General features: G+C 58.3%; 5 protein-coding genes across 22 annotated transcripts; all 5 read left to right on the top strand.

The window, feature by feature from the left end:
- Positions 1–474: 474 nt before the first annotated feature.
- Positions 475–14,954, top strand: SFPQ (splicing factor proline and glutamine rich). 16 transcript variants are annotated; one of them, XR_009742787.1, is made up of 12 exons: positions 477–1,237; positions 1,498–1,686; positions 1,783–2,084; positions 2,198–2,293; positions 3,623–3,819; positions 4,110–4,194; positions 4,490–4,607; positions 4,829–4,877; positions 4,957–5,078; positions 7,663–10,867; positions 13,974–14,018; positions 14,293–14,954. XR_009742787.1 is itself a non-coding variant. In XM_061449796.1 (11 exons), exons 1-10 carry the CDS (start codon positions 596–598, stop codon positions 13,992–13,994), a joined length of 1,821 nt encoding a protein of 606 aa, XP_061305780.1. In that variant the 5' UTR covers positions 477–595; the 3' UTR covers positions 13,995–14,018; positions 14,293–14,954. The 16 variants fall into 16 exon arrangements, 3 of the variants coding, with proteins under 3 accessions (XP_061305782.1, XP_061305780.1, XP_061305781.1); XR_009742788.1 differs by having other exon boundaries at positions 14,288–14,954; XR_009742781.1 differs by having other exon boundaries at positions 13,974–14,096; positions 14,288–14,954.
- A 2,694-nt stretch (positions 14,955–17,648) lies between these two features.
- On the top strand, positions 17,649–18,406 carry TMEM35B (transmembrane protein 35B). The gene is made up of 3 exons (XM_061449800.1): positions 17,649–17,802; positions 17,964–18,144; positions 18,228–18,406. The coding sequence occupies exons 1-3, from the start codon at positions 17,695–17,697 to the stop codon at positions 18,356–18,358; spliced, it is 420 nt and encodes a 139-aa protein (XP_061305784.1). The 5' UTR covers positions 17,649–17,694; the 3' UTR covers positions 18,359–18,406.
- A 591-nt stretch (positions 18,407–18,997) lies between these two features.
- Positions 18,998–21,835, top strand: LOC133267501 (platelet-activating factor receptor-like). The gene is made up of 2 exons (XM_061449799.1): positions 18,998–19,576; positions 20,342–21,835. Exon 2 carries the CDS (start codon positions 20,351–20,353, stop codon positions 21,347–21,349), a length of 999 nt encoding a protein of 332 aa, XP_061305783.1. The 5' UTR covers positions 18,998–19,576; positions 20,342–20,350; the 3' UTR covers positions 21,350–21,835.
- A 1,737-nt stretch (positions 21,836–23,572) lies between these two features.
- DLGAP3 (DLG associated protein 3) lies at positions 23,573–48,932 on the top strand. 3 transcript variants are annotated; one of them, XM_061449794.1, is made up of 12 exons: positions 23,573–23,759; positions 38,067–38,150; positions 40,593–41,673; positions 42,548–42,753; positions 43,335–43,401; positions 43,521–43,755; positions 44,243–44,583; positions 44,691–44,776; positions 45,563–45,987; positions 46,244–46,335; positions 46,481–46,624; positions 47,080–48,932. In XM_061449794.1, the coding sequence occupies exons 3-12, from the start codon at positions 40,651–40,653 to the stop codon at positions 47,296–47,298; spliced, it is 2,838 nt and encodes a 945-aa protein (XP_061305778.1). In that variant the 5' UTR covers positions 23,573–23,759; positions 38,067–38,150; positions 40,593–40,650; the 3' UTR covers positions 47,299–48,932. The 3 variants fall into 3 exon arrangements, with proteins under 3 accessions (XP_061305778.1, XP_061305776.1, XP_061305777.1); XM_061449792.1 differs by having other exon boundaries at positions 43,287–43,401; XM_061449793.1 differs by lacking the exon at positions 23,573–23,759 and adding an exon at positions 25,173–25,866 and having other exon boundaries at positions 43,287–43,401.
- Positions 48,933–49,694: 762 nt separating this feature from the next.
- Positions 49,695–50,064, top strand: SMIM12 (small integral membrane protein 12). Its single transcript, XM_061449719.1, has one exon. It carries the CDS (start codon positions 49,784–49,786, stop codon positions 50,060–50,062), a length of 279 nt encoding a protein of 92 aa, XP_061305703.1. The 5' UTR covers positions 49,695–49,783; the 3' UTR covers positions 50,063–50,064.
- Positions 50,065–56,256: the final 6,192 nt, after the last annotated feature.

The raw sequence follows: 56,256 nt of genomic DNA, 5'->3' as shown, positions 1-56,256 counted from the left end.
TTTGCTGTCAGCGCCGGAGCGAGGGTTGCCGACCGCGCCTAAAGCACGCTCATGGCTTTACTTCAACGTGCACTGTCCGAGCCGGAGCCCGAGCCCGTGTGGGCCCAGCCGGGGGCGCCCCGCGCCTCCGTCCGCCCTGCGGCCGAGCGGCCCCCGGGGGTACCCGGGCCTGTCCCGCCCGCGGGGCCTGCACAACGCGGAGCTGCCGGCCGCCCGCGTGCCTGCCTGACTCCCCAGCAGCCAATCGGAGGCCGGGTGTCTTTCGGGACTTCGCCTCCCGCCGATCAAACTGCCCAATCAGCAGGCAGGACGGTAACGGATAGCGCCGTCGCTGGTTAAACGAGCCAATTGACAGAGGGCAGGGTTCCCACCAATGGGATCAAGGAGTTGGCGGAATAGGGGCACACGATTGGTGGCTCCAGCAGTCGGTCCGCGCCGCCGAGGAGGGCGTGGCTTCCGGGGGCGGGGAAGCTATATGAGGGGCGGACAAAGGCGGCGGCGAGGGCCTGCCGTTCGCCGCCATTTTGCGCAGCGGGCTCTGAGGAGCGGCAGCCGCATCCGGAGCGCTTCTTCTTCTTCTCTCTCCGCCATCACCATGTCGCGGGATCGGTTCCGTAGCCGTGGCGGCGGTGGAGGCGGCTTCCACCGGCGCGGCGGAGGCGGTGGCCGTGGAGGCCCCAATCACGATTTCCGCTCTCCGCCGCCCGGCATGGGCATGGGTCAGAACCGGGGCCCTATGGGAGGGGGCCCGCAGGGCCCGGGCGGCCCTCCGGGCGGAGGCCCGAAGCCCGAGCCTCCGAAGCCGCCCGCGTCGACCTCTGCTCCGCCTTCCTCGTCTTCTTCGTCAGCCGCCACCACAGCGGGGCCCGCCGGCAGCCAGGCCGGCCCCGGAGCGCCTCCGTCGTCCGCGCTGCCCTCGGGGCAGACGCCGCAGCAGCAGCCCCCGGTGTCGACACCTTCCTCGACTCCTGGCCCGGGTGGGCAGGCGCAGCCCAAGCCGAGCCCCAGCCCTACCCCGGCCGGCGGCCCTAAGAAAGGACAAGGACAGTCGCCCGGCGGCGGGCCCAAGGGACCGGGTGGCCCCCAGCAGGGGCCCGGCGGGCCGCACAAGGGCGGGCCGGGGCACCGCGGCGGACCGGGCGGAGAGCAGCGCGGGCGCGGACAGCAGCACCAGGGACAGCAGAGCCTTTCCTCACAGCAGGGTCCGGCCGGCGGCGGCGAAAAGCTCTCGGACGAGGTGAGTCATGGCCCCTTCCCCCTCCCCGAGCACAAGATGGCGGCGGCTGCGCTCCTCAGCCGCCATCTTAAGGGGAGGAGCGCGGGGGGCCCGGTGGAGGCGGCGGAGGGGAGCGCGGGCGGCCTGAGCGCGTTCCCTCGGTGCCTGCGGACCCCGAGGGGTCTGTGGCAGTGCGGGTTATGTCGGCGGCGCTCCGGTGTCCTGGCGGGGTAACGCCGAGTCTTGGCGGTGATGGCTCGAACTGGTCTGCTTCTTTATAGGGATTTAAAGCAAACCTCTCTCTGCTGAGGCGACCCGGGGAGAAGACCTATACTCAGCGTTGCCGCTTGTTTGTGGGGAATTTGCCTGCTGATATAACAGACGAAGACTTTAAAAGACTGTTTGCTAAATATGGGGAGCCAGGAGAGGTTTTTATCAACAAGGGGAAAGGCTTTGGATTCATTAAATTGGTAGGCTTTCGTTCTGTTAATTTCACCCCTTTAATTCCTCCGAAATAGTAATTTACAGCTTGGTTTTCTAAAACCGGATCTTAAAACTTCCCTTAGGAATCCAGAGCTCTTGCAGAAATTGCGAAGGCAGAACTGGATGATACCCCCATGCGGGGTCGTCAGCTTCGTGTTCGGTTTGCCACCCATGCCGCCGCTCTCTCAGTGCGTAATCTTTCACCTTATGTGTCCAACGAGTTGCTGGAGGAAGCGTTTTCCCAGTTCGGTCCAGTGGAAAGAGCGGTTGTGATTGTAGATGATCGAGGTAGATCAACAGGAAAAGGCATTGTTGAGTTTGCGTCAAAGCCAGCGGCAAGGAAAGCCTTTGAACGGTGTACCGAAGGAGTGTTTTTGTTGACAACGTAAGTATTTTGCAGTTGAGGAGTTTGAGCTGTAAGCTGACTCAAGCTGTCAGCTGTCGGTTGTTCAGATTGGAGGTTCTGATGGGAAAGTAAACCGAGTATTTTGTGTTCAGCACTCCTAGGCCAGTTATTGTGGAACCGTTGGAACAGCTGGATGATGAAGATGGTCTTCCAGAAAAGCTTGCTCAGAAGAATCCAATGTATCAAAAGTAGGCACTATTTTTTGGCGTTAAGCATATGTAGATGATGTCTGTAGTATTGTCCTCGGCTTTAAAGGAGATGGAGTAGTGTTTCAGAAATAGGCTTTGAATTTTGAGTAGTATTTTTAGTTCTTGTTGCGTTTTTGGTGGTAGTTTGGCTTCAGAGAGCATACAGGTTTCCTTAGTATGCTCACTAAGCATTCCTGAAGCAATTTTCCACATTGCATCACAAAGAAACAGTAAAGACTTAAATAGCTGCTCAATAGCAGATGGTTTTGGTATCTGTAGCAAAGCAAACTTTCAGCTGCTTGCTCATCCTGTTGAGAGCTGCCATCTCATGGTGTATTTCGTATTGATGGTCTCATAGAGAACTTATACACAGCTGTTTATGGTGTGAGATGCACAATTAAGTAAAACTTTAACTCATTCCATGATTAATAAAACCCAACTGCCTCCAGGTTGCCTCAGGAGCCTGACCACTGAGCATAAAAGAGTAGATAAGAGTCCTCCTAAATAGCAGGTTTAAGTTAGGATATGTATATTGAACCTGTTTGTTGTAAGAATACTGAATTTTCCTGGATCATAAAAAGGAGTGCAGGGGAGAGATTCAGCCTGTCTTGTCTGTATGAAAAAGTGTTCAGGATTGCTAGCTTTGATCAAAAACTAGGAACAGCTTAGAGGCAGTGTCTTTGAAAACAGTGCACATTAGTATGGTGTTCCTAAAATGCTGCACTGCCTTACATTGCTAATGTATGGAAAGCTTTTGAACTTTCCAAGTTTTGTTCCCTTACTTATTGAGTCTTTGACTCCAGCTTCTTTATATGACAAAAGGAATTGTTGGCCCTCGGGCAGTTTGAAAGCTGTTTAAATTAAAGTGAAGATTATTACTTGCCTTTGGCATGTAGTGCTTTGGGTAAGTTGACACTGAAAAACTGTCTCTCCATATGCTGCTGTTATGAGCAGCTCTGTGTACTTGGGCAAAAGGCTGTCTTGTTTGAGTATTTGGCCCTTGACAGTTGCTAGCAGTGGAGTATCTAAGCAAGAAGAGAAGATAAACATGCAGCAGAGCTGTAAGCGGGAAGATCTGCTTGAGTGTGACAGTGCAGGAGCCTCCATCATTGCTGTGGTAGTCACAGGATTTACATGAAATGCTGCTGTTTAAGTGTGTAAAATGCTGCTGCACTGTTACCAGCATTCTCTCACAAGTCTGAGGTCAGGGACCTCAGGCTCACGGCTCCTTTGCTGATTCCTGATAATCTGGCTATTCTGCTTGTGGTTTTTTAATTGACCTTCAGATTCCAGGTTTTCCCAGTCTGAAAGAGCATCTTCCTTTTGCAGGGAAAGAGAGACTCCTCCCCGCTTTGCTCAGCCTGGCAGTTTTGAATTTGAATATTCCCAGAGGTGGAAATCTTTAGATGAAATGGAAAAACAACAGAGAGAGCAAGTAGCAAAAAACATGAAAGATGCCAAGGACAAACTTGAAAGTGAGATGGAAGATGCTTATCATGAGCATCAGGCAAACCTCTTGCGTCAAGGTAATTGGCTGTGAATTCTAGATCATCTTTTTTGCTTTTAGTGCTAGATTAAATGGCTGGCTGGTGGTTTCATGAATAAATTCATGCTTCCTCTGCTAACTTGAGAATTTTAGGCTTAAAGAGCAACTGATAGTTTCTCAATTTTCATTTAAATGAAGTGTTGTTACAACCAGTGACACTTGGGACGTGGCTGCCTGCCATCGTGCTGCTGAGGCTGATCTCTCCCAAATCTGAGGGTAAATCTGGCAAGAGTTTGTGAAATAGCTGCTGACAGGGCTTCATTTCTGCAGACCTCATGAGGCGTCAGGAAGAGTTGAGACGTATGGAAGAGCTCCATAATCAAGAAATGCAGAAACGAAAGGAAATTCAGCTCAGGTTGGTTTGGCTTTCATGGGATTTTTTTTTTTCAAAGTTACATTTATTTCATTATTTTTTTCCCAATTACTTATATGGAGGTTTTTATTTTTCAAGAAACACCATCGCTGCTTCACTTTGTGCATGAGAAATTGAACTGCAGTGTAAGTTTCTCCTCAAGAGCTTGAGCATCATAGAGTGTCTCTTTTTGCTTAAGTGCAATCACTTGGTGCCTTTCAAATTGCTGATGCAAGTGATGTTGATGAGTGAATGTGTTACACTCCTGGGTTTTAACAGTCTGCTTTGGGGTGATCAGGCAGGAGGAGGAGCGTCGCAGGCGAGAGGAGGAGATGATGATACGTCAGCGGGAGATGGAGGAGCAAATGAGAAGACAGAGAGAAGAGAATTACAGTAGAATGGGTTACATGGATCCAGTAAGTGAAATCATGCTGTTCTTTTGGGTACATTATCTTGTTCAGGAAATTTTTGGATTTAATTTCGAGATTGATGCCTTTTGCTTCCCTTAGGTTAGATAACGTGTTGCCTTTGTGTAGGTGAAAGGGTAGTAGTTGGCTGTACATGTGCTTTTATCTCCTGAAGAGGTACAGATTTCAGTAGTTGGTTACCTGTGCTCAAAGTTGTTTCTTCCATGCAGAGGGAGAGAGACATGAGGATGGGTGGTGCCACCACAATGAACATGGGAGGTAAAGAATTCTTCAATGATTACTTTTTGTGGCTGACTTAGGAAGTGTCAGAATATGATTATGTATTTCTCTTCCTTAGATCCTTATGCTTCTGCAGCCCAGAAATTCCCACCTCTCGGAGGTGGTGGCGGCATAGGTTATGAAGCTAATCCAGGAGTTGGCCAAGCAGCCATGAGTGGTTCTATGATGGGAAGTGACATGGTAACGTATCCTGTGGTGGCTTTAGCTTAGCACAAGGGAGATGTTGTGGTTGGGAATCGAGTTCTCTACCAGTGTTCGGATGGTTGTGTAATTTCACTGTTAACTGCTGGCTTTCTTGTCAGGCGTTTAACACGGAAGACTAGAGTGGCAGTTTGGTAGATTAGTTCTTAACCATTATGGTAGTTTACACAATCAGAAGTTGTTTGGAAGTGAATTCAAATGTGCTGTTCAGCATATTTGCAATTAACTGTGACTTCATTGGACTTGGGAAATTCTGCGTCACTGTTGGGCTTGGAAGGATTTTTTATAAATTCTAGTGAATGACATATTTCATGATGGAACCACATAATGTAGCTTTTCAGGAATTCCACATTCTGTATTAATGGGCAAGAGAGATTTTTGTTCTTTCCAACGTGTAACACTGCATTTATTTTGGCCCTTCCAAGCCTAGTTAGGATCGATGCATGTTGGTATGGATATGCTGTTATTTCCAAAATCTGCGCTTACGTCTATTTAAGCAGCAGATTATCTTAAGTAATCAATGGTAAACAGCATATCACTTACTCTGTATGCTGATGTTTGCTATAGAAGAGCAGAAATGCTGGGGTTTAGCTTTAGGCCTGTTCCAGTGATCCTTGACTGTAGCCATTTTGTGATTCCTGTCTCGCTAAGTAATGATAGCCCATTCTTTTCCTGTGTTGGGCATGACTGTGTAGGTAGTTTGATAAAGCTACAGCATATCTCGCCTTCCGAGGTATGTTTCCAAAGTGTACTATTTTTGACACACTATATGTGTGACTGGGCTTTGAGCCTGCTTGGTGTTATCACACTGAAGCGATATGGATGTAGATTAAAGAAATGCTTAATGGGTAGGGTGGAAAACTGTTGGCTTAGGTGGCAATATGACTGTGCTTTCACCCTCCTGAAAGGGTGTACACTCTGTAGCACAAGCTGAACTAAATGATTTTTGGGTGGGTTTAGGCCTCTGGCTTAATGTGGTGAGCTACCATAGTAGCTTGTCAGGAATCTTCTGTTTTTTGGGGGAACCATATCTTCGGAATGGTAACTTTTCAGAGCATCAGTGATTCAGTGCTGTTGGCCTTAATGTATCTGATCTACTGATACTGAAGCAGATCCTAAGTTTCCCGTGAGCAGTTAGGCAGTCTGTGGTGAATGCTGTGTACAATCATGGTACAGGTGCATGCTGAACTTGTGTAACACTTGAAAACGTACTATGGTCAAAAGCTGTGACAGTAAGATCGTTTAACTGCCTTGAGTTTCTTAGAATGGGGATCTCTGCCACACAGTGCTGTCACAGTTACTGGGCCAATACTTTTTAAACAGAACTGGAGAAAAGCTGAAGCTGCCGTGAATTAGGCAGAAAGAACCTAGATAATCTTTCTGAAGTTCCTTTCTTGGAAGGATTCAGACCGACTTTCAGAAGTCAGGAACTTGAGGTGTGAATTTTCAGTTGCAGATACTTTTTGTAACAACCAACCTACCACTGTTCTATACTCGGTAGTGGGAAAACTTGCCTGAAATGAAAGTTTAAAGCTGTCTTTGAGTTTATAATTTGTCAGTTCTATAGGTTGAATGCTGATCACACCTACTCAGACAGTAACTAAATGAAATACATGCAACTAGAGGTACTAGTGAAAAATACCTGAAGTCTCTGCTTTATTGCAGGGCGATGTAGCTTTTACATCTTGGTGTGAAACCTTTCAGTGCTGTGAAGTTGTGAATTTTCCAAGAGCTTGTGGTGAAGGCGGGGTGGGAAGGGGGATACTGACTGGATGCACACAACCCTTTGTGCAGAGTTCTAACTGGAAACACTGGATAAATAGCTCTTTGAACACATTTGTGTATTTTCCAGCAGCAGTTCCGAAGTGTCCTTTGCTCAAGCATTGTGGTGGTTAGGTACAGCTAAATCACTGGTCACGAGCTTTTTTCACACTTTTTGTTTTTCTTCTTGCAATCCAGTAGTGCTCACAATCACTTTTGGTTACTGCCTAAGGCCTCTGCAGTTTAGTCAGCAGACCGTAGTCTTAACCCCATCTTGAAAAGCACATGGTCTCTATTGCAGCACATGCCATTAACTGGTGAGTAGGCATTCTGTTTACAATGACATTTTATGAATGTCAGCTCATACATCAGTGAACTGAAGATACGTTCTCTGGCTAGGCTTATTTGGAAATGACAGTGATGGAATCTAAGCTTTTACTGCACGAAAGGTGAGAAGTTTGCAAGCTATTTGCATTAACTTGATTGAAAATTGCTGGAGCTCTTGTGGAAAAATTGTTAATTCACATCTGCACTAATGCTTACGTTTCTAGCACTGCAGGGAGGATCTGTTCTTTGTAACAGATGTATGAGAATGCATCAAGTGGGAACATACCTCAAGGCATGTATTACAATAAACTAATTTTTAAATTACCCTTTTTTCCTTTCTATGTTCCCGGTACCTGTGGATCGGCTCAATGGTGATTGTATCGACGAACCTTGACTACGGAACCTTCTAAAAATATATACTTAACACACATGGACATCAACTACATATAATGAACTGTTAATTCTGTTCCAATAGCGTCCTGAGCGCTTTGGGCAGGGAGGTGCGGGGCCTGTGGGTGGCCAGGGTCCTAGAGGAATGGGGCCTGGAACACCAACAGGATATGGTAGAGGGAGAGAAGAATATGAAGGCCCAAACAAAAAGCCCAGATTTTAGATGTGACCTGTAGTTTCATTCCAGTTTGTTTTTTGTCTGTCTTGTTTAGACACCAACTTTTTAATTCTTGCATTTTAGTAAGAAAGCTACGTTTTTATGGATGTTAGAAAACTTACTGACCTAATATTTGTAAGTGGTCTGTTTGGGCGAGTACAATTTAATTATGTAATGCAGTGTTTCAAAACAAACTTAGCTGTTTTTTTTGATGTATAACGTCCCTAACTTGATGGCAGTGTACCTTGTGCCACTGAATTCCCAAAGTGTACCAACTTTTTTTTACTGTGCTTCAAATAAATAGAAAACTAAATGTAGTAGCTCTTCTTGCCATTCGTGGTTAAACATAACGAGGCTAAAAACCACACCTTCCACAGTAAACTGAGAGTCTTGAGCAGAGGTCAAACTAGACCAGGGTGTGGAACTGCAGGGAAGAGTGAGATCTCTTCCCAAAATGCCTCCTCTCTCTTAAGATTGGGTCAAATAGTAGCCTAACTTTGCAGTAGGTGCAGATCTTTTTTTGAGCATTAATTGTGCTGCAATAAGGAAGCAAATGGAAATCTTGCAAGTGCTGCAAGATGCTTTAAATCAAGCTACACTGCAAGCAGTGCAGTATGTAACGATGTTCCTATTTTAGCTCTGGATAACGGGTGGTGGGATGGTAGCACTTAACCACCTTGGCAGTTACTGCTTGGAATCTTTTAAAGACTTTAAGCAGAAGACTAGCAATGGTTATTTTAAACTAAATTGATAGAATGACTTGTATTGGCTGACTTCCTAACTAAAGGATTGTTAATGTGATATTTATATGCTCTTAAGCTGTTTTGAGATTACAGGATCTGGCCTTGCTTCGTATTGTATACTTAACCTGAAACTGCTTGGCAAAAAGACCAGAAGTGTTACTGTAGTGATGAAGGCTAACTTGCTTATGTCCTCATGGTAACTGAGTATAGACTACTTTGCCTAGTTCAGAATACAATCATTTATTTTATGGGGACTGCAGGATCTATTCTTAAATCGTGTAGCTGGTGGGCAAATCCTTAAAACCTGTATGTAAAATACAGAAATCAGCTTGCTTGCATGATGGTTATTGCTCTTATTATTGATGTTTGGAGATAATGCATCAAAAGTAGTATCTGAATCTGGAGTTTAAGAGTTAATACTTCACAGTACGAATAAACTCCCTCTAAGGTTTTTTTTTTGTAGAAGATCTGATGAATTCATTAGCTTGCTGTTCATTTTATTAAGCCCCAGAAGAATTTCAGAGCATTCTGGACTCATTGATAAGGTAGTTTTTTTGGTTATTATTACATTGTACCAGCTAAGCTGGGAACCTGACTTCCCAGTGTAAAAGACCTTGGTGTTAAGCAGGTTGACGCATCCTGCATTGGCACAAAGTAGGTAAACTTAGTTTGGCTGTACCTTCACATGATTCCCCAACTACTGAGCATTCTGTGGGTAGCTTTAATTCCTTCCCAAGATCTTTCCCATTCCTTGTGCTGAGCATTGGCTAATTCTAAATTCTATACTAAATTTTCTCCGTGGTTAAAACTTGGTTTCAGATTGCAGTATTTTAGAGTGCAGGTGATCCCTCTTGAAGTACTTGCTGCAAGTGCTATTACTCCTTAACTGAAAAAATAGCCTGTTGGTAAATGTTGATACCAGGTAACACCGACTTGAAATATCAAGTGCATTAAAGAGTGACTCAGCTTGTTTGGTGAATGCTGCTTCTTTTCCCAGAAAAGTTTGGGGGTTGTTAACAACGAATTGCTCTTCAGGAAATTCCCAATTGGCAGTTCCTAAATGGCATAGCAGGTATTTGGGAGTACTTGTACTGGATACTTAGTTTAAAAATCAGCAGTACCGATGCAATTTGCTTTATTGAAGTAGTATTAACCAATGCCTATGTGTTGTGGAGGGTGTTCGTGGGACACCCACAGAAGGTGAAGGTGTCTGAGATGGGGAATTCTGAACATAAACATTAAATTAATTTTTTCAGTTTATTTTTCAGATTACATGTCTTTCTTTATTAAAGAGATGCCGGTGCATATCCTAAAGTATGTTCTTTTGTAGTTCTGTAACTTGGAAGAGTGAAGGATGCTGATGTCCTTGTACCTTACAGAGGTTGTCTTTTGGTACCCCTGTATTATACGTAAGCTCCCGTTGCTAGGTATTAAAAATAGCTGAGTTGCAAAACCATGATGAGTAACTACTGAAAGATTTGGCAGTTTTCAAAACATCTGAAAGTTGGGTTAAATCTAGCTTTGTTGGAGCTGCAGAAGCAGAACTTCTAAAACAAGTTCTGCTTTGAGTTGCATGTATTAAAAAGGCATACAATTAACTAGCCAACTTCTTTTTCAAGCCTTTTTTTTAAGGTGGTGTCTTAAAAGCTGGCAAACATGTCAACTTTAAAATCTGCTAAATGTGGGAGGTGAGAAAGTTATGTTCCTTTGATCTGTTCCTCTGAGGTTTTGGACTTTTTTCATAAAACCAGATTTATATAATTGAATCTTTAAAACCGTTTAGAAAAGTGCTTTGTTGGCCAGATCCGTTTTTGGACAGTCTGGATCACGTCACACATTTTTGTACTGGACTTGGAGGACATTGGCTGTTGCAATTTAGCTTGCTTAATCAAATTTGTTGAGCCCATTTTGACACTTAGATCTCTAAAAACTGCAGCATGTAGAAAGTGGTATCGTTATACAGAGATCTTCACACTTTGATCAGAAATGAATGCAGAATAATCTTTTATCTTCTGGTGTAGACACATGACACTAATCATTTATACAGCTGATGAGAAACTGCAACTGCTTTTCAGATTTTGTGGTATTTTTGTGGTAGAGAAATTCTTGGCTTCTCCTTGGCAACCATTTACTGTGGCAGCAAGTTTTTGCTGGAGTTTTGAGACTGCAATTTACACTTATAACTAGTGGCCTGCTACATAACTGCACTTAGCCAGCATTTCTGCAGTTCATAACTGTGAGGAACGTAGTACCACAAATGGCAATGGACATTAGGACCCGGATGTAGTATTCCTGCTTGCTCCAAGATTCTCATTGCCGACTGCGTACAGGTAGGTAACAAGCAATATAATCTAACTTGGTGACTTTCTATGTAATCTTATACTGTGGGTATTCTGACATCACACTTCTGACTGTGGAATTACAGTGCAGCACTCTTCATACCTGTATGTTAAGCTTGCATCAAAGCTCTGCGTGGTTTTCGGTTTTAAGCTTTGTCTTGTTCAGAGTCAATAAGCAACTTACTGTGATTCTTAGATAAGTATTTTCAGACCCGATTCCTTTGTACATATGACTCGGCTTGTGTGGATTTTTCTTAGTTCTGATGTAATGAAGATACTCTTGGATGAGCTCTGTGGGGAAGAGGGGTGTGATCTTAAACTCACTTAACCTAGTCAACAGGATTGACTGCTCTCTGTGCCTAGAAAAGGACTGTTTAAACTTTCTGCAGTGACAACGTGGCCCATCTACAGTGCATCCCTTTGTAGAGTCTTGGCTCATAGGAAATGCTTTAGTAATCACTGCTTTAGCCTTGTGTGCACTATGTGATAGTGACTTTCAACTTGCTAAGAGTCAGCTCTGAGACTGATTTTTGCAACGTTTTTGAGGACATACAAATAAGTGCTTGAACGATGATCGCTGTGAGTAGCTTATAGAGCTTGTTGGACATCTCAGTTGTCTTTTTGACAAGCATTCCTCTGCCTTTAACTGACAGTGATGGGATTCTGTATTTCTGCCTTGTAGAGTCATCTTGGTAGTGTAATGCTGAATTTCATCATTCTTGGGGATGTAATTCTAAACTCTTAATTACTAGAAACACCGACTTCAGTGCTCCAGAATTAACATGCTTATGTTTCCAGACATCCAGACATGCTGATCTCCAGCTCTTTTGCATTAGCTCTTCAACCTGAATTTTGAGGTCCCTTGTTTCAGCACATGATCTAGCTCTCTTGTCTGATGTTCAGTTTATTTCAGAGGTGTTGTAACGTGTTTTCCTGCTTGTTCTGCCTTGCATACTTGTTTCTGGTATTATTGTCACATTTGGACCTTTCTGTGTTACCTTCCAGGCAAGACTTGCTGCTTGAAGAGGGAATCTGCTGGCCAGTCTCGCCCTCTGCTGTGGCTATCCTTTCATGTTCCACTGAAAGCTTGAAGTAGCAGCTGCACTTTAAGATAATAACAGCAGGTCTTTGGTTACACCATGGCAAGTGTAGCCCAACTCCAGCTAGTCAAGCAGTGACATCGCTTGTCACAAAGTCAGTTTGGCTTTTTGTGATGGCTTTCTCTTACCTGTGACTAGAACTGAGAAGCGAAACTGATGGCAGTATGTGTACTATCATGTAACAAAACTGAATTACTGATCCTTAAGCCAGTGCTCAGATCTGCCTAGGGTTTTTTCCAGCGTGCTCTGGATACTTGACTTGACGTGCAGGAATGTCGTGGAGGGGTTATTGGCACATCTGCCCTGTCCTGCGTACTTGAACTGGCAGGTTTTTGACACTCTTGGAGCAAGCAGTTTGGGGCTGAACCATGGGTCTCAAACCAGCTCTGACTGCAGTAATGAAACTTGGTGTGGTAGTTAACTTAAAAGCAGTAGTCATGTCTGCTCTAAGTCAGTCTGTAACAAGTGGGTACCAGAAATGACACTGAAGTGCTTGCATTGTGTTTCATCTTGGTTTTATCTGTGTGTGAAATACACTTTTTCTCAAAAGCTTATCTGAAGCTCAGAAGTGTGGTGTCAGAATACATCTGCGTACTGCTAGGCCCTCAGATCCAGATATTGGTGCTGTCAGGAGAGAGCACAGCGTGTATGGGGGCTTCACTGTAACATTAAGCATACAAAGTGTTGATTTGCTTGCAGTTTTCCCCCATAGCTAAACACTGAGGCCTGTGAGTAGTTTTAGGACTCGAGCAGTAATGGGGTTGCATGTCTCTGTTAATCATTGCCAGCTGCAGTGACATGATCAGGAAGGCCAGTGTTTCGTTTCATTATGTTCAATGAGGCTAAGCATGTTGGAAAGGATGCATAAAAAGTATGCTGTTGTGGGTGATTCCTTGGCTTCTTCCACTACTAGCAAGTTTGGAATCAACTAATTAGCTTCAGATTTCTTCTCCTCTCCATACCAGCTAGTGGGGCTGTTAAATAGCTGCTTACTGGAAAAGGAAAAAAAGGGAGGATTGGCCTTCTCCCACCTCTGTCATTGCTGCTAGATAATGATTGACACGTTAGGACTTGGCTGTGCAGTCCCGCAGTGGTCTGTGAATACCCCATCTCTATAAATGTTGCTTCTGAACACCAGTACTGAAGAGCTAACTGGGGAGGGTTGGGAGGAACGTGGCTAGAAGTGAATCTGGAGTGTTAAAAGGATGCACAAAGATATAGTATCCCTTATGCATGGTGTTTGTTGCTATAGCATAGAAAACAAAATGTGCATACTATACCTCTGCTCCTGAGGGCCATGATAAAACCCAGGTGGTGGATTTGAGACTAAACTTCTCCCTGCCTGGTCAGATCACATTGTGACCATGGTGTGACTTGCCTCCTAACTAGAGGTGTGTACTGCATCCGTTGGCTATTCAGCACTGCAGTTTGCCCTCATCTTAGCTACAGTAAAAAGGCTGGGTCTTGAGAAGGGAAGAATCTGTTGCCGAGGACCAAAGTAGTAGACTCAGTGCTAACCTCTAATGTCTTCCTTTAGCTTTTGAAGCACTTCTAGGACTATTGAACCTAAGGGCTGTTAGGAGTCCGGGGACATTGCCCTCCTCCATGAAGGGGAAGAAAGAGGGTTCTACTACAGGAGACAAACTAGGGTAAAAGAGTTGAAGTAGCTTGACAAAATTGTTAATACCTTCACATAAGGGATAGTATACCTCTGGCTGCCATCAAACTTCTTGTACTCAGACTGGTGATTTACGGTTTGTGCGCAGACAAGGTGCAGTTCTTGAGTCAACTACCTGCATATTCCTTCATCTCTTCACAAGTGTTTAGGTTAGCCTATTTCTGCCCCTTATTCTTCCACTCAGTATTTTGGCATAATTTATAAATCCCCCCTCATAACTAACGAGTCCATATATTTTAAAAACTTACTTTTAAGTTAGTATTGAAATGGTCAGAATTTTCTGTGTGTTACTGTAGTAACTTTGGTTGTTATCCTTTAGGTGAAGATGAAAGCTGAGTGAAACCGGTGTGCTCATCCATGGGAAGTAAGCATAACTTCTGGTCTTGTTCTGAGCGGGTGAAGTAATGAAGGCTTCTGGGCATTGACCTTCACCTTTGAATCGGTGAATATTGAGAAATGGGTACGAGTGAATACTTTAAGCTTGGTACCTGTTGTCAAGCTGTGGGGTCAACCACCCGCACTCTTATCTGGGCTTGGTACCTTGGCGGCAGTGGTTAAAATACCTGTCTAGGTGGGGGTTTGTAGAAGAGGTTTCATAAGCACTGTGGGGATAACATGTGGATGTTTTTCCAGTTCAGGAGCCGAGCATGAGCACATCCAGCATGATGCCCAGTGGTACGTGGAGGGACCAAGAGATCAAGAGATGTAAGTAGTTAGTGTCCTTCTACTGCTGTGGGAGCTCAGTGGCCCAGCACCCTGGGAGGTATTACATAGTTCCTGCCTGGAATTTGCCCTTGATTAATCTTCATTTTATATAAAACTTCTGAATCTTTCTTTTGTAGACCAAGGATATAACCATTGTTCAGGGCTTTTCAGCCATGCAGCATCAAATAAACTGTCCTGAATGCTGTTGGTGGTCAAACAACTACTTCTGTATTCTGGCTTCAGTGAACTGGGTGGGTGATTGTCAGCAAGGAAAAAGGAGCAATAGAGCAGCTTCCTCATGTGTTAATCCAACTAGAAGCTGGTAAAAAGCAACTTTAATATTTCAGTGAACATTGAACTTTCTAAATAACCTGGAATGTAAACTAGGCACTTTCAAGAGCATAGGCAGATGGTGATTTAGGGAAATAAACGAACTTGGAGCTGGAATTAATGACCTTTTCCCTCTGATTTACCACTAAAACTACAAGGGGGAACTTCAGATACTTAAAATCTTGTGTGAGAAGCAACATGCAAGGTACCTTATCTCACAAGTCACAGGTAAGTAACAGATACGCCGCAGCTGAACCTGTGAGATGCGGGGCCAGTGAGATTGAATCATGTGTGACTGGTCACTGCTCCTCTTGTTCTTAGGGTAGTAAACATAAAGCTCTTTCAGATCTTTGAAGTTTATGAAGCAGATGAAAATGTGAATGTTGTTGTTTAATCTCACATCTTATATGAGCATTTGTGGTCCTCGGGAACACTTGATGGGTGCACAGCCCATTGCCATGTGCTGATGCTCTTTCTGTGTCATGATCTCTGCTGGCATTGTTAATGCTCTTGCTGATTGTGTGCTTTGCACTTGCAGATGAAGTCTGAATGCAGGGAAGAGGAGCCAGGAGCATGCAACTTCCAACAATAAAATATTTAATATTTTTATAAACAGCTTCTGTTTTATTGCAGAGTGTATTCAGTGAGTGAGCAAATCTGCCCAGTGCACTGTGGGTGAGTGGGGAATGCTGCTACAGACGGGGCTGTGGAAAGGGAGTGCTGCATGGGGAGGGCAGGGGTTGTTGAGTCCTGCAAGAGAAACCACTCATCTCCAGTAAGAACTGACTGATATATAACACAGTATTTTTTCCTGCTGGGGTTGTGCCATGGGCTTCTCTTGCAGTTAGAAAGCTCCAATCCCAGGCTGGCTGCATTCCTGGCAATGTGCAGCCGCAGGCGCCTCTGCAGACTGCAGCAGTTCCTGGTTTTTATAAGCCACACTTGTACCTAAAGCACTTGAAGTATTCCTGGAAGTTTCACCCATTCCTTCCCCCATCTCGAGGCCTGTCTATTTAGGTCTTAGAATTCTAAAGGTTTACATGTGCCTGGTTGGGTTTTTAATAGTTTTCTTGGTGAGGACTCTAGTAATTAAACCTGAGATGCCAAAGTTGGAGTGCTTTGGAAGCCGGGGAAGTGCTGAGTTTGGCTCTTGCAGCCCACACTACCGAGCTTCATGTTGCTTCATTTGATTCTTTGCACAGCTGTACTGCACACATACGTAGTCCATGCTGTCACTTGTTAAATATAATCCTTCCCTTAAATCCGAAGTAGTTCAGTGTGTTAAAATACACCAGTGGTAGCTCTGGCCATACAGCTGCCTTGTAACAAGGTTTTGCCCTGCAGTGGCACAAGGATTCATGTATGTTTGGCTGGGAGCTGCCTTGCCAGCCCAGAAAAGACCAAAATAAATGGGATTTAATCTGGCAAAGTCATAGGAAATCCTTAAGGTGTGTCTGGGTCCAGGTTCTGTGGGGTTAGTGCCCAGCTGGAACAAAACTCACTCCTGCTTTAAATCCTTGCCAGGACCTGGTGCAGTAAAAGCTGCTGCCTGCTGCTTTTCACTTCATCCTGCAATCCTGCAGTCAGGTGTGGGATAACTGAGGAATTTCAGTCTTTGATTGAACTCCTTTATGGCGTTATCTAGAGTCTGACAAGGCTCCAGCAGAAGCGGTTTTGTGGTTTCTCTATAGCTGCACTGCAAGGGGTTGGTTTTGAGTCTTTGTCTCCACATCCATTGCAGGCTTTACACAGCCTTTTTTCCTCAAGTTCTGTTATTTTCCAGTAACTTGCCCCAATTTCTTTGCCACTGTTGCAGCCCTGGCTGCTTCCTCTGTGAAACCGCTCCAGCCTGGATGTGTTTCTGGCATTCAGTGTGCTGAACTGCACCTCCTACCACTCCTTCACAGTGTTTTGAAATGGGAGGTGTTCTGAGGAATAGCGAAAAGTCCACCGATGCCTTTCTGTTGCTTGGAGAGGGGATGGGGTGCAGTTTTCCATCCACAGCTGGGCACCAGCCCCGGGGTACCATGACCTCAGTAACGAAAAGTCAGGCTGAGAGCAGGTCATAAACGTGGATGGTGAGGGAGCCCTGCGCCATGAGGGGTTTGGGGGTGATGAACAGAGAGCGGTGCACCAGCAGCAGAGCTGCAGCCCTGGGAAATGCAAACAGGCTGAAGTGGTTTTGCAATGCTTACACAAACCCAGCCTCTGCCCCGGCTGGGCTGGGCTGGGAGCGCCTTCCCAAGGGAGGGAGAGTTAACAACAAACCTGAACTGCTTCCTGCGGGAACAAAGCAGGACCCCACGCTGCTGGTGTCACCCATTGTTCTGAGCTGGATGTTTTTTCATCTCTTTACCTTGTTTTCTCTTTTTCCCCTCAAGGGGTTTTCTGAGGCACCAAGGGCTGGGGCTGACCCTGGCCTGTTGCCGTTTGTTGTTCTATAGCACACAAGCCAGAGCCGGGAGCAGCTCTCCTAGCAGAGCCCGTGAAGGATGCTCTGCCAGGAGCAAAACCAGCGTCCTCACCCCTGCAGCCCCTGTGCCAGGGTTGGTGCTGGTGCCGCACGGCATTCCCAGTGCCTGGAAAGCGGATCCTGCTCTTTCACGGTTCACTGGCATTACCAGGCTTTGCTCTGGAGCTACAGCGCTGCCCGTGCCCGCACGGCTCCCCTGGGGCTCGGCTTTCCACCCCCGGGATACCGGGATCAGCGCTGGCGCAGGCCTGGCAACGAAGGGAGGGCGGCAGCCGCCTCCTTCACCCCAACCCCGCTGCCTGCCCCGCAGCCCCCCCAGCCAGCGGCGCTGTGCAGGGGCTGGCAGCACCGCACCCCCCCCCCCCAGGTTTTGGGTCGGTTTCCCGCATTTTCTCACCCTTTCCGCCCCAGCTCCGCTCGGGGGGGGTTGGTGCTGGATGGAGCGGGGGCACCGCAGCCCCGCGGGGTGAAGCTGCGGTGCCCGGGCCGTACCGAGCCGCGCCGCCCCCGCCCCGCCCCGCCCGGCCCCGCAATGGCGGCGGCGTTCACCGCCCTCCGCGTCCTGCTCGGGCTCTTCTTCCTGCTGGCGGGGGCCGTGAAGCTCTCGGAGCTGCTCTCGGCCGAGCTGCACCGGCACATGGTGAGCAGGGGGCCCCGCGGGGAGCGAGCGGGTTGGGTGCTGCGAGCCTTCGGGGCGCCCGGCGACAGCGAGCGGGCTGGGGAGCGGGGCTGCGCGCTTCGGGTGCGGAGCAGAGCTGGGATCGTGCCCCCAACCCCGGCTCGGGGCTGCTCCGCTCCCAGAGCTCCCAGTTCGTGCGGTTCGCAGAGGTGTTCCCGCTGAAGGCGCTGGGGTTCTCGCCGGAGCCGGGCCGGTACCTGCAGGCTGTGGGCTGGGTGGAGGCGGCGGCCGGGCTGCTGCTGGCGTTCGGGCCGCAGCTGCTGCAGGAGATCAGCAACTTCATCCTCAGCGTCCTCATGATCGGTGAGAGCCGGCGGCGAGGGGCCTCGGAGGGGGGGGGGCCTCGGGCAGGGACCCCCCGTCCCCACGCTCTGCTCCTCGCCCAGGTGCCATCTACACGCTGCTGGTGCTGCGGGAGCCCCTGGCCATGTGCGCCCCGGCCACCGTCTGCCTCGGGCTCCTGCTGCTGCTCAACATCCGCGGGCACGCGGACCCCCCCAAGCCCAAGTTCGAGTGATGGCGGGCGGGAAGCGGTGCCCTGACGGTGTCTTACGGGGGACGGCGTCACATCCTGCGCTGTGACCCGCCGCTGAGGCACCGGGTGCTGCAGGGACCCTGCCTCTGGGTGCCCCACGCTGCAGGGCTGGGGCGATGCTGTCCCAGCAGCTCCGCTGCTATGGCACAAGGTGCCCGGCTCCCCCCGGGGTTTGGCCGCACCGAGCTGGGGCTGGCGCTGCCCTCCGGGGGGGGGGCTTTCGTATTTCGGAATAAACCCTCTTGTTTTTCAAGTCTCGTCTCCCCCAGTTTGCTTCTGCCTCCCCCCATGGGAGCTCAGTGGGAGCTGAGGGGACATCGTGGTCCCTGGGAGGAGTGCAGGGGGACAGGAGCCCCCCCGGCCACCCAGAGCCACCCAGCGATGTGCCAGGCCCCTTGCTGTTCATCCAAGGGGGTGACAGCAGCAGCGTGACCCCCGCAGACCACGTGCCTTGGGTAGACACGGGATCTTGCTGCAGTGAACTCCACATCAGCAGGGATCCAGATGGACACAGCCAACGCCATCCCTCGGGATGAACCCCAGGGTTGTGTTTGAACCCCCCTGCACCTCCCAGTGGGCAGCTGGGATGGCTGGGAGGGGAGAGTGCCTGTCTGAGATAACCCCCCCTGTACCCACAGCGGGACCTGAGCCACCTTGGGTATCCCAAAGGAATATCCACAAATTGCAAGGCCTTGCAAAGCATTGAGCTGGATCCTCACAGAGTCCGGGGGGGTGGCCTGGGGGTGCTGCTCCCCCTCAACCCAGCTTTGAAGCCAACACAAGCACAAAGAGCTGCGAGGAGGCAGATTCCAGCTTTGATCCCTTTCAGGGCATCCCTCTTTTCCCCCAGCTGCCGGGTGTGGAAACTTGACCCTGCGCCGCTTTCATCCCGGCGTGGGTGGGAAAAGGGCCCTGGGAATTGGTCCGAGATGGGTCTGGGGGCCCCCCGTGCCCTGGCCCCAGCAGCCGGCACAGGGGTCTTAGCATGGCTCCAGCAGGGAATCCCCTGTTACAAACACACGCAGGTGCTCTCCCCACCGCTGCTGTCCCGCAGGCACCGACCCCACCGGGGCTTGGGGTGGCAGAGGGGGGATCAGGCAGCCCCTGCCTCCCCCGGCACTTAAAGCCTTCCCCAGCCTGCCCGGATCAGACAGCGCGGAGCAGCCGGAGGGACGCAGCCGCTCCAGCCCAGCGCCGTGGGTAAGTAACCAGCCTGGTGTGGGTGGGATGGAGCATCCCCCATGCCAACGGGTGGGAGGGGGAAAGGGAAGGGGGACCACTGAGGGTGCTGGGGGGTACTTGGAGGTCTCAGCAGGCTCTGCAAGTCAACTGAAGCCCCCAGGATGGGCCCTGGCTCCCCCCCCGTGCTCGGCAGCTCGTGCCCTCCGTGTTTCAACACGGTGCTGGGTGCTGGGTGTGCTGAATCCAGCCCTGCCATGCTGGAAAGCACCCGCTGGGTGACTCAGTGCTGTCGGTGAGGTGTGGGCAGGCAGTGAGGGGAGGTGAAAGCTGCAACCCTGGATACAGCCGTTGCGGCACAGGGTGGTTTTCCGTGGCCAGGACTGCAAAACAGCAGCGGCAAACCTGCCTGGAGCAGGGCTTGGGGTGCAGGGGGCTGCCAGGCCCGTGCTTGTGCCCCCCTATCCATGGGGTCTCCATTCTGGTGCTTGTGGATGGCTTCCCCATGGATGGGCTCTGTGGAGGGATTCGGGGTCCTGGGAGGCCTTAAACCCCACAGCTGTCTGCTGGAGCCAGTGCAGCCCCTCTGGCTGCTCCCTTTGGCATGGGGAGATGTGGTTGGGTTGAGCTGGGAGAGGATTCCAGACCCTCTCATCTGCGAGGCTGGAGGCTGAGCCCCTCTGGCAGATGACGGCATTCCCGCAGGAGGTTCTGCCTCCAGCCCCCACCACCTCCTGCTGGTGCCATTGTCCTGTGCCATTCACCGCACCCCATCCATCTTCACAGGATCCCGGGATGAACGGCTCGGCGCTGGAGCCGCTGCCAGCAGGGCACCCCGACCACTGCGTGCCCAGGGACCCAGTGCAGTTCGTGCTGGTGCCCGCCGTCTACTGCCTGGTGCTGTGCGTGGGGCTGCCGGGCAACCTGGTGGCTTTGGTGGTGTTCCTGCAGAGCGGCAAGGTGAGGAAGGCCATCCGCATCTACCTCATCAACCTCACGCTGGCCGACATCCTCTTCAACCTCACGCTGCCCCTCTGGATCCCCTATTACCTGGCGGGGGGCAACTGGCTGCTCTCGGAGGCCGCGTGCCGCCTGGCCGGTGCCGCCTATTACCTGGCGACCTACAGCGCCATCACCTTCATGGCGCTCATCAGCTTCAACCGGTACAGCGCGGTGCGGGCGGCGCGGCGCGAGCTGCCGCTGACGGGGCCCCGCGGTGCCGCCGTGGCCTCTGCCTTGGCCTGGCTGCTGGGGCTGGGCTGTGCCGTGCCCACCCTGGCCACGCACCAGACCTTCCGCACCCGCACCGGAGCCACGGCCTGCTTCGAGCAGCACGGCCGGCAGCGGGCGTACGCCTACGCCATGGTGGGCTTCTTCGGCATCGCCTTCCTGGTGCTGCTGGGCACCTACGCCTCCATCGCCCGCGCGCTCTCGGTGCCCGCCGCAGCCTCGCCGGGCTCGCACCGGCAGCAGGCGCGCGCCATGGTGCTGGGGATGCTGCTGGTCTTCGTGGTGTGCGTGGCTCCCTACCACCTCACGCTGGCGCCCTGGGTGGGCACCCGGCCCCCGGTGCCGCTCTGCGGGACCCCCGGCACCCTGGATGTGCTGCACACGCTGAGCGTGGCCCTGCTGAGCCTCAACAGCTGCCTCGACCCCCTCGTCTACTGCTTCTCCATCCGGCACTTCCGCGCCGACCTGGGGCGGACCCTGCGCAAGATGGGACGCTGCCTCCCGCCCCCCCCATCGGCCCCCCCTGTGCCCAGCGCCCGCGCGTCCTCCTTCGCCTCCTCATAGCGGGGTGGGCACCGGGGTCCTGCCCCCCGCCTGCCCCGGTGCCACAGTCCTGTCGGGATGGGGTCCCTGGTGCCAGGGTAAGGATGGGGAGCAGCGTGAGGGAGCTCTGGCTTTGTGCACCCCTCCTACTCCTCCCACCCCGCTCTGCTCACTGCGCATCCCGTGCTCACGGGCCCACGGCTTCTGTTCACGTGTGGATCCTGCCCCCGGCATTTCCAGGCACTGGAAGAGCTGCTCAGCCGGTGAGGGGGGCAGAGCCATGGTGGGATGTGGTGAGACAGGATGGGGAAGGATGCCTGGGGTTCCTGTCCCCTCCCAGGGGTCTCCATCCCTCAGGGACATGTGTGATCACAGACACCCATGGCATGAGCCGGGCTGCCTGGGAAGGGGCTGTTTGGGCTCCTGTGCCCGATCCCATTCTCCAGCATTCCCGAGCCTGACACCCTCATCCCTCCTGCTCTCGGCTAGGATTAAACACAAATGAGCCAAAGGCTTCCCCGGTCTCTTTGCTGGTGGGTGCACATCCTGCTCCCGGGTACAGCCCCCAGCCCCAGCTCAGTCCCACTCCTGCAGCAGGAGCCTGTGCCGGGGGCTGCTCCCGGTGTCCCTGCACTGGGATGGGTGGGTGACGCCGTGCTGGTCAGTGGTGGGAGAGTAAAGGCTGCTCAACAGCCAGCAGGGAGGCGAAGGTGTAAGAGCAAGGCCCGAATCAGGGAGAGGGGGTCTCCATGTGCCATGGGGATTGTGCACCACGGTGACTCAGGAAGACCATGGCGCAGTCAACTTACTGTGGGCTGCAAGGACAACAGGGTGCCCGTGCTGCCCAGGCGCTTCGCTCTGGCTCCATGCAGCCCATGGGATGCGCTGGATGGAGCTGGTCACCGTGTGCCCCAGTGCCGCATCTCAGCAGAGCCAGGACATGGCCAAGTCTGCCCCTGCCCCACACCTGGCCCTGGCACCCCCCATCCTGGACCATTTTTTCCCCTTTTGAAGTTGCTATTAAGTTTTAATCCCTTTATATAACTGCGCAGGGGGGTGGGCAGAGCTCTGCTCCTCGCATGCAGCAGGAGCAGCCGTGCAATAGCAATGCAGGGTGCTGCAGGGGGCTGGGGGTCCCCTCCCCGGGGGCAGCAGGACTTGGGGGTGGGGGGGCTCTCTGCATGCCCCAGCCGCACCTCTGGTGTCCAGGGAAGGGACCGTTCATTGGGAGCGGATGGTGATGGGGGCCGTGGGGCTCCTGAGCGGGTGGGGGTGGCTCTGCAGAGCCGCAGCGCTGGGAGCAGGGCCTGGATGTGGCTTTGCTTTGCTCTCCCCATGGCCTGCTGCCCTCCCGCTGCCCCAGGCCACCGCAGGGAGACACTCCAGTCCCGCTGGATGGCTGATGGTGTGATTGCTGTGGCTGCCCCATCCCTGGCAGTGCTCAAGGCCAGGTTGGACACAGGGCTTGGAGCAAGCTGCTCCAGTGGAAGGGGTCCCTGCCCGTGGCTGGGGTTGGAGCTGGAGGAGCTTTAAGGTCCCTTCCAACACAAACCATTCCATGATTCTAAGGTTCTTGGATTCTATGATGAAAATCCCACTCCAGGCACTCGCATGGGCTGTGTCCCACCACGCTTGGGGCAGGGGCTCCCTCACACCACGGCGGCAGCTTCATGCCCAGTGTGACACCAGTGCCAGGCACGTGCCATGGCTCCCACCGCCGCACAGCGACGAATTAGCCAGGTTATTGTGCTGCTGCACTCCTAACCCACGCGTTGCCATTATTATTGGTGCTGTTGCTGTTATTATTGGTATTAGCAAATTGCACAGTGTGGTGCGAGGGGCCCCACGGGTGGGTGGCAGCCACCGGGCCCCGCGTCTGCGGCATCCTTGGGGCTGTCCCGGTTACCAGGGGCTGTCCTGGTACCCCCGCACATCCCGGGCAGGCCGAGTACCCCCAGGCACGGGTGAGTGGCGGGTCCGGGGTGCCCCCGCCGCCCCGGGGGCTGCTCACGGGTGGGTACCACCTCTCCCGGTAGCAGAACCCACGCCCCAAGCCCCGCCACCGGCAGCTCCGGGCCCCGCCGCCGCCCCGTCCCGTCTCCCCCCTCCACGCCGCTCATCGGGGCCGGGGGGCCGGGGTACCGGGAGGCGGCGGCAGAGCCGCACCGGAGCCATCTTGAGCCGCCGCCGCCCGCTCTGACTCCCGGTGAAAATCCACCGCCGTGTCTTGGCTGCGCCGCGGCGGCCCCGCTCCGCTCCGCACCGCTCCGCGCCCATCCGCGCTGCACTGCGGGGCCGCCGCCACTCGCATGCTGCCGCCCGCCCCGCTCCCAACCGAGCCCCGCCGGGAGCAGCCGCGCCGGGAGCAGCCGGGCCGGGCCGTCGGGGAGCCGCCCGGCCGCGGACGGAGGATGTAGGCAGCGGGAGCGGGGTAAGAGCTGCGGTGCCCGGTGCGGCACCGACCCCGGGGGTGCCCAGCGCGGGGGGATGTGGGGGGGTCGGGTCTCCCCATCGGGGCACCGGGACGGGGACCCATCCATCCCCGCCGTGTGCTGCTGCGGGGGGAGCTGTCAAGATGGCTGGGGGCACCTCACCGGCACCGCGGTGCTCGGCTCAGGATGTGCCGGTGGGTTCGGGAGGAGGAGTGCGGGCATCCCCCGTCTCCTGCTGCGGGGGGCTTTGGGGAGGGGGCTGAAGATCTTGGTCCCTCCAGCTTCTTCCCCAGGAGGCGATGCCCGCCATCCCCAGGCATCCCCAAGCATCCCCAAGCCATACAACAGCCATCTGGGCGCCTTCCCCCTATGGAGGGCTCTGGCCAGGGTTGGGCAGGCCCAGGACCCCTCCCCAGCTCCGTGGTCTCCCCTCTGGCCAGCCTGGGAGGCAGGGAGGGTTGGCACTGGGTGCAGGACCCTCGTCCCAGCTGGGTCTGGGGCTGCCGGCGGGTGCTGGAGCATGGGCAGAGCTGTGGCTTTCACCGTGCATCCAGGCTCCATGGTAGAGCCCAGCCTGGCAGGCAAGGGTTGCGTTTTGGGGGCCTGGGTGTCCCTCTCTTGTCGCCTCCCTGGACGGCTGGGTTTTGTTGGAGGTGCCGATCTGGTCCCTCCACCCTGTGCCAAACCTGCAGAGCAAGTTGGCTCTGGGACCGCTTCATCTCCCTCCATCCCATGACATCCAGCCCTGCACGTCACCTCCCTCGTGGGGTGCAGGGAGCCATGGGCACAGGGAGCTGTGGTGCCAGCAGTGGGTCCTTGCCTCATCCTGGGGGTAGGCATGGAGCCCTGAGGGGCAGGAGGGGACAGAGCTGGGCTGCTGGGCGCTGGTTACCCCTGTGGGTGTCTGGACTGGGAGCAGGTGGCCTCAGGTGGTGTAAATCAGGGCAGGATCCGGCCAGCAGCACAGGTTCTCCTTTAGGAAATGGATGTAATTTCCCATCTCCTGGTGCTCCCACTGTCCTCTCGCACGCATCCATGGCTCCCAGCCCTTGGGCACCCTGTCTGCTGCTGGATGGAGTGTGGGGATGGCCACTGGGAGACCACAGGTTGGAAGGAGCACGTCAGCCCTTTCAAAGCATTATTCAAGCGCCAGCAGGGCTGACAGGGAGGAAAATCACCATCAAAGTGACTGTGGAGCATCTGAGCTGGAGGGACCCGCTTGGCTGTGGGGGTGGTGAGTGTATTGGTGCGGGGCTGCGTGGGCATGAGCTGCGTGTGGGGCTGCGCTGGGTGGTGTTACCGCACCGAGCTTGGGCTCCAGGAGCATCCCTGCTGTGGGAATGGGGTGACACAATCCTGGTGCCCCATCCAGCCTGGGTGAGTCGGTGCTGAACCCTCGGTGCCCAAACCTCCCTCCTGAGTGCCAGGGCTTGTGCCATGTGGGCCGGAGGAGCAGCCACGAGCACCCCAGCAGCCTTAGGGAAGGCTGGGGTTTACCGGGGGTCCTTCCTTCAGCTTCTCCATCACCAGCTCCGAGGCAGAGCCGTGCCAGGACCTGCAGGACGCAGAGCCCATGCAGGAGCCCCCAGGCTGGTGCAGTGCTGGTGTGTGGGTCTCCATGGGCCTGCCCACCCACGAAGGCAGGATCAGGCTCCACACTGAGGTCTTGTATCGAGCGGTGCTGCTGCGGCTGGGGCTGGGGCTCCAGATCCAGGTTTTGCAGACATTCCCATCTCCCTGACAAGCTGATCCAAAACCCCGGATCCCACCCAGCCAGAAATTTGGATCTGGAGCCAAAGGTGACTCTTGGCCCTTATTGCTGTCACGGGCGAAGGTAAAATGTGGATCTGAGCAGTGCCACGAGGAGCCTGGGTCCAGCTCAGGAGCTGAACGCGGGGCTTGTGCTCCTTCTGCCCATCACATCGGGTTTCCTGAAATAGCCTGTTGAAGAGCAGAGCCGGCAGGGACCGAATGAGAGGTCGCCAGGGGGGTGGGAGCCCCACCACGATCCTGGCTGCCTGCTTCAAGACGCTGGCAGCCAGCAGTAATAGTAATGCACGGTGCCATTGCCGGCAGAGCGCAGCGCTGGAGAGCTAAGAATAGCTGGTGAGCCATGCCAGCAGCCGGGGGATGCGCGGGGAGGGCCGGGGGCCGGACGTGTCCTGGGGACATCCCGGTGATGGGATGGAGGTGGCAGCGCCTCCCTCACGGGGGGGACATCCCTTTGGTGCAGGTGGCACGGGGCACGGCGGGGGGCAGGGGAGGGGGACACGTGCAGAGCGGTGCTTGGTGCTGCTGACCCCGCGTAGCGCCCATCAGCGTGGCCTTGGGGCTCTGCCAGCCCCGAGAACTGGGTGTAAAGCCAAAGTGGCTTCAGGGCTGCGGCTCTCTCAATGGCCCTATGATGCGCAGTCCCCCTATGAGCAGCAGCATGAGGGGGCAAGGAAGGGGACAAGCTGGGAGCTCAGCACCCCACACTCACCTCCCCCAGGCTGGGCAGGATCGAGCCCCTTCTGCTCCCCCAAGCCAGGCAGGATTGGTCTCCTCCTGCTCCCCATGCCCAGCACCCGGCAGCTCATCCCCAGGGCCATATGGCACCGGCCCGGCCATACCGGGCATGCAGTGAAGCCGCAGGGAGGCTGGGTGCTCCCTGCCTCCATGGCGCTGGCACGTGGCAGCGGAGCAAGTGCCCATGAGATTAAGGAGAATTAATTAGTACTTGTTTCTGTGGGGCCAGGGGTGCTGAGGATGCTCAGTGTCCCCCTCCCCGTGCTCCTGTGTCAGTGCCCCCTGCATCCAGCTCCCTCTTCCCCAAATGCTGGAGCAGGAAGGAGCCACCACATGGGAGAAAGCTCCTCTTGGAGGAGGCTTCTCCTCGTCTTTGTCTGCTGCTGCCGGAGCAGGGAGCTGCTCTGTGGGTCCCTTTGATGCCACCCTGGTATCCCGGGGAGCAAGTGCCTCAGTGCCAGGGGACCCAAGTGGTGTTTGGAGCCTGGAACTTGGAAGAGCATCACCAGCACTCACAGACCATGCAGGGAGGGAGCCAAAAACACAGCCTGGTGCTGGTGGGCACGGGGACTGCCATGCAGAGATGCTGTGCTGGTGGTGCCGGCTGCTCTTGGCAAGCACCGAGTGCTGATGCTGCTTTCCTGGGGCTCATTCTGTGTTGTTCCCGGGGGGCTGGTGGGAGCTGGGCACCATGCCCCATCCTGGTGCAGTTCCACTGCAGCCAAGTGCTGGGTTTGGCTCCTTCCCCGGCACCAGGACCTGGTCGGCAGCGAGTTGTGGCTCTGAGCAAAGCCAGGGGATGCAAACACTTCCCAGCGCTGCCAAGCCCCAATTAATAGCCTGTGAATCATGATGCCATTGGAAGAGCAGATGTTTGCGGTGCGGTTGCCAGTGCTCTGTGTTTCACCAAGGGTTTGTTTGGCCTTAAACAGGCAGCTTCGGGCCCCGGGCAGTGGTAGGAGCCTCGCTCCCTGCCTGGCCTCTCCTCGGCAGGGCAAGGAGCTGTTTGGGCTGGGAATTAGCTGGAGTTTTTGGTGGGCAGAGCGGAGCGGGAGAACAGCCTGTCTGTGGGTGTGTGGGGGTGCAAGAGGACTGTGAGAGATGGAGGTACCAAATCCCGGAGTGATGCCCAGTGGGGGGCCTGCTGGTGTCCCATCCCTGGCACTGAGGGGCAAGGAGGGGCTGTGGTGGAACCAGGGGTTTGGGGATGATGGGGCTGTTAATGGGGAAATGCTGCATGTGTTGGATGGGGATGTCCCTGCCATAGCAGTGCCAGTGATGGGTTCGGTGTTTCATGTCATGATGTTCATCTGCTCGGGGCTCTTCTGGACCCTCTCTGGGGGGGGGGGGGTAGCTCAGGACAGCCCCACGCTGGGGTGCCAGTGGGTTTGTGGGTGTCGGGGAGCTGCACGTAGAAAACAGTGGGGGGTGTGGGGGGTGTGGGGTGCAGCGGTGAGGAGCAGTGCGTCCCTGATCCATCCCTCATCCCTCATCCCACATCCCTCATCCCACATCCCTCATCCCTCATCCCTCATCCCTCATCCCTCATCCCACATCCCTCATCCCACATCCCACATCCCTCATCCTTCATCCCTCATCCCTCATCCCTCATCCCTCACCCCTCATCCCACATCCCACATCCCTCATCCCACATCCCTCATCCCTCATCCCACATTCCACATCCCACATCCCACATCCCACATCCCTCATCCCTCATCCCTCATCCCTCATCCCTCATCCCTCATCCCACATCCCACATCCCTCATCCCTCATCCCACATCCCTCATCCCTCATCCCTCATCCCTCATCCCTCATCCCTCATCCCACATCCCACATCCCTCATCCCTCATCCCACATCCCTCATCCCTCATCCCTCATCCCACATCCCTCATCCCTCATCCCTCATCCCTCATCCCTCATCCCTCATCCCTCATCCCACATCCCTCATCCCTCATCCCTCATCCCACATCCCTCATCCCTCATCCCTCATCCCTCATCCCTCATCCCTCATCCCACATCCCACATCCCTCATCCCTCATCCCTCATCCCTCATCCCTCATCCCTCATCCCACATCCCTCATCCCTCATCCCTCATCCCTCATCCCTCATCCCTCATCCCTCATCCCACATCCCTCATCCCTCATCCCACATCCCACATCCCTCATCCCTCATCCCTCATCCCTCCATCCGGTGGGCGGTGCGTGGGCAGCCCCTTCCCGGGGGCGCGTGGCTGCGCTCGGGGGTGTGTCCCCGGCGCGTGGGGACGCGGGATCCGCCACCGCCGCCTCGCCGCCAGCGGGACGGTGCCGGCGCGGGCCCCGGAGCGCGGCCGCGACCCCCGGGGGTGGTGCCGCGGAGGCCGCGGCATGGGCAGCCCGCAGGGACGCTGTAGGGAGGGAGCGCGCCCGGCCGCCGCCGCCGCACTGCCCCGGTGCTCCCAGGCGGACCCGATGGCTTGAGCAGCCCGCGGCGCAGGGTGAGTGCGATGGTGCGGGCAGGAAAAGGGGGTGCCGGGTGGGATGGGAGCGGGGCCGGCTCCGCGCAGGGGGGTCCATGCCCCGCAGAGCCCCTCTCGTGGGAGAACCCCACTTTGTCCCCACCAGTGCCGGTGCAGCCGAGTCCCCCCCGCCCCCAGGAGAGCGGGAGCCCCCCGGCAGCCTTTGGAGCTGCTCCTAACCCTTTCCTGCCCGAATCCTGCTCCTTGGCAGCCGCCTCCTCGTCTCGGTGTGCAGCGTATGGCTCCCGGCCAGCCCTCGCCCAGACAAGCCTCGGCACAGCCTCGGAGCACACGGAGCCGGGATGGGGAGCTCCCAGCCTCCCTCTCCTCCCCTTCCCTGCAGGGCTGCACTGGGCTAGGGGCTGCGCATGCTGGGGCCGGGGGCTGCGCTATGGGAGCAGGGCGCTCGGTGTGCTGGGGCTGTGAACGCTGGGGCTCCCAGGGTTGGAGCCCATGGGGAGCCCCGGCTCTGCCTGCCAGACGGCCCCGCTGCTGCGGAGCGGCACAGCCGGTGCCGACATCTGTGCTTCGAGCCCTGCCTGCGTTCAGTTCACTCCTTGGCACGGCTACAGTGACAGTTGGGTCCCTCTATCTCCCCATGGATTTCCCTCACCACCTTGCTCTCCGTGAGACCAACTGGTAATGTGCGGTGTGCTTCCTTGCAGGGGAAACTGAGGCAGAAGGGAGGGAAGTAGCAGAACCCTCTCCCAATTCCCACCCTCCTCAGGCTCCATCCCACGCCTCACCCTGGGTTGTTTTTTCCTGCCAAGTCCTGCCAAGAGCCCGAGGGAAGCAAAGGCGTCCTGGGACACAGCTCCCGGCCCCGTCTGCCTGGGGCCTGGAGCCGCCCGGCTCCTCCTGTCGCTGCTTGGAGCGTCCCTGGCCTGAGGCTGCTGCTGGGGCCATGGGGTTCATGCTGGTGATGGTGGTGGTGGCAGTGGTGCTGATCCCCCCGTGATTACCCCACCTGTGATCACTCCATCACCCACTGCATGTCCCAACCGGCAGTACCACTGCGCACGCTGAGGCTCGGGATCCCCCATCCCTGGGGATGACCCCGCCTGCCCCTGTCCCTTGATGTGCAGCAGCTCCAGACAGGGCTGGGCAAGCACGCCAGAGCCGTGCCCGCTGGTAATTGCCCCGCTGCACAGGTCAGACGAGGACGGGGCAGGGCACCCGGGGACACCTCCCAGGCCGGAGGGGTTGGGTGCTGCTGGCTCTGCGTGGTGGGCTCGGGGCAGCGGGCGCAGGGCAGTGCTGATGGGGATGCTGTGCCCACCCCAGAGCCGGGCACTGGTGGCAGAGCAGAATGCCAAGCCATGCAGATGAGGCTGCGGGAGCGGCTGATTGAAGGGCCCTGCCCCGCCTCGGAATTGCAATCAAATATGCAAATGGCTCCTGAGGAGGCTACTGAGGGCTATTAATAGCGGGGGTGAGGCTGGGAGGAAGCTGTGCTCCTTGGAAGGATGAGGCGCTGGCTCTGCTTGCCCCAGGCACCCACCTCCCCTCTGGAGGGTGAACTCCATGGACACCGGCTATGGCTTTGGCCACCGTGACCCTTTGCAGGGCGAGTGTTGCCTGCGTGTCTCCTGTCCAGTGCCAGTGGTGCTTGCGTCTGTGCAGAACAGCCAGGAAACCCCATGGACACCCCATGGCTAAAACTGCAGGGCTGAGGTTGCCCCCCATGGGAGTCAGACCTTAAACAAGGAGGAATTGGGTCCCTGGGGTGCTGCTGGGGGGTTACTGTGGCTTGGGCTGGTGGGGGGAGCTTAGCATCACCGTTTGGATGAAGGGAGGCAGGAGGGGACTGGGGAGGGGGCCTCCTGCCCCTAATCCTTCACTTTGTGCCTTCATCTCCCCTTCTCTTCTGGTTTCTTCCTGGTGCCATCAAGGCACAGGATGTCCCTCTCCTGCCAGCTCCAGTGGGAGCATGAGGTGGGCTCCCACTGTGGTGCTGGGGGGGGGTCCATGCTGTCCCCAGTGTCCCCAGATGGGGGTCTTGGTGTATTTGGGCCCCCACTGCAGCCCACTCTGCCCTGTCTGATGGGTTTTGGGAGCTGGGAGCCACCTGACTTTGGAAAATGGTGTAAGTAAAGCTGGAGACAGCAGCAACTAATTATTTAAAATCTGAACCTGGCATAATCAGCCCAATTAACGGTCTCAGGTGACGTCTTCTTCCATCTGATAATGGCCTGAGGAAGAGGGGAATTAATTAACCCATCACTCTGACGTTTGTAGGTCACTGCTGGCTCCTTGTGCCCATCCGGGTGGGAGCAGAGGTGGTTTGGGGGTACCCATCCCTCTCGGTGCAGGGGGTCTGTGCTTTGGGGTCTCATTGCAGGGAGGGGGGCTCTGGGTTAGCCCAGGCACCAGCCAGGGGTGATGGGGTGGGGGGAGATGCCGTAATCTGAGCCTTTGGTGATGGACGGGGCTCGGTGTCCCCTGGGAGCACCAGCAGCGCAGGTTCCTTGGTGGAAGATGCTGTAGGCCTTTAAGGTTGCTGTGGAAACGGTGCTGCTCGGTACCAGGAGGAGCCTCCTGCTTCCCAGGCAGGGCCCCCCATCCCTGCAGGAGGGGGACCCCCATTCCCTCTCCTGAGGCCCCACAGACCCCTCTGTCTGGGGAGGGATGTGGTGTCACAGCTGTACCCATGCAGGTGGGTGGCATTGGGTGTGCAGCTGCCCATGGGCTGGGCCCCCTCCACCATGGACCCCCCAACCCCAGCCTGTCCTTGGCATGGCCGGTGGTGCCAGGCGGTGCCGCACATCCCTCCGGGGCACAGGGTGCGGAGCGTGCCGAGGCTGAGCCCACGGGCGGCTTGGTGAGGCCCCGGTGCTGCTCTCAGGTCTTGGAGTTTTAATGAGGTAAATGGTATGAAAAGCTCCGTTTGCCCTAAATGCCCATCCCTGCGTGAAGCTGCTGCCGGCACGGCCCGGGTCCACGCCGGGAGCTGGGCTGGGGGCTATGGTGCTGGGCACACGCTCCCGGGCTGGGCACGTGGCAGCGGCAGGAGGAGGAGGGGGATGAAGGCGTTTTAGCACATTTGCAATCATTGCTCTCCTCCCCCCTCCAAGTTTACAGCTTACCTCAGCGGCTTATCAGCCTCCAATCTCATTAAATCAGGCAAATTGTAGCATCTGATATTTTATGGAGATGAAGGTGCGCGCCCAGACTCTATAATTATCAGCAAGGATGTATTTACAATACCTTGTTGCTAGTAAACAAAAAATAACTTCAGATCAAAGCGCTTTTACAGGGGAAATAAATCTGCTGGTAGAGCCCTGCTGCAGCACAGAGATGGCGGTGCCCGGGTGGGCATCACGGGCGGTGTCACATAGGGATGTCCCTGCTCCCACGCGGGGCCATGCGCTGGGGCCATCCCCATGCTGGTGCCCTGTGCCTGGCCCTCCCTTGCTGGCATCCTCGTTGGAACCCACCCCTCCAGCCAGGGATTTCCACCCTGGAGCCCTCCCCAGCGCCTCTGCTGACGCAGGACCGGGATTTATCGGCACGGGCGTGCGAGCGGCGGCGGGAGCGCTTTGCCCCCCGCTCTGTCCCCGCGCTGGCAGCGCTGCGGATTACCGATGCGCTGACGCTGGTTTATTGCTGCCTGAAGTGGATTTATCTGTGCGGCGGGGCCCGGGCTTGCTGCCGGTGTAAATCACTGCAGCGCGGTCAGCGTGAGCCGGAGCACGGTGCCTGCAGCCCATCGGGCTGGGGTGTTCCAGCCTTCCCAGGGGCGTTCAGGATGGGCTCCCTGCGGAGTCATGCGCTGCGCTGCTCAGCAGCAGGCACAGCCCCTTCTCTGTCTCAATCTTCTGCCCGCTGAAACAGGGATGAAATGGTGATAATGCCGCAGACGTCCTCTGGAAAGGGCTCTGAGGCAGATGAAAAGCCCTACTTAAGAGTGAGGCCATTATTATTAATAACTCAGAGCAAGGCTGTAAATTCAGCCGACACAGCTATTATGGGAAATGAACCTGCTCCTGTGCTGGATCCAAGCCTGCCCAGCGTGGGATGGGGACAGCGATGGGGACACGAGAGCAGGGCTGGCTGGGTTGTGTCCGCAGCCATTGGGGCAGCATGGCTGGAAAGGGCAACACCTCTTGACAGGCATTTGGTTCTCTGGGGTGGTTTCTCTGCTTTTTAGGAAGGCCGGAGGTGCGAGGGAAGGACTCGGAGCAGGGGCCTCCCCCCAGCAGGAAACAAGGTGGCTGAGCTTTAATACAAGGATGAGGCCTGGCCGAAACTCAGCACAGGGGTGACAGTGGCTCTCGGGATGGAGACTGGATGATGGAGCTCCATCAGCTCCACTGGCTGGAGCTGGTGGACCATGATGCTGTATGATGAGCAGGACCTGCTGTGACCTGCCTGGCACAGGCTGACTGTGCCCATTAAGGGAGCATCCATGGGAATATCGCATCCATGGGAATTTTGCACCTTGGCAAAGATTATATGAAAACAAAAGTAACCCAGTGCCAGCCCTCACCCGGCACCTGTAGCCAGGTCAGCAAGAGGCAAAGGGCTGCTGCAGCCCCTGCTCCATAGGGATAACTCCAGCTCTGGCATTGCCACCCCACTGTGGTGGGCAGCCCTGGGGCCGGTGGGATGCTGGTAGCCAGGATGGCAGCGCTGGGTGTGGGGCCGGGCAGGGGGTGCTGTGGGGTGCAGGGCTGTGGCCATGGGCTCATGGTGCTGCCTGCACCTGGCTCGGGAGCTTCTGCGGGGGAACGAGCTCTGATATAAATATCTTTGTGCTCAGCACACGACCTACTTTCCAGACAATGCCATTAGCCTCCCGACTCCCTCATTCATCTTCCACTGTCCTCCCCCAGCCCGCCCCGTGGCAGCACCCGCGCCGCTGCTGCGCTCCCAGCCATGGGGTGGTGAAGCAGGATGGGTGCCTGCCTTGGTGGCACCATAGGGACCCCCATGGTGGGGCTGGGGTCCTGTCCCAGTGGCTGGTGGGGGGCTCTTGCTGCCTGGCCCCTGCGCTGGCCTTGCAGGGGGTGTCTGGGTCCATTTTGGGGTTTCTCCACCCTGTCCTAGAGGGTGCTCAGCTCTATCATCCCTTCCTGCTGCCTCCAGGCCCATTCCCTGGCACAGCCCATGGCAAATGGCCTCATCCAGGGATAGCCTTGTTGGGGACATCCTTGCCAGGGCAGGGAGGGAGCACAGCAGAGCAGCAGCAGCCAAGTGTTGGCTCTGTGCTGGCCCATGGGCAGCGTGTGGGGACCAGCTTGCCTGAGTTGCCCAGAGCATCCCTGGCACTGGAGCCACACACATGGTTCATCCCAGGGCGATCCCGAGGGAGCTCCCACATGGGGGCAGGAGCTGTGCTGCTCCTCTGGGGGGTTAGGGGCAGGTTGGGCAGAGAGTTCCTGGTCCTGGTGACAGCCCTGGAATCATTGTTCCCCTTAGAGCTGGAAATGCCTCCCTGGAGGCAGGGCAGCCCCGAGCCTGCTGCACAGCTCCCGTGCCCCTGGGGCTGAGCCCCCGCTCCTCCCCTGCAGCTGGAATTCAATATTCGATGTGCAGTGCTGGTAAATCCTGCAAATCTCTCTCTGAGCTCTTGTCGCAGGAACAGCAGTGCTGTAATCCCTGCGGGGGCCCATCCCGCAGCCCTGCACAGCTCCCCAGACCCTGCACGGGTCACACACCGCGGAGGTGTGCCATGGGTTAGTGGTGGCCTTGGCAATGCTCGGGTGAAAGTTGCGCTTGGTGATGTTAAAGGTCTTTCAATCCAGTTTATTCCATGATTCCATGACCACGCTTCCTTTTCCCCACGTCTTCCCATGAGATGCTTCAGAGGCTGGTGATGGAGCAGGACCCAGTGCCCATGGCAGAGAACCCCGTCACCCCCCTGCCTGCGCTGCCTGCTGTGAGGGCAGGCACTGTCCCCATGCTGTGTGTGATGGGGATGCCAGTGCCCAGCGTGGTCCCACCAGAGTGTTCCCCATCGCTGGTGTCCCCCCCTCACCCTGTCCCCCCCTCGCTCTGCCCTGTGTGGGGGCTGCGCTAAGAGCATTGTGCAGAATTATGTATTTAAATATTTAGGTTTTCATCAGCTTTGCAAATTAAGCCCATCCATTAAAGCAGCAGTTTGGGTCCCCCGCTGGTGAGTGGGGACTGTGCTGTGTACCGTGTACCCACCCCAGCCCTGTCCCTGAGGGGCCCCATGCGTGGGATGCAGCCTGGGAATGGGGCACAATGGCCCAGAGCATCCCTACCAGCACAGGGACCAATGGTTCTGCTTCCTCACCATTCCCAGATCCTGCTTGTTGGAAATCCTGGCCCCTGCGTCCCCGCTGCAAGAAGAACCGTGGGATGGGAATGGGATGGTGTTGCAAAAGGAACTGGTGGGGGTGGGTGTTACTTGAGCAGCAGTGGGCAGAGATCATCACTGCTGCTGTGCTTGGTGCTAACGCCGTGCTGCCCTGAGCTCCCAAAGCAGCTTTGGAGTGATCCCTGGCTTAAGTCATTACACCATGTGTCCGAGGATGTAAGTGGCTTTTTAAGCCCAGGCAGCACTGCCCGTCCTGCCCATGGAGCAGGAAGAAATGGCCCAGCCTGAGGCATGCATGGCGGGGCTGCCATGGGGCCCAGATGCCTGGAAAAGGCCCTCTGATGGGGCAGGTCTAAGTCTTGGGGATGTCAGGAGCCCACTGCCCGCCTGGGGCTTTGATGGGCGCTGGAGCAAGGTGTCCAGTGGGGATGCAGGCACAGCCCCAGGGCGAGCGTGGCGCAGGGGGATGCCTCTGCTCATCCGTTCCCTTTGCTGCAGGTGAGCATTGGGCACGTTGGTTTGGCGTCAGCTCCCTGTCCCGTGGGGCTCCCTGGGGTCACCTGCATGTCCCCCCCTTCCCAAGCACTGGAGGGGCACTGGGGGAGCCTGCTGCCTGCTGCTGGCCCCTGGCAGCATGGGCAGATGTCGAGTGCATCCATGGGAGGAAAGCTGTCCATGGGCATAACCGGTGATGGGTGCTGATGCGTGCAGTGCAGTGCCCATGAACCCTGCACCAGCTGGAGTGGGATGGGGTCTCCAGGGCCTTGCTTGGCCTGGGGGACCCTCCAAGGTGGTCTCCCAACCCAGTTGGCTTCTACTATTCTGGCTGTGGGGTCTCACCTCTGGCAGTCGGTCCCATGTGTCGTGTCCCAGCTCCCATGGGCAGGATGAGCATCGCTGCAGGGCTGATGGGGCTGGAGGCGCAGCTCACCCTGCCACCCCTGCCTCTGCTTGCCCCCACCCATGGGTGCTGGCATGTGCCATCTCTTTCCTTCTAAGCCAACTTCACTGTGGGCTGTGGCTGCTGGCCCCATCCTCTCGTACAGGGCTTTTGAGGAAGTGGCTCTTCCATCAAGATCCAGGTTTGGGCTTTGTAGGGGTGCAGCACCAGGCTCCCTTCTGCACTGGCTCTGTCCTGGCAGCTCTGAGATGCTTTGGCTCTCCAGGACACCACAGAGCGTGGCTCTTGCCCTGGGGACATTGGTGCTGGGGTGTCCGGGCTGGGCTGCGCATGTGGGCTGGATGAAGGGGTCCTGCTCCCTGCAGCAGCAGCAGCAGCAGCAGCCGGAGGCACGTGCGCTGTGCCAGGGAGTCCCGGTGCTGGCGGCCGTGCGGGATCCCTGGCAGCTGGGGCGCGTCGTGGCCGTATTTCCTCGCTCTGCTCCAGGAGTAATTGCTCAGATGGGGATTTGGGGCAACTCCCATCCCTCTCCCGGCATGGTAATGAGTGAAGAAGACTCAAAGACAAATGGCTCATTAAGAAGCAGTGCTGCATTGCAGGATTTTTCATCCCACCAACCGCTGCATCAGCAGAGGCAGCACCTCTCACGCTCGCTCTCCCCACCCCTGGAGAAGGATCTGCCAGGCAGCCAGTGCCAAAATTAATCTTGTGCTTAATAACCTGATAACCTCCCCTCCTGCCCGACGGCCTGTCCTCAGCATCCCGGGGCACGGAGGCAGCACTGGCTTGAGCCTGGGGGCGCTGGTTTGGTACCTGGGAAGTGCCCAGTGAGGAGCGATGTGTGGGGAAAGGGCTGAGCCCCTGGGTGCCAGGGTCCCCCCAGGCCGGCTCCAGCAGCCTCAGTAAACACTTCTTGCCCCACTCACCTTCTCAAGTCCTCAGTGGGTATTTGCCCTTCATGACTTCCCCAGCATCTTGCCTTATCCCTTATTGCCAGCGGCACCCGGTCAGTTCCTGCCCCTCGCAACCCTTCCAGCTGCAGCCCGCTCGGTTTTCTTCTCTTAGCAGGAATTGGGTTTGACTTCAGGATTGCACCGAGCGCGTTTGCTGTGATCTTTGCACCCTGCTCCCTCCCCTTGCCCTGGCCAGCCCTTACCCAGGTTCCTGGGGTAGCAAACCTCACCCTAAGCACTCTTCCTGCCTGACGTGACTAATGAACCACCAGCGAGCTGCTTGCAGCTAATTCAACTTCTAAGAAAATAATGACTCGGTGCCGAATTTTGTGCTAAATTAGGCAATTTCTCACTAAGCCCCTCTCATTTTATACTTTTTTTCCAGGCTGAGTAAATTTTACTAATACAGCCTAATAACAGAGCAATTAGTAATAAAATAAAATGTTTGCTTTCCACAGCCCGCCTCGCTGACAATGAGCTGGGGGAAAGTCAATAGATTACGAGCGCGGTGGACAGGACCTGGCGATATTCCCTATGTATTTTCTTCCCATGACTGTAGTTCAGCTCCGCTCAGCTCCTAAGTGGGAAAACCACTTCAGGGCTCTTTCCTTTCCCCCAGGCTCCAGCCCGTGTGTGGTGCCGGGCGCTCATGCTGCGCGTTTGTTCTCTCCTGCTTTCATCCCTGGCCACAAAGCCCCGCAGCAGGACCCGCGCTGCCACAACCTTGTGCTAATTTGAAAGCAGAGCGGGCCGAGCTCGCGCTCTGCCGGGCCAGCGGCTGGGATAAGATCCCTTTGCTCCCACCGGAGAGCCGGGGTGGCGGGAGGAGGCTGTGTGGAGCATATGGCTGGATGCGGAGCAAATCAAAGGCGATGGCGAGGCGGCCGCTGGGCCAGCTCTGGCCCCCGCTGGCAGGGAATTGCATAAGAGGATGGGGCTGGGGATGGTTTTGGGCTAAGCTGGGCAAAACACGTGGCAGAGGCCGTGCCGAGCCGTCCCTGTCGCTGCTGGTGCAGGCAGCGCCGGTGCGGGGTGGCCTCCGGGGAGCGGGGAAGGCTGGGCTGTGTTAAAATGCACAGGGAGTGGGGTCAGGCTGGTTCTGGGGAGGAGCAGCCTTGCTCTTCCTCCCTGGGCTTCATCCCCCTCGTCTTGCTCCCCCAGAGCCTGCTGCCCCCAGGAGATCCAGTGTGGAGGAGCCATCGGTGGCTGGGGCCATGAGGACAGCATCCCCCTGAGCGCAGGGCGGTAAGTACCACTGATGGGCTTCCCCAGGAGCCTGGCACATGCTGCCCATGGAGTAGGGGGTCGGGACCCCCAGGTACGGGTCCACCAACCCCAGCTCTTGGGGTTTGACCTGGAAATGTTGGAAAACCCAGCCTAGCCCTGTGCCAGGGCGGTTTGATGGACCCAGATGTTGTGGTGGGGGTTTGCTCTCCCATCACCTCCCTACTGCTAGTCCTGACGCTGGAGGAAGGCTGGGGGGCCCTGGGTGCCACAGGCTCCTGCTGGGGCTGCCCCATGTCCCTGGGCCCAGTGCGTTGCTGTCTCTAAGGCAGAGACCTCACTGGGTGGCTGCTGGGAAGCAGAGCCACCTCTGCCAAGTGCTCCTATGGGAAATCAAGCAGGAGGCTGGATTTCAGCGTGGCTGGGGGCTATGGGCCCTTCTCCTCCCTGTGCTGACCCTTGTGGTGGGGAGAGACATGTAGGGAGCAGATGTCAGAGGGGAGGTGGCAGTGGGGAATCGCCGGTGGGAGTTTCTCCAGGCTTTGGATGCAATAAAGGCAAGGAGTGAGTTATCTGTAATGGTAATTATGCTCTTCCAGTTTATCCTAGCACATAATCATGTGGGCGGTAGGTTCCCACTGGTGGTAATTACCCTGGTGTTAAATGGCACAAAATTCAGCCAGGCTGGGTTTGCCCCCCCCCTTTTTGAGCCTGTGTTTTGGTGGCACAAATCCCTTCCTTCCCAAGAGATGTGCAGTGTGAGTGGCCTGCAGTGGGACACGGATCTGGCTGGATCCCGCTGTCCCACGTGGCAGCCTCCTGCCTGCACTGCCCATGCTGGACAGGACAGAGGAGCAAGCTTGATGGCTTTTCTTCCCTCTTCAAGTTTCAATAGGTTTGGGGACCCTGGGCCACGCTGCTCTGCTGAGATCCACACCATTGCTCCCAGCCCCTTCCCCATCCCCAGGGTGCCCACAGAGGAGGCACCAGTTGGTCCCTGGCCAGGGCTCGGGTGCTCGCGTGGCTTTGGTGAGCTGGTTCTGGCCTGGATGCAGCATCCTTCACCACGGCTCGTCCCCATCCTCTGCTGTCTCCTGCTCCGCCGGTGGCTGCGGGATTGCTGTGTCAGGGCTCAGCTTTGTTTAGCTCCTGCCCTTGCTGCACACAAAGCCCCGCCGCGCTCGTGCTGATGGCTGCTCCACTGTTTTGACTCCTTCTCCCTGCTGCAGCAGCAATATTTGGATCACCTGAGAGCTTCCCTCGCCGAGCACATGATGGCTCAGCCTGCGGCGGCGGAGGAGAGCCGGGAGCCTGTGTCTGTCTGTCCATCCAGGCTCGGTCCCTGGCAGCAGCTCTCTCGGGAGGCTGCAGCATCCTTTGGTTAAGACGCAGCAATTAGGGAGCCTCGTTAGAGCTGGAGCACGAGTGGGAGGGCAGGGGGAGACGCACAGGACTTATTAGGGCAGATGTGTTCCCTGGGCACTGCTGCATCCTGTCTGCTGCTTGCCACCAACACACACGGCACCTCCCACTCTGTGACCATCAGGGGCCTCCAGGCCTTTTCCCCTCCTGGGTTTCCTGGTGTCCCTCTGATCCCCACGTGTCAGACAGACCCCATGTGCATGGGGACCATCCCATGGTCACCTTTCGCATCCCACAGTCACCTTTTCCTGCAGTCAGTCTTGGATACGGGCTGCCCACAGCACCCTGCCTGCCTGTGATAACAAGATCATTAACAATGTCTGTTAATTAGCTGAGCTACACTGGGGAATAAGTAATTTCCTCATTGACAGTCATACCAAAGGCACAGCCTTTGAGGACCATAAGGAAAACAAACCTCTGTGGGTGCACACAGCTCCAGCGCCCCCAAGGCCAGCCTGGCTCAACACCATCCATCGCTGTGGGGATGCCCACACGCAGCTGAGCCATCTCCGCTCCCTGCATCTCCATCCGTGGGGGCTGGAAGGGCGGTGGGGGCTGGTGGGGCAGACACTTGTGGGTCTCCCTCTGCGGCTGGGCACGGTGCAGGGAGGATGGGCTGGATGGAGACGTCAGAGCGCGGCTCCCCCGCGCCCCGCGGCAGCTCATTAACGGCTCCGTGAATCGCAACGGCTGAAAATCCCAGCCAGAACCATCTCCTCGTGGAGAAACACTTCATAATATTTGGTGTCGGAGAAGAAAACAAGTTTCTGATGATGGCAGCGTGTCCTCCCTCGCCGTCTGCAGGCCCGTGCTGCCTGCGGCGCTGCTGGCGGCGCCTTCTCCTTCCCGCTGCCGGCACCGTGCCCCCCTTGCCCCACGCAGAACCAGGTTTCCGGCATTCCAGGGGCTCATCCAGGGCCAGATCCTGCCCTGGGAGCTTCCCAGCCCTCTCAGTCCATTCCCATGGGGGAGCCGCAGTGTGTTCCTGGCGGTGGGGTGCAGGGGGGGAGTGTGACGCTGTGTCTGTCCCTATCCCCGCAGATGAGCCCGCAGGGACAGCCCTGCAGGATGCCGAAGCTATGGGGCGGGTGCTGACACCATGAAGGGCTACCATGGGGAGCGTAGCCAGGTACAGCCCTCCTCCGGCCACCGCTGCCGCTGCGTCCCAGAGGACTGCCAGCATCCCGCCGACTTCATCCAGCACGGCCCCGAGGCCCGGCCGCCGTACCCCGTCAGCCCCAGCGAGCCGCGTTCCTTGGAGCATCCCTACTGCCCGGCGCGGAGCCCCGGCGCGGCCAGCGAGTGCCCGGGCGGGCCCTTGAGCGAGCTGCCCTCGGCCAGCGCCAGCAGCACCTTCCCGAGGATGCACCACGCGCAGCAGCCCTACGACTCCTGCGACGAATGCATGGCGACAGCAGCCCACCCCGCCAGCAAGATCAACCGCCTGCCCCCCACGCTGCTGGACCAGTTCGAGAAGCAGCTCCCGCTGCACCACGACGGCTTCCACACCCTGCAGTACCCGCGGGCCGGCGGCGCCGAGCCCCGCAGCGAGAGCCCCAGCCGCATCCGCCACCTCGTCCACTCCGTCCAGAAGCTCTTCGCCAAGTCCCACTCCCTGGAGGCACCGGCCAAGCGGGAATACAACGGTGCCAAGATGGACGGCCGCGGGGACGGCTACCACCACCATCATCATCACCACCACCATCACCACCACCAGTCCCGCCACGGCAAGCGCAGCAAGAGCAAGGACCGCAAGGTGGACTCCCGGCACCGGTCCAAGATGATGGGCTGGTGGAGCTCCGACGACAACCTGGACAGCGACAGCAGCTACATGGTGTCCGGCCGGCACGCTGCCGACCAGGGCACCCAGTACTGCGTGGACGCTCCCGAAAGTGCCTTCAGAGACTTGACCTTGAAGAGTCTAAAAGGCGGCGGGGAAGGAAAATGCCTGGCTTGTGCCGGCATGTCCATGTCTCTGGACGGCCAGACAGTCAAGAGGAGCGCCTGGCACACCATGACCGTCAGCCAGGCACGGGAAGCCTACCCCAGCGCCGGCAGCACCGAGAAGACCTTGATGCTTCAGGAATCAAAGGCCAAAGACCGAGCGTACCAGTACCTGCAGGTGAGGGGCTGCGCAGGCGCTGCCACCCCAGGGGCTGTGGCTGGTGATGCCGTGGGGGGAGCCAGGGCTGGGACCTTCCACCCCAGCACCCCAGGGCCCTGTGGGGATGCTCCAGCTCTGCTCCATGTCCTGCGTTGGTCCCTGCTGTCCCCCATCTGCCTCCTGCCCTGTACCTGATGGATTTGGGGCTCTGCTGGCTCGGTGGCCCCTCCTCTGCTCCCTCCTTGTGGCTTTTATCCTGCTTGTGCCTGGCTGGGTGCCACCCCCTGCCTCGTCACCGGGTCCCTTCTAGGTCACCCCCCTTCCAATTAAAATCTAATTAACTTTTCTCTTCCTTTCCCGGGGGAAGGAGACAGGGATTGGCAACGCCGCGCTGGGCAGGGGAGGCGGGTGGCTGGGGCCCCTCTCTGCCAGTAGCGGGGGCATCTGGGCAGGGGGCCGGCCCCACTGCCCTCCCCATGGGGCTCGGGGGACACTGTCCCCCTGCCACAGCCCGGTAAGGACCCCGTGGTGCTGGCGGGACCAGCGGCTGGTGGCTGTGCTGGCATGGGTGGGATTTGGCCCAGCCGTGCCTGTCGGGGGGGCTGCGAGGTGGGAAAGGCTGCGTTGTCCCGTGTTTCAGGAATGGGACTGGGCACAGGGAGCTGTAGCTGCTGGGGGGACTCAGCTCTCTGGATTTAGGGGTCTCTGAGAGCAGTGGGGTGCTGTGGGGAGGGCAGGGGAGTTGTGCCAGTGCAGGCGCCAGTCGTGTGTTTGGGCCATGCATGCACGCCGGGGCACAGGATGGCACGGACCATGTGGCAGGCACGGGGCTTGGCATCCCGGCCACGGGGAAGCAGCCGCTGCATCTTCTCATGCTTGCCTCCCGCTCCAGGTGCCCCAGGACGAGTGGAGCGGGTACCCGGCGGTGGGCAAGGACGGGGAGATTCCCTGCCGGCGGATGCGCAGCGGCAGCTACATCAAGGCCATGGGCGACGAGGACAGCGCCGACTCGGACATCAGCGCCAAAGTATTGCCCAGGGCGGCCACGCGGCGAGACAGCTACCGCCGCTCCTCCAGCGCCGACCAGGCCAGGACCAAGTAAGGGCTGTCACCTCCCAGAGCCATCTCAGCGCTGCAGGCAGCAGCGGGGCCATGGGCTGGAGCTCCCTGGGAGGATGAGCATCATCATCCTTGCTTACAGCCCAGGGCAGCGGTGCTGAGCCCTGCCCCTGAGCTGTGGCTGCCCTCGGTGGGTGCTGGGCTTTGGGGTGGGACCTGCTGCTGCAGCCACATCAGAGGCTGGGGAAAGAGGCACGTTCAAGAGATGACTGAAACGTGCCCAGTCCTGGAGGCGCATTCAAAAGGAGAAGACTGGGACATGCCCCAGTCCTGGAGGGTGGCAGGCTGACTCCTTGCCCCATTCCCACTGCCTGGAGCAGGCACATACCTCCCCATCAGTTTTGCGCTTCTGGGAGATGGCTCCATACCGCCAAGACAGCATTTTGGGGCAGTGAGGAGTGGGGACAGTGGTGGTGGCCATAGCGAGCATCACTACGGCTGCGTTTCCAAATGCTCTGCTTGAACTTGTTGCTTTTGGTGCGATCCCTTCTATTCCCACTGTCTCTCATTAGGTTTGCAAGTAGGCACTATTCTGATTCATATATCTGTAACTGTCCCAGCTGCTGCACGCCACCGCGAATGCTCCCGCGGGGACAGAGCTACGGGCGCTCCTTCACCACCGGCCAGGTACGGTCCCCGTGCCGCGGGCAGTGCTGGGGCAGGGAGGTGTAGGTGTTCCCCATAGCGTCTCCTGCCCTGCTCGGCCCCACCTCAGCACCCCCGGCCTCACCCGCTGCTCTCCCCAGATCAACGACGAGCTCAACCACCAGTTCGAAGCCGTCTGCGAGTCGGTGTTTGGCGAGGTGGAGTCTCAGGCCGTGGAGGCGCTGGATCTGCCCGGCTGCTTCCGCATGCGGAGCCACAGCTACCTGCGGGCCATCCAGGCCGGCTGCTCCCAGGACGACGACTGCCTCTCGCTCTTCTCCATGTCGGCCCCCGCCGGGCCGTCCATCACCAGCAGCATCCTGAAGCCCAGCACTTGTGAGTCCCGGGAGGTGGTGAGGGCTTGGTCGTGCGAGGGACCCCCACATCTCCCTGCCTTCATCTGGGAGCATGCCAGGGGATGCTGATGTCCCCAGTCCTGCCCCAGCCCCATACGGCCCTGGCACAGGGTGCGAGCATGCTGCTCGTGGCTCAGTCCTGGTCGGGGGGCTGCTCTGTGCCCCCAGCACCCATCTGCTGTTCCCTCTATCCCTCCACTTCCATCCCCATCTCTGCCCCTTGCGGGTGCTGTGAGAGCATGGCCAGCGTGGGCCTGGGGTGGTTTCCAGCGGGGATAAACAGGCCCAAAAGCCCCCCTGATCTCCAGGCTGGATCTCATCCACCTGAGGTTTGCACCTGGTGGGTTCATGAGCCCCCCGCTGTGGGAGGAGGTGGGCGCCGTTCCCGGGGCCCCTGTTCGTGGCGGGAAATGAGCAAGTGTCTGTGTTTTCACGGTCCTTTTCATCCTGCGCCTCTCCCACAACAGCCTTCAGTTACAGAAAAGCTCCACCTCCCATCCCTCCAGGAACCAAAGCCAAGCCCCTCATCTCCGTCACGGCGCAGAGCAGCACCGAGTCTGCCCATGAGAGCTACCTGCCCGGCGAGGCCACGCGCGGCTCCGCATGGTCCAAAGACTCTGCGGCCCGCTGCAACTCGGCCGAGAGCCTGGACACCTCCAAGGTGACGTCCGTGGCCCTCGACCTGCCTCCGGTCCAGCCCCGTGCTGCTCCCAAGCCCTCCACACTCATCATCAAGGCCATCCCCGGCCGGGAGGAGCTGCGGAGCTTGGCTCGGCAGAGGAAGTGGCGTCCCTCCATCGGTGTCCAGGTGGGATTCGCTCCTCCCTGTGGGCTCCAAGCTGGCTCTGAGCCTGCCTGAGTGGCATGGGCCATAGCGAGCTGCCGTACCAGCACCCTCCCTCTGTCCCCCGTCAGGTTGAGGCCATCTCCGACTCGGATACAGAGAGCCGGAGCCAGAGGGAATTCCACTCCATTGGGGTGCAGGTGGAGGAGGACAAAAGGTACCGCGCGACCAGGCTGGGCTGAGACCTGCCACACTCACTGCACTGTGGGTCCCTAAGCAGCACACTCCATCACTGCCCCACAGCAGCTTTACATTCTCTCCTCTGGCTGAGACCCTCAGAGCTCATCAGTGACCCCATCTTGGGCAGGATCTGTCCTCCCTTTGCCCTCGTACCTCACTGCTGCAAGCAGACTGCCTGCTCCCCTCCCTGTGCTCGGGTCCCTTTTGCTGGGGCTCAGCCCTGAGATTTGCACACATGAGAGCTTTGGGCTTTCCTGCAGCTAAACATGACATTTTGGCTGGGTTGGGAATGCCGAGTGGCAGGACCTGCTCGGCCTGCGGGAGGGGAGCTCCTGCAATGTGCCCACGCAGCCTGGTGCATGCTCCTCCATCCTTGGTCCAGCGCTGGTAGCCATGGAAACGGGCTAAGAGCAGAAGAGATAAGGGACCAGCAGGTTGTGGCTGCTCAGAGCTGTTCCTATGGCCCCAAATACTCCAGGATTCACACTGATACTGGAATCCCCAGCCCCATTGTGGCTGTGGGCATCCCTCACTCTACCCCTGCCCATCACGGTAACCAGAGAGGGAACGGAGCAGTGGCGCTGTCCTTGCTGGCTGCGGCTGCTGAGAGCCATTCCCATGGCCCCAGATGCTCCAGGATCCAGACTGATCCCAGGATCCCCATCCCCATCATGCCTGTGGGAATCCCTGCCCAGCAGCGTGACGGGGAACCGGGGCTGTCCCTCTTGGCTGCGGGGTCCCCATGCGCTCCTGCTCTCCGCAGGCGAGCGCGCTTCAAGCGCTCCAACAGCGTGACGGCGGGCGTGCAGGCGGACCTGGAGCTCGAGGGCTTCACCGGCCTGGCCGTGGCCACCGAGGACAAAGCGCTGCAGTTTGGGCGCCCCTTCCAGCGGCATTCCTCGGAGCCCGAGACCGGCCGGCAGTACGCGGTGTACAAGACGGTGCACACGCAGGGGCAGTGGGCGTACCGGGAGGACTATCAGCTGCAGTACGACACGGTGGAGGTGCCCCGGCGGGATGCCTGGATGGAAAGGGGCTCCCGCAGCCTTCCCGACTCCGGACGTGCCTCCCCCTGCCACCGCGATGGGGAATGGTTCATCAAGCTGCTGCAGGCGGAGGTGGAGAAGATGGAGGGCTGGTGCCAGCAGATGGAGAGGGAGGCTGAGGACTATGACCTGCCGGAGGAGAGTGAGTCTGAGGGGGTTGCGGGGTCAGGAGACACTAGGACCACCTTGGGACCACTTTAGCCTTGGCAGGGGAGATGCTCCAAAGAGGTTGAGTGGGGACAAGAAACACCAGGAAACCCTTTGGGATTAGTGGGGTCTGGAGGAGGGAAGAGATGCCCAATGGGTTAGCGAGGTGCAAGGGGGTGCAGGTCCCCCCCATAACGGGACAGGCTCTGTGCCCCATCGGAGCGATGACTGTCTGCTCTCCCCCCTGCCAGTCCTGGAGAAGATCCGGAGCGCCGTGGGCAGCGCCCAGCTCCTCATGTCCCAGAAGGTGCAGCAGTTTTACCGCCTCTGCCAGCAGAACATGGTGAGTGCCAGGCAGTGGTGCCATGGGGTCAGCCATGGCCAGTGGGAAAGGGACTTGGTAATGCCATGGGGATAGAGATCCCCCAGCAGCGAGGCGGTGGGACGATGCCCCACAGGGTGGTGCGGATGACACTCTGTCCCCACAGGATCCCAACGCATTCCCTGTGCCCACCTTCCAAGACCTGGCCGGCTTCTGGGACCTCCTGCAGCTCTCCATTGAGGATGTCAGCATGAAGTTCGCAGAGCTCCTGCAGCTCAAGGCCAACGGGTGGAAGATTGTGGAGCCCAAGGTAAGGGCAGGGCTCTGCTGCAGGTACTCATCCCCTATCACCTCTCCCTACCTCCTCCTCCTCCTCAAGCATATCTGCACCCAAAACACCACTGCTTTCCTGGGCTGCTGCAGGGGACTGCTCTTGGCAAACACTTGGAAAACAGAGCTGGAAAACACGAGGATAAAGAAGGGGCAGTTTCCCTGCCATGGGCTCGCTGGGTGTTTCTGGGCAGCGCTGCCCGCATAGGGACAGGCAGGGTCTTGGCACGGGCAGCCTGCGGCAGGAACTTCCGCACCAGTGCAGGCAGATGAAAGGACGTGCACCTTGGTGTGCAGGGGGGTTTGTGGGGCGTCTCACCATGGCTTTGGCACCCACCATGCACGGGGGCGTCTCAGACGCCGGCTGCCTGTGCCGAGCTCACCGGGGTGCCCGTTCCCGGAGATCCCATCCTGAAGCCGCTGTTGTCTGTGCAGGAGGAGAAGAAGGTGCCTCCCCCGATACCAAAGAAGCCGCCGCGCTCCAAGGTGCACCCGGTGAAGGAGCGCTCCCTGGACTCGGTGGACCGGCAGCGGCAGGAGGCCCGCAAGCGCCTCCTGGCAGCCAAGCGCGCTGCCTCCTTCCGCCAGAGCTCGGCCACCGAGAGCGCGGACAGCATCGAGATCTACATCCCCGAGGCGCAGACCCGGCTCTGACCGCAGCCTCCGCTTTTCTACCCGGACTGGACGGCGCGGCCGTAGCTCACTGTGACGGGGGCCGCGGGGACACCCTGGGGCAGCTCTTGGCCCCGCTCACAGCTTCTCTCTTTTCTATCTTAGACCTTTCGTGGATCCGACGGCGGGGGAACACAAGCCCGGTTCTGCCCCGTCCCATTGCCCCCCCTGCCCGCATGCCCCTGCCAGCCTCTCCCGGGGTCCGGGGCTCTCCCTCCCTCTGCCCTCCCTGGGGCCATGTCCCAGCTCTCTGTCCCCTTCCCACCGTTCCTGCACCCCCCTCGCCAGCCTGTGCCCCCACTGAAAGAGAGGTGACCCCCAGCCTCCGGCCTCCCGGGCTGGAGGGGAGGGGGCTGCAGGCAGGCCCCCCCAGCCTCTCTGTATTCAGTGCAATCCCCCCAAACCCAGTGGGGACGGGACCCCCAGCCCCACCAGCACCAGGCTTTGGGATGTGGCAGGGACACAGGGATCCTTTGCGCTGCCCCTGCCTGCCTCCAGCTCAGGTGCCACGGGGGACCCAGAGTTCCTTCCCTATATACATCTATAACTATAACCTGAGGAATAAAACAGAAACTCCCCATGCCCAGCGCTGTGTTCTGCCTGGCGGGATGGACCAGAGCAGCAGGAGCCCCCGGACACTGCCCCGCTTCCCTCGCACGGAGCATCGCGATGCGCTTCTCCCGTTCCTGCTCAGCCCTCCTTCCCCATCCGTCTGTCCCTCCATCCGTCCGTCCTTCCCTCCTGCCAGCCTGGAGTCTGGGAGCACCTCTGCAGCGCGGCAATAGCCAGGGATGGGGGATACGGTCCCCCTGTGCCTTGCCACCAATGGGAGCCACTTCCCAGCGTGTGAGTGAGGTGGTGGTGATGGGGAGACCCGCTTGTGGTGCCAGGGACTGCCGTGGCTCTGCCGGTGGGTTGGATGGGAGCATGGACATGACCAGCAGCTGCCGCTTGAGTGTGGGGCTGATGGAGATCTCCCTGATGGGTCACCCCTTCTCCCACGGGATGGGACACTCCAAGACGCGGCTGCCATGTGCTTGGTGCCCCCTGGTCCCTCTCTAAGCATCCTGTCCCCCCCCCCAGTGTCCCTTTTGGTGGCAGAAGAGGGGAGGACCCCATCCCAGTCCCTCACCCTGCCACACAGCATCACCAGCCACTCCCAGGCAGGGCCGGCAGGTGCCGGGAGCTCCTGAAATCCATGGCCAAACGTCTCCCAGGGCCCTGGGGCAGGGCAGCAGGATCGGAGGCAGCTGGGAGGGGTGGGGGGTGGGTGTGCATCTTGTGCCCCCCATATACCAGGAGGGGGCCAGGGCCAAGCACGGGGGTCCCTTGCTCCAGGAGGTTCTGCCGGTGTTGAGCACCTCTGGGACGGCAGCGCCCACTCAGCCACCCAAAGCCCTTTCCCTCCCTGCGCCCTCCCGCACTCTGGATTTAGGGATGCGCCCGGGAAGGGCTCGCCCGCCCCGGCCAGCGCCGTGCAGTGACCGTGACACGTGGCTCCCTTTTTACTGTACCGAACCGAACCGAACCGCCGCAGTTAATAAAGATGACTTTGGTTACTCCGGGCCAGCGGCCGCCTCCCCGCGGGGACACGGCCGGCACCGGGCTCGCCTTTCCCCCGTCTACTGCCCCTTCGTGTCGGGGGGTGGGAGCGGATCTCGCTGTGGGGCAGCTGGGGGGTGTCTGCAGGGCGTCCCATGGGGCTCTCCCTGTGGGTACTTGCATGGATCTCCCCATGGGTTTCTCCCTGTGGCTCTCTCCCCCTGTGAGTTTATCCCCGTGGCTCTCCCCATGGGTGTCTCCCCATGATCCTCCCTGGGGGTCTTTCCCCATAGATCACCCCTTGGGGTCTCCCAGTGGCTTTCTCCACTGTGTGTCTCTCCCCGTGGGTCTCTCCCCGTGTGTCTCTCCATGTGGGCCTCCCTGTGGCTCTCCCACGGGTCTTTTGCTGTGTGTCTCGCCCATGGTTCCCTCCCGTGGATCTCCCCATGGATCTCCCCATGGATCTCCCCATGGATCTCCCCATGGATTTCCCCATGGATCTCCCCATGGATTTCCCCATGGATCTCCCCGGTTCTCCCCCTCGCTCCTCCCGCGGGGCGGCCTCAGCCGGGGCCGTTCCTCCAGCACCGCGCTGTCCGCCAGGGGGCAGCACCGCCCCGCAGGGGGGCCCAGCCGGGCCCTTGTTGTCTCTGACCGGAAGAGGCGGGCGGCGGCGGCCGGGCCGAGGTGAGCGGGGCCTCCCGGGGCTGGCTCCGGCTGCGGCTCCGGCTCCGGCTCCGGCTCCGGCTGCGGCAGCCCCCGGGGTCCCGGCGCGGCCCGGGCGGGCCCGAGCCCCTGCGGGTCAGTGCGGAGGTACCGGTGCGGCCTTGTCCCGCCGGCGCCTCGCAGCCGCGGGAGGGCCCGGTCCCGGTCCCGGTCCGTGACCGCCGCGTTCCGCCCCCGAGGCGGGCGCAGCCCCCGCGCCATGTGGGCCGTGCTGTGGGCGACCGTGCGCTCCAAGGCGCCGTACGTCACCTTCCCGGTGGCCTTCGTGGTGGGGCTGGTGGGCTACCACCTGGAGCGGGCCCTCCGCGGGGACCCGGCGCCCGCGGCCGAGGACGAGAAGAGCATCTCGGAGCAGCGGGAGGAGCGCGCGCTGCAGGAGATCGCGGGCAAGGACCTGACCAAGGTGGTGAGCCTGAAGGACAAGCTGGAGTTCGCCCCCCGCGCCGTGCTCAACAGGAACCGCCCCGAGAAGAGCTGATGCGGGCAAACGGGAGCCCGGCAGTGACTGCCCCGGGGCTGCGTCCCACAGCACCGGGCTGGGGACTCCCCCGGCACCTTCCACACCCCCTGGCCTGCACCGTGCCTGGGCAGCGCGCTGTGCCCATCGCTGCGCTAACACCCCCCCCCCCCCCCGCAACCCTCCAGAGGGTCGGGGGTTCGGGGGTTGCCTCCAGACACAGCACCCAGACCTCCTGTGGGACAGGGTGGGCAGGGAGCCGTGCTCTGGAGGTGGAACCTGGCTGCAGCTCTCAGCCTGTCCCAGCCGCCGAAGCACAAAACCCGCTGGGCCTGGTTTCACCCACGTCTCTTTAGGTTTGGTTTCTTCCGTGGTGTGAGGATAGAAGAAGCAAGGCCCTGAGTGACACGGGGCTGGGGTCAGGCTTCAGGAGGACCTGCTGCCCTGCTTACAGTTCTGCCATGGCTCTTTGCAACCCCAACCACAGCACCACGCTACCGCATCACACCCACAGGAGCCTGCGCAGCAGTGGACATCTCCAGGGAGCCCCTCTCTGCGTCATCCCCTGGCTTCAAAGTGAGGGACAGGGGAGGTGGAAGTCCTGGCCCTGCTTCTGTGGTGGAGCCCTCACTGTGGCGGTGGCTTTGGGCTGCTGTGTAGAGAACAGGGACATCTCTGCCCTGTATGGAAACAGCCAGAATAAACTTCTGTCTGTCCTTGGGCCTCTGTGTGTTCTGCACCAGCCCCTGACCCCAGCCCTGGCTCACGGTGTGCTTCTGCTCCCTGTGTTTTCAACCCCTTCTACCCTGGCAGAAATGCCATCATTGTCCCTAATGGGCACTGACCTCAGAGCCTGGCAGTGGGGTGGCAGGCAGGAAGGAGGGGAAGGCACCGAGATCCCAGCTCCCCAGCCACATCGTCTGCTTCCCCTCAGCTCCTTATCTAGACAAGAAGGGCTGTGGCAGGGCTCGGTGAGGGCCCAGGGGCTGGGGTGGGGGGGGTGTCCCATTGGGCTGGGCTCTGTGGTGGTTATCCTGGGCTCTGTGGTGGTTATCCTGGGCTCTGTGGTGGTTATCCTGTGCTCTGTGGTGGTTATCCTGGGCTGTGTGGTGGTTATCCTGGCCTCTGTGTTGTGGTTATCCTGGCCTCTGTGTGGTGGTTATCCTGGGCTCTGTGGTGGTTATCCTGGGCTCTGTGGTGGTTATCCTGGGCTCTGTGGTGGTTATCCTGGGCTCTGTGGTGGTTATCCTGGGCTCTGTGGTGGTTATCCTGGGCTCTGTGATGGTTATCCTGGGCTCTGTGATGGTTATCCTGGGCTCTGTGGTGGTTATCCTGGGCTCTGTGATGGTTATCCTGGGCTCTGTGTGGTGGTTATCCTGGGCTCTGTGATGGTTATCCTGGGCTCTGTGTGGTGGTTATCCTGGGCTCTGTGGTGGTTATCCTGGGCTCTGCGTGGTTATTGCTGCCTCCCAGCTTGTTTTTAACCCTGGTGCCCGAGCGAGGCCCCGCTCTGCCCCGGCCCTGCCTTCCCCCCGCAGGGACCATAAATCTGCCGTGTCTGGTGCGAAGCCCGGAGGTCAGCAGCCTCTTTGGTGTTTCCCACCACTCGGCCCCCCTTCCTCAGGGCCCTGCTGACAGCTTCATGCCCGGCCATGTTTACCTCCCGACCTGCTCTCCTCAGCTGGATCGCTGCCCTCCAGCTGGGCCCAGAGCCCGGCACCACCGGGAAGCCGCAGGCCTCTGCTGCCATGGCACGTGGGGCTGGGCTGGAAGGTGCAGGAGGACACCAAGGCTGTCCCAGCTCTGCCCCACTGCTGCCTCCTGCACTAGGGCTCACTGCACCTCTTGTGCCACCACCACGGTTCCCTTGGCACAGCCCTGAGGTAGCCCCTGCCCTTGGCCTTGCGCTTCCCCAGCCTGGTTGAGGGTTCCCTATTGTGCTCTGGGGTGGGAATGGTCCTGTCCCTTCCCCCAAGCTGGAACCAGCTGGACCCAGCTCGGAAATGCCTTTGTTCCCCGCGCCGGAGCGGCTCCCTCGGCTGTTTATAGCCCATTGATCTGCCTGTTCCCAGGCCCGGCCGGGCACAATCGGGCTTTGTCGGGGCCTCGCTGCCCCATTTCCTCCCCTGGGCCCACGCGGTGTCGGTCGGGGGGGGCTGCTCGGCTGCAGTGCCCTTGGGAAGGGCTGAGTCCCGACGTGGCTGCACGGGCACTGACGGCATCTCACTGGAGAGCCTCTGCCCTGCTCCCAGCACCGCTGCCTTGCTGGTCCTGCTGCCTTTCCCGCTGGTTTCCATGTGTCTCCCGTCCATCCCTGCGGCAGACGCTGGCTGTGAAGTCCCCGCAGGCTGGGGTGAAGCTGCTTCCCAGTCGCCTTTCTCCTAAGGCCTTGGTGCCGTAAACCCACCCTTCCTCCCATTGAATCCCAACAATGTGCTGCCTGGGAAGCGCCGGCTGGACAAGAATAGGAGCCGGCGGGCGCTCGGGGCTGGGGTGAGCAGCACAGCGGATCATGAAGAGCGAGGAAGCTTTGTTGAATAAGCCATTATGGCAAGAAACTGCACACAGCCCCTCAAGTGCAAGTCCTTGGCCTTTGTAATCCAGCTGTTCCCAGCATGGCACAGCTGGTGCTGCAGTGGGACTGCATTGTCCCCAGGCCTGTGTTTTGTGGGAGAGCATCCTCCCAGGGCTGGTCCAGCTTCTGGGGCCGGCTGCATTGTGCCATAGAGCAGGGGTGGAATCTGGCAGCTGCAGAAGTGCTGCCTGTCCTTGCCCAGCCCATGGTGGCCGTGCCCCAGGCTCAGGAGCAGCAAGCTGGCTCTTTAGCTCTTGTCATGGCGCTGCTGCCTTGCTGCAGCCTCCAGGCTGAGTCTCTGCCCTTCCTGGTGCTGGGTTTGCTCCTGGTCCATCACAAACAGCTTGGGAGAGGTGGCAGTTTCCAAGGCAGGATGGGGCAAACTGGGGCTGTGCAGGGCTGAGCTGTGCCCCAGCTCGTTGGGGTCAGCCTAGAGGCCTGGGAGGGCTGCTGTGCAGGCAGGAGGAGTGGGAGCTGCTTGGCACGGCTCGGTGATGTCCGGTCAGGTCAGAGCAGGGATGCACCAGCTGCATGGGCACGGACACAGTGACCCTGCGCTGGCACAAGGGCTGCTCAGAGCCAGCAAGGCCTGGAGTGATGTTGCTCTGGGAGGGCTCTGGGGCCTGAGGGCCTCACGCTCCCATGTCCCATCCTGGAGCAGCGCAGTCACCCTGGAGCACCCAGGACATGCAGGCAGCCGGTGTCCCTGCAGCCCCGGGACACGGAGGCTGCTCAGCCCAGCTCCACTGGAGAGCAAGCGGTGCATCCCCTGCAGTCCCCGGGGACATCTGCTCCCTCCCGTCCCAAAGCCCAGGCTGTTTTCCCAGGCTCCAGTTCTGCCCTTTCCGTGGAGGCAGCCGAGTCCTTTCCCAGCCTCCCCGTCTCGTTCATCCCTCCCTGCGCATGTGCTCCGTGCCCTGCCGGATGGCTCCCTTCTGCACCCAGCAAAGCCCTGAAGTGCTGGGAGAGGAGCGGCTTTGTTCTGCACTGAGACACATCCCTGGGTCCTGGCTGGGGATAGCTACAGTGGGACATGGCCCCTTCCCACTTGGCATTGCCTCTCGCAGCCACAGCTCAGGGCTGGCTCCCCATCCCCATCGTGTCTCATTGCTTTCAGGCCACATCATCCTGCAATGCCGGGAAAAGCCGCTGCAGCAGCTCCTGCTCTCGCAGTGCTGCAGTGGGACGATGCCGCTGGCAGGGCCTGTTCCCAGCCCGGGGTGGGCAGGGGGTGCCAGGCACCGCGGTCCCGTTGCTTCGGCACAAGGAAGCGGCTGGAGGGGAGCGACAATGTCAGGATGCGGGAAGTCATCGGGGCTATTGAGCGCGTTTCCTCCCGCCCGCGGTTCTCACACGGGGCCACATTCATTGTCTGCCGTGCCCGCGCGTGGAGGGCTAAATATAACCCCGGGCCCAGGGAGGAAGGGAGCTCTTGGGGGTTTGCTTTTCCCTCGCTCTGCGCTGCTGGCAGCAGCGCTGATAGGGGCAGGGTTGTACCCGGTTTGGTGTCACCTCGATGGTGGGTGCTGCCGGCATGGGTGCTGCCGGCACGGGGTCTGTGCCCGGCTCAGGAGGATGCTCCTGCCCACCCACCCTGAGGGGCTGCAGGAAATGGGGTGCTGGGAAGCTGTGGCAGAGCCTTGGGCATGCATGGGGGGGTCCAGCATTGTGTGTGTGTGGGGGGGACATGCTGTGGCCCTGGCTGGCATCCCCCTGCCCAGCCCTGTGCCTTTTCTCCCTCTCAGGCTCAGCTTCGCTCCCGCCGTGGCTCCTCCTGTGGCACTTGGATTTAGGCACTTGTTGCTTTGTGTATGCTGGGAAAGCTCAAAAATAAACTCCTGGTGCTCAGCCAGCGCCTCGGGCAGAGCCTTGCTGCGGCTTCTGTCCCCCAGACCACATCAGGGCTAAGGGCAGGGGGTGCCCAGCATGGACTGGGTCTCTGGGTCCAGAGCTGGGTCTTGGGGTGCCCACGGGGAGCCCCTCACTGCAGCACCCCGGCTGCCCGTGCTGTCACAGTTCACGGCCCAGCACTGGGATGGGGAGTATCATTCCCAGGGAAGGACCGGAGGAGCCTGGAGCATCATTCCCAGGGAAGGACCGGAGGAGCCTGGAGCATCATTCCCAGGGAAGGACCGGAGGAGCCTGGAGCATCATTCCCAGGGAAGGACCGGAGGAGCCTGGAGCATCATTCCCAGGGAAGGACCGGAGGAGCCTGGAGCATCATTCCCAGGGAAGGACCGGAGGAGCCTGGAGCATCATTCCCAGGGAAGGACCGGAGGAGCCTGGAGCATCATTCCCAGGGAAGGGCCGGAGGAGCCTGGACCATCATTCCCAGGGAAGGACCAGAGGAGCCTGGAGCATCATTCCCAGGGAAGGACCGGAGGAGCCTGGAGCATCATTCCCAGGGAAGGACCGGAGGAGCCTGGAGCATCATTCCCAGGGAAGGACCGGAGGAGCCTGGAGCATCATTCCCAGGGAAGGACCGGAGGAGCCTGGAGCATCATTCCCAGGGAAGGACCGGAGGAGCCTGGAGCATCATTCCCAGCGAAGGACCGGAGGAGCCTGGAGCATCATTCCCAGCGAAGGACCGGAGGAGCCTGGAGCATCATTCCCAGGGAAGGACCGGAGGAGCCTGGAGCATCATTCCCAGGGAAGGACCGGAGGAGCCTGTTTACTCAGGACGGAGCCCGGAGGTGTGAGAAAGGCCGAGCCCGTCCGGCCGGGCCGCCGCTATCTGTCCCCGGGCTGTGCCAAAGGCCCTGCCCGCGCCCTTATCAGCAGCAAACTTCTATTTGCCTAAGGGCCGCCTGCCTTTGGGGGGGCTGCTGCCAGCACCAGCCCCGCTGCAGCCCCCTCCCCGGCCCCCCCGCAGGTGAGACCCTCGCTGTTGTTGTTGGCCTGTGCCACGGGCACCGGGTCGGCGCAGCCACCCCGAGCCGCCTTGTCACAACACGGGAACAATAGCGGGACGCGGAGCCGTGTTTGCGCAGCGCCGGCGCCCGGGCACCGCGGCCAAGCAGAGGAGCTCTCGTCCCTCTTTGTTTTCCAGCTTTCCAAGCGTGCTGCTCCCCTGGTGCCAACACAAATATCAGCGCAGGAGAGGGGTGAGCACACGGCCCGGCTGCGCCGTTACCTTTCACACGGGCATTTCCTCCTGGCTGAGGACGCGGGGCTGCTCCCCGAGAGCTGCAGCTCTGCTGGTGCCTGGGGAGCACGGGGCTGCGGCCCCCTCTTGCTTTGGGGTGCCCCAGGGCAGGAGCAGGGCAGGGTCCCTGCAGAGGGGATCTGCCCCAGCATCCTCACGCAGGGCACAGAGGAGGGTGAGGGCTGTGCATGCACCCCAGACCCCCCCCCCCCATGGGATGTCACCCCCCTCATCCCCAGCAGAGAGAGGAGCCAAGGCCAGGCTTGGCTGCCAGCCCAGGCTCTGCACCAAGGGTGCCTCCCTCCGCACTTCCTTCAGCAGCTGATGGCAGCGATATTACCCCTATCATCACCCATATTTAATTCTCTCCAGGGTATTTTTAGGCCGTCCCACCCTTGCTGAAGGGGCCCGCGGCAGAAAGCAGGCTCTGCCCTGGGCTGGCTTGGCCAGAGAACCTAAACAACAGCCCCAGCCTCATTGTGTGCCTTTATCTGT

This window comes from Pezoporus flaviventris, unplaced genomic scaffold, assembly GCF_033815535.1.
Source record: "Pezoporus flaviventris isolate CSIRO_AGI_PZ_B2104156 unplaced genomic scaffold, CSIRO_AGI_Pfla_v1 ptg000008l, whole genome shotgun sequence".
NCBI lineage: Eukaryota > Metazoa > Chordata > Aves > Psittaciformes > Psittacidae > Pezoporus > Pezoporus flaviventris.
This window is presented reverse-complemented; position numbering and strand designations above follow the sequence as displayed.

What these genes read in the sequence shown, in the direction of transcription:
- DLGAP3 (XM_061449792.1), top strand. Translation starts at nt 40,651, where the DNA reads ATGAAGGGCTACCATGGGGAGCGTAGCCAGGTACAGCCCTCCTCCGGC. An exon ending in GCTCCTTCACCACCGGCCAG is followed by an intron (nt 43,402 to 43,520) that starts GTACGGTCCCCG and finishes TGCTCTCCCCAG; the next exon opens with ATCAACGACGAGCTCAACCA. An exon ending in GTCCCTCCATCGGTGTCCAG is followed by an intron (nt 44,584 to 44,690) that starts GTGGGATTCGCT and finishes GTCCCCCGTCAG; the next exon opens with GTTGAGGCCATCTCCGACTC.
- SMIM12 (XM_061449719.1), top strand. Translation starts at nt 49,784, where the DNA reads ATGTGGGCCGTGCTGTGGGCGACCGTGCGCTCCAAGGCGCCGTACGTC.
- TMEM35B (XM_061449800.1), top strand. Translation starts at nt 17,695, where the DNA reads ATGGCGGCGGCGTTCACCGCCCTCCGCGTCCTGCTCGGGCTCTTCTTC. An exon ending in CCGAGCTGCACCGGCACATG is followed by an intron (nt 17,803 to 17,963) that starts GTGAGCAGGGGG and finishes CTCCGCTCCCAG; the next exon opens with AGCTCCCAGTTCGTGCGGTT. An exon ending in CCTCAGCGTCCTCATGATCG is followed by an intron (nt 18,145 to 18,227) that starts GTGAGAGCCGGC and finishes CTCCTCGCCCAG; the next exon opens with GTGCCATCTACACGCTGCTG.
- SFPQ (XM_061449796.1), top strand. Translation starts at nt 596, where the DNA reads ATGTCGCGGGATCGGTTCCGTAGCCGTGGCGGCGGTGGAGGCGGCTTC. An exon ending in GCGAAAAGCTCTCGGACGAG is followed by an intron (nt 1,238 to 1,497) that starts GTGAGTCATGGC and finishes GCTTCTTTATAG; the next exon opens with GGATTTAAAGCAAACCTCTC. An exon ending in AAGAATCCAATGTATCAAAA is followed by an intron (nt 2,294 to 3,622) that starts GTAGGCACTATT and finishes TTCCTTTTGCAG; the next exon opens with GGAAAGAGAGACTCCTCCCC.
- LOC133267501 (XM_061449799.1), top strand. Translation starts at nt 20,351, where the DNA reads ATGAACGGCTCGGCGCTGGAGCCGCTGCCAGCAGGGCACCCCGACCAC.